Source organism: Lygodium microphyllum, chromosome 12, assembly GCF_053477565.2.
Source record: "Lygodium microphyllum isolate KBCC chromosome 12, Lygodium_microphyllum_v1.1.10, whole genome shotgun sequence".
Classification (NCBI taxonomy): domain Eukaryota; kingdom Viridiplantae; phylum Streptophyta; class Polypodiopsida; order Schizaeales; family Lygodiaceae; genus Lygodium; species Lygodium microphyllum.
In genome coordinates, this window is record NC_141146.1 from 79,038,481 (window position 1) to 79,110,569 (window position 72,089).

Consider the following 72,089-nt stretch of genomic DNA (forward strand, 5'->3'; position numbering starts at 1 on the left):
AAAGTGATGTTTGAGGTGGTGAAAGTAGTGATTCAGAAAATTGCGGCCTTGATGAGGAAGATAGAGAATGGGAAGCTAGCCTACTCTCTAGGGATGTTGACCTCTTTAGGTTGTCAATCTAGGGTTCAAAAAGAGAGGAAAAAGTTGTAAATATTGCTGCAAGAAGTACATACCTCATGTAGGAAACATGTGATCATCAACCTAAAATGAATGTTGGACTGTCTAAGATTATGAATATGCTGGGAAATGACTTGACTAATGATGAAAGAGACAAATATTCAACCATTTTTTAGAAATACCCAAAACTGTTTGCTACAGAATATCACCAACTGAGGGGTACTAACAGCATTGTGTACCATATCAAATTGAAAGAAGGGTATAAACTAGTGGCTCAAAAAATTAGGAGACTTGGTACAATTCAGTTTCAAAACACCCCTAGTCTTGGAGCCCCACTCCAAGCATGAGAGAGTTCTGCAATAGTGAAAATATTATTACTTTGGACCAATTGTGGGAGCTCACGCTCGACCGCCAAGACCCACAGACTGCTTATTGTTTCAAGCATTTCAAGCTAAGTGCAATAGCTACCTCAAACATAGTCATGTGCACTCTCCCACCTATAAGTGTAGTGAGCTTACCTTCATGCCCGATTGAGTTGCCTCCTCCCACAAGCTCTCCAATAACTCCACGATCCAAGGTGCAGGCTCAATCCTCAAGCTCCAAGCTCCAAGATCCATTACTACACGCGAGATGAGAGAAGAGAGGAGAAGAGAATAAGGAGAGAGGAGAAGATGGAGAGCTTTTCCACCACGGTCCCTAACCCTCACACACTCACTGGGCCTCACTCCCTCACTCCCTCACACTCCCTCTCTCAATCACAAGCACAAGAAAGAAGAAGAAGAAGAACAAGAAGAAGAGAGCTAGTTTTGGCCACACACAAGAATGAGCTTCTCCATTTACTTTTTGCCTTTTATACATGCCCTACCACCTCCTTGGGCGCCCATCCCTTTTTTACATGATCGGACATTTTAGCTTATATCCTCTTTTCCTATTCCCTTTCTATTTATATTGTTCCTTCACACATGCCCTCTACATTTATAAATTTCACAGGAGGGAGCCTAGCACTCTTTTACAAAAGTTTAGGGTATGATTTTATTTTTAAAATGTGCCTTTCTCTTTTTGCAATCACCTTGGACTTTTAGAGTTGCTCCTGCACTTTTGGCTTTTTCCTCCTATTTTTCTATTGGGTCACCTTTTTCACTTTCATTGTGTCTTTTGATTTTCTTTCACTTTCTTTTTTGCTTCCTTTACACCGGGGTTAATACTACACCCCTCCTAATTGAGTGCTAATTCCATGGCACTTGTAGATGAGGTTGAGTGGTTTGAAGGTTTTCCATGTGGGTCAATGATGGGGCTTTGGGGAGATTGACCATGGAGAAGAAGTATATCAAAATGAATATGAGGTTGTGGAGGTCGAGAAGAGATTGAGTGGGTGACAAGGGCCTCCGAGGTTGGTGGTTGGTTGTGGGTTATTGAATGTACTTGAAAAGGAAAAGGAAGTGCACTACTTGGGGGTGTGCCTACCTCATTGTGCAGTGCATGGTGTTGGTGCTAGTGGAACTTGGAATTGGGTCATACCCTAGGCTTGTGGTGTTGTTCCACACTTGAGGACCCAGATTGTGCAAGGGGAGGTGCTGTGGATGAGATCTAGGGAGATAAGAGGCAAGTGTAAACTCCTGAGGTGTATTCTGCCCTTGATGTGCCCTAAGTGTGAAGTGAGGGAGGGGGCTAGGGGTATAATTGTTCCTAGGTGCAGTGTCTGTGGCACTCTAATGGTACATGAGAACTCCATTCCTCCTCTTCTTGTGCCTCATTGTTGTCCTTTCTTTTCTTTCTATCTTTCTTCTTTTTTTCTTTTTTTAATATTTAATATATTAGGAGGGAGCATGCTAGACGTCACCTCGATGTTGTTCAGGAGCTACATTGTGAGGAGGCCTAAGAGACTTGGTAAGGAAAGGTCTATTATTTTTGTAAGTAGACTTTTATGTTGATACATATGTTTAGGGGTGTTTTTGACAAGGAGTGACTGCACTTGGTAAAGTGGCTATCGTTTATATCTTCAAGGAGGATTGCCATACAAAAGGAAGGCATGAGAGTGGCCCTCATCATGAGATAGGCCATCACGAAGCTATTGACTCCTGCATTGAGATTAAAAAAGAATGGTGGAAGCCAGGTGACTTTCACTATGGGCTTTTGCTTGAGCAAAACCTTGAGTACCCTAAGGTAATTATAGGTAGTGATAAATGTGGGGTCAGGGCAAGATGAAAACTTGTTGAGGAAGTGTGTGATGGATGGTGGGCGGATGTCCTACTTAGTGAAGATTAAGGACTCCTCTAGGCTCCCTGCATTCACATTATAGATTTTGGGAAAATCATACCTACCATGCACATCCGAGTTATAATCTACCCTTATTCTCCATGGATATGCCATCTAGATGGGATCATTGCACTCCTCTGGTATGATATTATGAAAGACCATCTAAGCATCAATGTGGAGTCCCAAACACGTTGTCGCCATTTTGGTTGGGCTTCGTATCTGCTGAAGGTCTTTGGGATCTCCCAAACCTTGTTTTGCTAGTAGTTAGCAGGCTCTCTCTGCCACCTTGTAGGGAATTTTGCTCTTTCATCTGTCCATCGATTATCTAGTCGTTGTGTAAGCATGATCACCTACACCACCACTCTTAGAGACATGACCTTGTCTGAGCAAGGATAGTGGAAGGAGAACTCAAAAGGTCGATAGTTTTTCTCCCACTTCTCCTAGACAACTGGTTCCTGGGCCCAATTCACAAGATAGAATTCTTATCTTTGCAGGATCTAGACTTCAGGAACTTGCTGCAGTTGGCCCTTAGCCTCCTCTATGCTTGCTCCACCATCTCTCTTCTCTTTCTTTTTGCTTCCACCACCCTTTTTGGAATGGTGTTTCCCTCGGGATCTTCAGCTGATATCTCCTACCATGGTGGGCTAGGTTCACGTGGTTGCTCTTCCTCATCTTGGCCTTGCTCAAACTTTGGCCCCTCTCCCTACACTGTCTTTCTTGGCTTTTTAGTGGGACACTGCATTTGTTATTCCTGCTCTCCAAACCCAACTCCTCCAACTCCTTTGTTGAGATCCCAGCCTGCCTTAAGTATTGTCATTGTTGTTCATGGTGCTTAGGCTAGTGCTGGCTGTGACGGTGCACTCCTGAAGACTGTAGCTTATGACTCTTCTTGTAATTTCCAACTTTCTTTTTAACCCTTCTATTGTGTCCTCACCTTCTCCTCCATCTTTTCTAAGCCATGAGTCTAGTATTGAGAGAGCATCGTTACCATATGTTCCTACTTCTTCCATATCTCGACCATTTTCTCCTTATTCTGTTTGTGGTGGTTCAGCTGCTCTTCCACTCATTCTTGCTCTAGGAGGGCCACATGGAGTCATTTTTTCATCTCTGCCAGCCTTTTAGATGACACCTTGTCTTTCTGTACCTTGGCATCGTTCAGTTCTTTAAGCAATCGTTCCTTTTCCTATTTCTCCTTACGGAACTTTGCATAGGCCTGAGTCTTCACTCTTTTTAGCTCCTCAGTGTGCTAATCTCTGATTTTCCTTAGTTACTTGAGGTGCTCCTCCATGTTCTTATTTTGTTATAAGAGGACTGAGAAATCCATCTCCAACCCTATCTCCTCCCCTACCTTCACATCATGTGGATCTCTTGCACTCTCTTCTTCCTTCTTCACTTTGAACTCCTTCAAGTCATTTATTTGTCTCTGTTGGGTGGCTATTTGCTTCATCTTTTCTAGTTGATAAGCTGAGAATGCCTCTCTTTCTACCTCTAGCTCTACCAACACTGCCTTCCTCTCGTCCTTTACCTTTTTCAATTTGACTAGCAGCTCTTTTATGTTGTTATGTGAGCAGTGATCGAGAGAAAACCTCACTCACAATCCAATAACAAGACATTGAGTGCCTATTGGGGGAATTGACTTTGTGGGATGCACAACACAACACAAAAAATTTAAATGTTTTGATAACCACCACACGAACCACACACAAAACCAAACAACACAATATGCCTCTTGTAGCTCAAACAACTAAAACCCAAATTTGGGTAAAGCATCACTCAAACACGCACCAAAAGTTCAAAAAACACCAACACTTTGCAAAAAGTTCAAAACAAACTTTGAAGACAAATCCAACATCATGGAAATTTCATACCTGGATAACCTTGGGCCGTCATTTGGCACTTTGACATCCAAATTCTCCAACTTCACAACTAGCACAACAAGAGTTCACACTCCCACATGTGACCCTCCTCTCACCTCTCTCACAAGATACAATTGAAATTGAGGGGGAAGGCCCTTAGCTCTTCTCTTCCTCATCCTATAGTTTTCACAAGTTCTCTCACATACATTAGGCTTTTTGCTTTCAGCTTTTGGCTTTCTAAAAAGGCTCACGGCTTTTTTACTACTTTTCACTATTTTCGTTTTTTCTTCTCTATGCCCATTTGCAACTTGTTTGGATCATAACTTTGTTATATGAACTCTAAATATAATCGTCCGGATACTCAAAACGATCGCAACACATTTGGTCGATAAGGTTGCACAAGAAAAATTGTGAAAATCTATTAAACATAGGAAAAATTATCTATTTTCGAAAATCACATCATTTTTCTCCATCTTTTATCTTGGACGACTTATTCCCTTCCTTGGCCTATTGTTCTTGTAGTTGCACACACTTTCAGCACACATGTCCTCTTTTTCTTCAAGAAATACTCGTTGACGATGTAAAACTTACGACATTTTCCTTTGATCCTTGATTCTTCAAAATAAACATTCTCTGGATATGAACCTACTTTTTATGCAGTGTGCCCTAGCAGGAATATGGTTTTTTGAAATGGACTCCGTACCCAATCATTCATGATTTGAAAAAATTGCAATGTTGGATCGTGGTATGCAACCAATCAACTGATGCTACACAAAAATAATGTATGCATTGAAGAAAAAGTGCCTAGCATATCTACATGTGATTGTGCATCATGCAAAATGCAAACAAAAGTTCCTTGATTATTTTAATCCTTAGCCTCACCTCTTAACTCTTAGCAAGAAAATATGTTATACTCCACTCCACCCATCCAAAATCTCACAATTGCTTTGGAAATGATAGTCCTCAAGATGTTGATAAGATAAGAACAACCCATCTTACAATTGGCGGTGTCCTTCATGACCCTCTGACTCACCCAACCACCTTATACACTCAACTAAAGGTTCCTAACTTTTTAATGAACATCCCAAATATCATGCATGCAAGAAATGTGTGTGCTCAATGAGAGGTGCTCTCTCAAGTTTGCATGCAACTAAGATTTATTGCATAGAGCTGCACCAGGCCTCATGCTGTGCAAGTGCTCAACGATGGTGTAAAATGTGAATAATCCCAACCCATGGCATGGAAGTATTTGAAAAATTCAGGAGACGACCCTTGAGTGCAGTGCATTAACAAGTGCAACGTGAAGTGCTCTAGAACCCATAATCCCTGTGATGTGCAAGAATCTTAATAAGAAATTAAACTTGTTCCACAATGTTCGACAGCTATTGACAAACTCTAGCTCCAACCTATCCAAAAAAATATCAAGCTCGACCAAGGCTATCAAGAGGTGGGAATCTAATGCCTATGAGTTGCCAAAATTGAAAGAAAACAATGGCCATGATATAGGGGCTAGTCAGGAAGATATGGAAGATGAAGAAGCGAAGGATATGGTTGTAAAGGATGAGGAGGACTCAGAATCTAGTGATAACTAGGTTTTTTGACACAAACCGAAGGATGTGCAGGTTTAGAGGGGGTGGATGTCGTGATGCTAGGCAGACACAATGTGAAAAAGCATGGAATCATCCGATTTTCTTATTGATCTAGAGAGTCAATGTGATCTGAGTCATTAGTACTAGTGTGAGTAGCATGAATGGTCCAAAAATACTAGATTTTTGGAAAATTTAGTCTATTTTTAATATTCTTTATTATAAAAATATGAAAAAGTTAGAAAAGATTCTAGATTAGGATGGCATGCAAAAAAGCAAGTTGCTTTTTCAATCAGTTATGGGATTTTTCATAAAAAAGAGAGATTGGCGAAATTGCGTGGCGATCACTGTTGACATGCTGAAAACTGCACTTGGAACTAGAAGAAGAAGAAGAAGGAGTGAGCTGGGAGATCCTAGACCAAGCATCCTGTGCAGGTATCCTGCGGTTTTACCCCCCTTTCGAAGCCAACGAAGCCATCAAATTTGGGTTCTGAGAAGTAGAGAAGGAGCTGTGATGCAACCAATTGTTAACTACTTTGGGTATGTATGGCTTGATTAGGTTCTTAGTATTGTAAGACAAGATTTTAAGCAAGTTGGCCATTATTTTTTCTTTGTTTTGAATTATTGTACTTGCCTTGTGACCTTTTTCCTCATCCCTAATGGGCTTTTCATATTGCCATTTACTTTAGACAATCTTTGGTATTCCCCCCTTGACATTCCTACTGTTTTGTTTTTTTTAGCGGGGGGTGGTTGGAGTAAGATAGTCTTACCCATTGTATCATGTGTTACCTGACCTCATTCTTGGCGACAAGAACTCCTCCTTTGCTTGGGATTTCTCAATATCCTCCACTAGTTTGGCACCATCCTCTAGTGATCATAGGCATTGGCCTCTTTCATATAGTGGTGTCATGAAAAAATTAAGCTGCATTAACAAACTCATCTTCTTCATAATATTTTGATTCATTGAGGTTACTTGTTTATTTAGCTTGGTATTTTCCTTAGACATATTTTCTTCGAAATTGATGCTCATAGTAGCATATTTCTTGTTACTTTTACCTTTGGGTAGTGCTCCTTTTTTATGTATTAGCTTTATTGGTTTTAACTTTTTGTTTTTTGATCCACACTTTTTGCAATCCTTGTGCATCAACTTCCAAGAGGCTTTTAGCTACATATGGTCCTCCTTTTTCTTAGTTATCTCCCGTTCAAGATAGCCATCAATATGCTTGAGGGAGAGAGAGACATAGAGAGAGTGTGTGTGTATGTGCACGCATACATGCACGTGTGCATGCATTAGTGTGTGTGCATGCCAAGTGAGCTTGCCACTTGCTTTCTTTAATATCACATTCCGTCCCGAACTAAAACTCACAAAAAGCAATCATAGCTAGTTTTGTGTGTTTCAAAATGCTTGCAAATATGCAATAATTACCAAACATCTCTTGTTCTTTTGAGATGTAGTGTTGTTTGACTGCGTGAGAAGGTGAAGCAAGTGTGTGCAAGTCAGCCCTCAAATTTGAAGGATACCATGTCTTTTCTTTTTGAAGGGCAAAAATGAGTTTTGCCCTTCAAAAATTATGGCTAAAGTTATTTCATAACCTTCATTAGATAATTACATTTTTCATGGGCATTTCTAAGTTGAAGGATGCTTTTTAAAAGTTTACTTCAACTATCATATATTGTAGTATGAGAGTAAAACAATTGAATCCACATATAACACAATTAAAGTTGGATTACATTATATATGCAAGTGAGGATTTACAAAACAAAACCAATTTTAAAAATTGTATTGAAGCTTAAACGATTTTAAATTGCTTAGATATCATGCAAATAAGCATCAATGCTTCTAAAAGTACTACATACCATGTATTTAAAAATTAAAGCATGTTGAAAACCACTACTTAGTAGCATTTTAATATGTAAGTAAAGTAGAATGTCATGTTTTTTACATGTCGACAACCACTACTTAGTAGAATTTTAATATGTAAGTAAAGTAGAATGTCATATTTTTTATATGCATTAAAAAAGTCAAAGAAAATAACCAATCTATGTATAAAGCAAACTATATTTAAATGCAAACTATGCATGCAATTAAACATGACAAATGCACTTAAAAATCTAAGATTATATTGAAGTTAAAATTATTTAAAACTATTGAAGTGTCATACAATTAAAAACTAATCTTATCGATATACATTATTAACTTAAAAGTTTAACTATGTATCAAAGAAAGCTAGGCATTACATATAATATATGGATGACAAAGCTAGATTAACTTACCAAAAAAACAGCTTCTATTTATATCCAAATCTCTTGGACAAAGCTATCTTAACTTACAAAAAAAACTTCTATTTATACCCAAATCTCTTGGACAAAGTTATCTTAACTTACAAAAAAATACCTATTATTTATATCAAAATCTTTTTAAAGCACTTACAAAGACTTAAATACCTAAAAAAGAGAGAGCATGTATATTTGCTATCATATAAATTTAGGTAAGCTGCCAAAAAACTGTTAAAGATCATTACAAAAAATCTCAGGGGGTTCATTATATATATATACTCTATATAACGTGCGTTCATGGCCTATTTATAAATATCCTAATCTGTGAATATTTCTTTAATAAAATCCAACCCTTTTCTATTCAATCTGTAAGTAACCCCCTTATATGACACCCTTCTGTATGTAAAAAATGGTGTTTTAAAAACCCCTTATTTTGAACTCACGTTATATATACATATATTCACGAGTGACCCCCTTGAGCAAAAAATTCATATTGTTGTAGTACTCATAAGAGGGCATGTACATTGCATATCATCAAATAAATTTAGGCAAGCTGCCAACAAAATGTTAAAGTTCGATTACAAAAATTTATTGTTGCTACAATACTCATGACATTGTATGATATCAAAAAGTCATTGTTGTCACTTCTTATGATGCCCCTAAAGCTTGAGTGCATCTCACCTTCATATTTTTCCACACCTCAAAAATCAAATTCCAATCTACTTCTTCCATGTTTTCTGGTGAAGAAAGAGACATGAACATGAGCATATCTAAAGTGGTGAGAGATAAACATGATCTCTCATCACTTTTAACACAACTCTATTTTGAAAACCCTCTTTTGCAATCAACTAAACTTCGAAGTACCACTACAATAATTTGCCATAACTTGTACAAAGTAGGAAATATCTGCAAATATAGGACAAATCTTTGCAACTCACCTTCACATTGCTTAGATTGAATCAAAGACCTCTCTCCTTTACCAAATTTCTCGTAAAGCTGAGAGAGATGTAATCGAACTAATTGGCCTCGAACTTGTGGATCCTTGGGATAGTTTTTAGGAGAAAATAACTTTGTCACATTAAACAAATGATGATCTTGAAACATTTCATCAAAGTTGATTATCAATCTCTAAATAAAAGCTTTTACTAACCATGTACATTAATCAAAATTCATCTCTTGTGCTTTACCCACTGAGCTAGTTAAATACTTGGATCCATTTGCAAATGTTTCAGTCAAATACCAATCCTTTAAGATATTGATAAGCACATCTATCTCTCTTCTAGTCATTGTAATATTGCAATCATTTTCCTAAATTTTTTGGCTTAATACATTAGTTTTTTAAAGTACATCAACTATGAAATGAATAATAAATAACAACTGAAAATTTGTCACTTTTTTATACATGGCTAGATACTTTGTCTTCCAACATTCCAATAATATAGACAACACTTTCACCAACTTGCAATAACAAAACAACCAAGTCAAAAAAAGAAACAAGAATAAAATTAGAATAAATCCATCTAAAGATAATTACTAAAGAAATATATACATTTTTATGACATTTTCACGTGACAACCATCTCACACTATGAATTCCCATTATCTCATACTTTATTGATAAAAAGACTTGCTCACTTCAACTCTTCTAAGAGACGAATTTCCTATCCATTCTCAAACTTTATTAGCAAAGCTATCCACATAGCTAATCTCTACACAGCTTTTCAATGTGCTTTTTAATATGCTTTACAATGTGCTTTTCAATATGCTTTACAATGTCCTTTATGTAAAACCCTATACATGATTTGTTCAACATGCTTTTCAATATGCTTTACACTTTCACCAGCCATAAAGCTTTTGTGCTGAACTGTTAACTTATGCGACTCAAAGGCATTATGGATAGCCAATGCTTGCTTTTTAATGGTAGTGCTACCTTTTCCTCCAAAAGGATTTGGCACATTCAATGAAGTGTAAATTGAGTACTTTACTCTCTTTTTTCCCTCCTCATCCAAGATTGAATACGACCAAGGATAGAGAAGCTTTGACGAGGATACATAGCTACGAACATATACTCTTTTTCCCATTGAGAATACCATCATCACTTTTATTCTCTATAGATTGTGCATTTGGAAAAGTAATCCCGATCTGCTCAAGCAATCTTTGACGTTTATCCTTTCTAGGCCTTCCCATCCTAAAATAACATATTAACAAGACTTTAAAACTAGCATACATACAATCAAAAAACATGTAAATAAATAACTAACATACATCATACTCAATTAATATCACATAAAATAGAGCAAGCTTACATATTTTCTTATGATGCCAAAAATTAGCACAAACACCCAATAATCACACCAAAAACCTAAAAAGTGACATAAAACTGTCTAATCTATGCATCTAAACACACCTGTGGGAGCTTTCACTCAACCGCCAAGACCCACGGACCGCTTATTGTTCAAGCGTTCCAAGCCGAGCACTAATGGCTACCTCTCACATAACCGATGCGCCATCCATATCTACGGGTGTAGTGAGCTTACCTCCGTGCCGTTCGAGTTGCCTCCTCTCCCGCGCACTCCGGTAGCTCCACGATCCAAGTGCAAGCTTCAAGCAAGCTCCATCCTCAAGCTCCACGCTCCAAGCTCCATTGCCGCAAGCAAGACAAGAGAAGAGAAGAGAAGAGAAGAAGAGAGGAGAAGATGGAAAGCTTCTCCTCCTCGGTCCCTCACCCTCATACACTCACTCCCTCACACTCTCACACTCCCTCTCTCAAGCACAAGCTCAAGCAAGCAAGAACATGAAGAAGAAGAAGAAGAAGAAGAAGAGAGCTACTTTTGGCCACACACAAGAATGAGCTTCTCATTCACTTTTCAACTTTATATACAAAACCCTATGTGGGAGCTTTCACTCAACCGCCAAGACCCACGGACCGCTTATTGTTTCAAGCGTTCCAAGCCGAGCACTAATGGCTACCTCTCACATAGCCGACGCGCCATCCATATCTAAGGGTGTAGTGAGCTTACCTTCGTGCCGTTCGAGTTACCTCCTCTCCCGCGCACTCCGGTAGCTCCACGATCCAAGTGCAAGCTTCAAGCAAGCTCCATCCTCAAGCTCCACGCTCTAAGCTCCATTGCCGCGAGCAAGAGAAGAGAAGAGAAGAGAAGAGAAGAAGAGAGGAGAAGATGGAGAGCTTCTCCTCCTCGGTCCCTCACCCTCACACACTCACTCCCTCACACTCTCACACTCCCTCTCTCAAGCACAAGCTCAAGCAAAGAAGAAGAAGAAGAAGAAGAAGAAGAAGAAGAGAGCTACTTTTGGCTACACACAAGAATGAGCTTCTCATTCACTTTTCAACTTTATATACAAAACCCTAAATCCCTTTTGGGCAGTCATCCCCTTTTCCCCTTTTTTACATGGCCGGTCGTAGCCTAGGCCCTTTTTCCCATTGTCCTTCTATCTTCCTAGCTTCCTTTCCACCGCCCGTCTACATTTACAAATTGCACGGGTGAGAGCCCGGCGCTCCTTGAATTAAACCATGATGCGCTTGCACTCTTTTACAAAAGTTTTGACTTGCGCTTTTCCTTGTGTGCCTTTCTCCCTTATTTAGGACTCTTCTCCTTGTGCGTCTTTGTCTTCCGTTTCTCTTTGCCTTGGCCTTTGTCTTTGTCTTCTGCTTTAGCTTTTCCGGATTTTCCACCTTCGTTCGTTTGAGGGTTAACATTACCCCCCTCCTAGACGAGTGCCAGTCCCATGGCACTCACCATCGTAGGTAGCAGGCTGTAGCATGCACCGAAGACGTGGGTGACAAGGACGCCTGTGGTTTCCGTGGAGGAGTGTTGGTGGTGGTGTGGCAGAAGGTCCTGGGGGCCTATTGGTGGCCAAGGTGGTTGGTGGAAGGTTGTTGGAGTTGGTAGTAGGGGTATTCTGTGTTGGGGATTGCATTGATGGCCAGCACAAGTGTTGGGTATTCTGGTGTACTTTTCCATTGTCTTTCATGCCTTGCTTACCACTGTTGATTGTAATGGCATTGAGATGGAGTGCAAAAGAAATGGCAAGTGGTTCAGGGTGACAGGTCTAACCATAAGCGAGGCGAGCTCCCTAGGTATGGCCTGCCCTTGGTGTGCCCTGAACAATTGTGGGGGATGTACAAAGGGCTAGGGAATTAGGGACAGAGCCAGCCGACGAAGGGCACTGGGCATACCTAATTTGAGGACCCCTAGGTGTGGTGCTGTGATCGTGTGCGTTTTTCTTTTTCTTTCTTTCTTTCTTTCTTTCTTTCTTTTTCTTTTTTTTTCTTTTCTTTTCTTTTCTCTTTTTTTTTGGTGGAAAAAGTGAATACAATCAATGCCATACATTGAGACTGTTAGCCTTTCATTTGGATTGAGAAATGTTGGGATTCAAAGGCTATGAAGAATTGATAGTACAGAGATGATTGTGTCACCAGCCTTGATGCTAGAGGAACTATTGTTGAGATGAAGAGAAACACTTGAGATTTTGCAAACCTCTTTGTAACATATGAGACATCGAACAATTGAGGTAGCACTTGGAGTGAGCTGTGCACGGACAAGGGCAGAGCATCTTGCGAATTGAATCCTGGATGATGAAGAGACGTTCGCCCTTGTTGAGAGCGTGGCTCCTGCCCGAACATAGAGTTTGGCAAAGAAGGAGGAGGTAATCGATGATTATGCTTAGGCCATGCTCAATTGCAATATGTGCTTTTTCTGCAGAGGTGTCCTTGGGTTCTCATCCAGTGGCGTTTTCGTCATGGCTTTTGTTTCTTAGTATTCCTGTCACTTCCTCCATAACGGTTCTTTGTGGGATTTGTGGTCTTGTGGTGACTTGGATATTAAATGCTTCTAGATATTGACATGTGTCATTCTGCATCAACTTGTCACTTCGTGAGAGTACATGCTCGCTTGCGTTAAGTACATCGGACCAATGCAATCATGTTAAGACATAATTTTTTAGAATGCTATGATGTCTATCCCATTACTTGTTAAGGTCGCATACATTAACGGTAGGTGAAGGAAGTGTGTACAAGTGGGGATCTTGCCCCTTTACTCATCAAAAACAAAAAGTTATGGCATGATGACTTGCCAAGCTACTTGTACAGCATAGGGGCTTAATCGATAGGTACTAGGTGGGGTGAGTCCGGTTGGCTAGGCGACCGGGCCGATGCTAGTGCGGGGCTCCCGTGAGGTTGGGCAGGAAACATGTCGGCCGGGACATGAATGGTGTAGTCCTGGGTCGCGACCATTTCCAAAATGTCTTTAAACAGTTCATTAAATTCTTCCCTGTCCCGGGCTGCCTTTTCTGCCCTTGAGCATCTGGTGCCTGAGCGTACGTTAGGGGTTTGTGCCACTGGTGTTGCCACATTGTGTGCGCCTCCTTGAGCGTCCGCTCCCCTGGCCCACGGATTCTTCGGCCTTTGTCCGAGGATGTGTCGCTTAGGGCCGCGTTTCTTGGCGTACCTTTTAAGAGTGGGCACATAGCGCACCGGCAGAGGGGCGTGTGCTACATGTTCCCGTTGGCTGTGGAGAGCGTCCTTGCAAGCTAGCTGTCCTTGGTTCTCTATGTTTTCCTCGCGGGGGGCCTGTAAGATGCGAATCAAGGATTAGGATTTGTCACATGATAAGACCATTCATATGTAAGGGATTATAGTGCAGGTTATCAAGCGCATAGGATGAGAAGGGGAGGGTGGGGCATGCAGTGCTTGTTGTAGAGGGATGGCCCCCGTGATGTATATTTAGCCTCCTGCCATTAATAGATCTTGGTTCACACCGAGTTACGTTGGCTGGCGGTCATGGATTTAGGCAGGGCTCCTCCTCGGAAGGATAGACCGGAAAGGGAAGAAGGTGTATAGAAAGGGACTACACCTTGTCTACACCATCAGAGTTGTTGGTCAAGGCTTCCTATGGCGGTAATGTGGGTTGCATGCCCTTCACTTGGAGGTGGGGATAGTCACACGGCTTTTAAATGCGTGATGAGAGGAGGACTTAATAAGCTTAGCGTGTCAGATCCAACTCTTCTCCCTGCGCTTGACTATCATTGCTTGTGTGTGTGCTGATATTGTTTATACACGGTGACACAAAAATCAGTGTTTATTTATATACATACTTATGAATCCATGTCACTTCACGAGGATAAAAACCAATTGTAGAACTCGGGGTTGTACTGGAGCGTGGCACACGCATCCAGCACTCGTGGCAGCTCACTTAGTACCGATAGATATTTTGCGACATCGAGCAGCATGGACCCTTGTCCGAGTCTACTGGCAACATGTAACTCCTCCTCAGTGAGAACCTTATCAAACAGAGAGTTTTCTTGGCTAGGTTCAGCCAAGTCCGTACCCCGAATGGCAGTCAGCACTCGAAGCGAAGTTAGTGCCACATAGGTTGGGTCCCTTTGGGATCGCCATTTGGCCAATCGCTCCTCAGAGGCTGTCATGATTTGAGCCCCTAGTTTGGCCATTACAACGCGGCATTCACACCAATGCTGCTCAAATTGACTGTGGCCTGCTGACAGTCGCTTTAGTTGCTCTATGTCTATGAGATTCGGTCGGCAGAGCACTTCATTGAACGTAATGGTTAAGCGCAGTTCGTCAGCCTCATCGTCAAAGATGAGTCGCATGCGTTCATGTAAGAGCTTATTATAGTGCTTGTCAAGATGTTCTTGCTCTTCCCAAGATAAGGGGAAGGGTAAGTATTCTTCGAGCTGTTCCTTAGGGAATGCGCCCATGTCCGCAAGGATGTAGACACGTGCGAACACTTTGAGCTTATCATCCAACTCAGTTAAGCATTCTGTGACACTTCTATGTTCAACGAAGGCTTGCTCAGTTGCCATCTCATGCAAGGTTCGAGGAGTTTGTCTAGGCTTTAGCATAGCTGGGGGTTCAGGCCTATATGAGCAAGATTGGTCAACGCTAGGATTGCTCATGCTCTTGGGGTTTCCATGTTTCTCTTGAGGCTTCGTTATTGTGTCATGGTTCTCCTTGGGTGTGACTGGTGTGAATTCGTCATCCCGTCGTGACAGTGTTATATCCACTCTTGATTGGTCGATGTGAGTTCTATTGTCGGTGGATTGAGTGTTGAAAGCAACTGTTGATGGCAACAGCTGCTTTGATTTTCCAGAGTACACGGATGTGTCCAAGGTTTCACCGCTATTAGGAGAGACATCAAAAGATTCACTGGTGGATGGACTTGATGCTTCATTCCCCAACTCTCCAGCTCTCTTGGTCTCAACGTTCTTGGGGTCCACAACCACCTGTAGCTGCTGTTGTTTTCGATGCTTTCTCCTCTTTTTCTTGGTCAATGAAGGTGCATCTCTCAACAACTTAGGACCTTGGACTAGGTCAACCGTTGATGTGCTTGGTTGGGCCTCAGCATTCTCTTTCTCTAGTGTGTCCTTACGGGACATGGCCGTGGCCTGCGGAATAGCCTTGCCAGGTTGTGAGGGTACAACTACCTCCCTTTTCGGAGAGTCTAGCTCCTCAGCCAACTCCCTTGTGTTTAACTCCTCCAACCTAGGCTCTAGGCACTTTGAAAGTGTCGGAGGTGTCGAGGAAGTTGGTTGCGACACCTCCTCCATAGGTAAACTATTAAGGACACGTTCCATAAGGGGCATTGTCACGGCCAAGGGCTGTGACTGCTATGATCCCTGATTGGAAGTAGTAGCAGCTAGTTTAGTGGACTGGCTACCCTTGGTGGATTGCGGTGTCAAGTCCCTAAGGCAATCAGAAGTAGTCGTGTCTTTCGTTTCCATTTGAACATTCACGTGTGTAGATCGAGCATGAGTTGATCTAGTCACCTTAGGTTGCATAGGCATATCCTTGGGCCGAGAGCTACAGATGGTGTCATGTCCCACCTCTTGGACATTTGGAAGCTTAGATGGAGATGGAGATTGGGATTGAGCAGCTGCCCTTGATGACTGTTGTTGTGCTTCCTGTGTCCGTTTGGAAAAACAGAATGTAGGAGATCTAGGACTCTTAGGTGGGTTTGGCACTGGCTGAATGATTTGATTGAGGCTATTAGACAATTGTGTCATTTGCTTTGTTGAGCGATCAGTCTTGCCTTGAGTAATGTTGTGTCTATGATGCTTGTTCTCCCTTGGGAAATCAAAGGCTCTTTGGGAACTAATGATTTTTGTGCATGCTCAATGGCTACATATGACATCTGTCTATTTAGCATGCTAGGCTGAGGCTCTTTCTTTCGAACAATCATGTCTGGTTTGTTGCCTCGAGACCTAGAGTTTCTCTTAGATTTTCTCCTGTGCTTCATTGCTTTTGATGCACTCTGGCCTTCAGCTGATGGAGGCGGTTTGGCAAGGGATTTTGGTACCCAAATCGATCGGTTACCTGCGTAGTACCCTTGAGCATGTAGCAACGCTTTGGATATCCATCGCGGCGTTGTGCTGACCCTCCATCGATGCCTGCGTCTATAAGGCTTGGGCTTCTTTTGGGGTCTTCTACGATATTTGTAAGTCCAAAGCCCGTCCTTGGCATTGTCTCTTGACCTTCTTGTTTTAGGCATGGCCTCACTCATCACTGGTTCTCGTTGTTCGACCTATGCTTGTATCAACTCTTCCCACAAGTCCTTGCCCTCGTTTGTAGGCTTGATTGTTATGTCATCACCTTCCTTGCCTTTCCCTCGAGGTTTGATGAGGTCACCCTTGCTAAAGGTGGTGACTATCCTCACACCCGATAGTGTCAAGTGTATCCTTTGTGCTACATAGTCAGCCTCACACTTGGTCGCCCTTTTGAAGGGTCTTCCTAGGAGGGTTTCTTTCCCGCAGCTAGTACTTTCTGGAGGAACATGAAATAGGATAGGCAAGCTTTCCGTTTCAATTGTCGCAAGGATTTTGCACTTCCCTATGAGTGCTTGTGGGTGTCCCCCATAAGGGCTAAGAGTTGCACTAGTCGATGTGAGCTCTGGTTGGCCTAGTAGGGTCCATGATTCATAGGTCAATATATTAAAATCTACTCCTTCATCAATTAGAGCATCGATAGTATGCTCTCTTTTCGCGGTGAGCTTGACCCTAAGATAAGCAGGTGGTACTATGTCTTCGTCTTCTGGGTCTTGGCTTGTAAATTTAAGCCTTCTGACAAATGCCCTTGAGTTCTCAACTGCACGACCAGATGCGGATTCTCCACTGATGTCTTGGATTGTCAGTGCAGTGCTATTTAGGATACATCTCTCGTCAAGAGTGTCATGTCTAGTCATCTTGGCATTTGTAGCTTGCTGATGTTGCATTTCGCTTTGACTAAACATGGTATGAACACAATGTCTTTGTGTTCTCGTGGTGTGGCCTTTTTGCCCTTGATGGCTAGATTGGCCCATTGACGTTCTAGGGTCTCTGTTTCTCTCTGTTCGAGTATGGGCTTTTGGTTGCTCTTTTGCAAGTGAGAATCCATGCTTGTGTAGAGCCATTACTACACTAGGGTTCAATTTGGAGGACCTGTCACAGTGCGCGTTTTCTCTCCAACCTACTTGGGGGGAGGTGCGGAGGGGGCAGAGCCCCCTCTACGCGGGTCCGGGGGGGGGGGGGGGCACTCCCCCCGGCCCGCAGGGCCGTTATGGTAAACACCATGCGCAATTTGGAGGACCGTTTATAGCCAAATTTTGAACTACTTGCTCTAAGTTTCAGCCCAGTGATCGATCTATGATATAGTTTCGGCTCTGTATGGTTTCTCGGTTAATTTCACTGTCTTCAGGTTAAAATTTGAGAAAATCTAAATTCGACCCAACAGGTCCGAATTACAGGGGCCGAATGTCCAATTCGGACCGTCCGAGGGCCGAGTAGGAAGGGTCGAACGTGACTGGTCCGAATGTCAAATTCGGCCAGTTCCAGTCTAGATGTCGGAGGGTCGAGTCGGCTGAGCCGAGTGGGTCGCTCGGACTGGCCGAATGAGTTTTTGGGCCGAGTTGGTCGGGCCGAGTGGGTCGCTCGGATGGGCCGAATGAGTTTTTGGGCCGAGTGCATCGCTCGAACGGGCCGAATGAGTTTTTGGGCCGAGTCGGTTGGGGTCGAGGGCCGAATCAGTTGGGCACGGCCCGTCACACACACCTCTAGATCAACGCTATGGATGGAGGGGAAGAGTTGTATATACCTGGAATAGCCAATAAACTCCAAAATGCAAATCGGCAAACGAATCAAACCCTCATGCCCTGTTATGACAGCAGAAACCCTGATGCTTGTTTTTCTTCTTTTTCTTTGTTTTTTCCTACCCTACTGCATCCAAATCACAAAGTAAATACCTACACTACTTCATTTCACAACATAAACCTCAAAAAGCAAAAAACCTACTTGCCAAGGAGATCGAATACCATCTTCAACCCCCTCACTTCCTACCTATCTCAAGCAACGGTTCACGAAAAACTCTACTTCAATGCTCGATTCAAAGCGCACAAGTGCTCAAGGCTCGAATCCGTTGGTCCCAGCAGAACCAAAATATGGGAGCTTTCACTCAACCGCCAAGACCCACGTACCGCTTATTGTTTCAAGCGTTCCAAGCCGAGCACTAATGGCTACCTCTCACATAACCAACGCGCCATCCATATCTAAGGGTGTAGTGAGCTTACCTCCGTGCCATTCGAGTTACCTCCTCTCCCGCGCACTCTAGTAGCTCCACGATCCAAGTGCAAGCTTCAAGCAAGCTCCATCCTCAAGCTCCACGCTCCAAGCTCCATTGCCGTGAGCAAGAGAAGAGAAGAGAAGAGAAGAGAAGAGAAGAGAAGAAGAGAGGAGAAGATGGAGAGCTTCTCCTCCTCGGTCCCTCACCCTCACACACTCACTCCCTCACACTCTCACAAGAGAGCTACTTTTGGCCACTCACAAGAATGAGCTTCTCATTCACTTTTCAACTTTATATACAAAACCCTAAATCCCTTTTGGGCAGTCATCTCCTTTTCCCCTTTTTTACATGGCCGGCCGTAGCCTAGGCCCTTTTTCCCATTGTCCTTCTATCTTCCTAGCTTCCTTTCCACGACCCGTCTACATTTACAAATTGCACGGGTGAGAGCCCGGTGCTCCTTGAATTAAACCATGATGCGCTTGCGCTCTTTTACAAAAGTTTTGACTTGCGCTTTTCCTTGTGTGCCTTTCTCCCTTATTTAGGACTCTTCTCCTTGTGCGTCTTTGTCTTCCGTTTCTCTTTGCCTTGGCCTTTGTCTTTGTCTTCTCCTTTAACTTTTTCGGATTTTCCACCTTCGTTCGTTTGAGGGTTAACACCCTAAATCCCTTTTGGGCAGTCATCCCCTTTTCCCCTTTATATGCCCGGCCGTAGCCTAGGCCCTTTTTCCCATTGTCCTTCTATCTTCCTAGCTTCCTTTCCACCGCCCGTCTACATTTACAAATTGCACGGGTGAGAGCCCGGCGCTCCTTGAATTAAACCATGATGCGCTTGCGCTCTTTTACAATAGTTTGACTTGCACTTTTCCTCGTGCGCCTTTGTCTTCCGTTTCTCTTTGCCTTGGCCTTTGTCTTTATCTTCTATTTTAGCTTTTCCGGATTTTCCACCTTCATTCGTTTGAGGGTTAACATTACCCCCCTCCTAGATGAGTGCCAGTCCCATAGCACTCACCGTCGTAGGTAGCAGGCTATAGCATGCACCGAAGACGTGGGTGGTTGTGTGGAAGAAGGTCCTGGGGGCCTGTTGGTGGCCAAGGTGGCTAGTGGAAGGTTTTTGGAGTTGGTGATAGGGCTATTCTGTGAGGGGATTGCATTGATGGCCAGCACAAGTGTTAGTTTGTTCGGGATTCTGCACATGACGAGTCTTTGCGGGCTTGTCGGATGGTAAGGGATAAGCATTCAGAGTTGGGTGTTGATGAAGAGCGAACGACACTTTCGTTGGAGTCTTCAACACCAGCAATTGAAAACCTCTCATGTGATCTCTTCCTAACGGTAGTGCTAGTCTTCTCTATTGTGCACAAGACATAGTGCAATTAGTTTGGGAGACAGGTCGAACTCTAAGCAAGCTGAGAGTATTGTCCTGCACTTGAGGACCCAAACTGTGTATATACTTTGGTGCAGGTATTATGTGAGTGCTTGTGTATACTTCGATATTACTTAGTTAGAAGACTGTCGGCCTGGTTCCTTGTATAGCAATGGGTCAGTGAAGCAAGGGGTTAAGTTGATGGAAAATTTTATCGATGAAAACAGGGAGTACATTTGAAGATTGCTTGAGACATCATTATGGTCTTGTCAAGGCCACGTAGCATAATTGAGCTCCTTGATGTCTAGCTCTTCGTAGCTAGTAACTACTTGTAGTGCTTGAAAAGTATGGTGTACTTTTCCATTGTCTTTCATGCCTTGCTTACCACTGTTGATTGTAATGGCATTGAGATGAGTGCAAAAGAATTGTGCAAGTGGTTCAGGGTGACAGGTCTAACCATAGGCAAGGCGAGCTCCCGAGGTATGTCCTGGCCTTGATGTGCCCTGAACAATTGTGGGGGATGTACAAAGGGTTAGGGGATTAGGGACGGAGCCAGCCGACCAAGGTCATTGGACGTACCTAATTTGAGGACCCCTAGGTGCGATGCTGTGATGGTGTGTGTGTTTGTTTTTTTTCTTTCTTTCTTTCTTTCTTTCTTTCTTTCTTTTTTCCTCTTTTTTTGTTTTTTTTTCTTTTTGTTTTGTTTTTTTTTTGTGGTAGAAAAAAAATGAATACAATCAATGCCATACTTTGAGGCTGTTAGCCTTTCATTTGGATTTGAGAAATGTTGGGATCCAAAGGCTATGAGGAATGGATATTACAGAGATGATTGTGTCACCAGCCTTGATGCTAGAGGAACTGTTGTTGAGATGAAGAGATACACTTGAGATTTTGCAAACCTCTTTGTAACATGTGAGACATCGAACAATTGAGGTAGCAGTTGGAGTGAGTTGTGCATGGACAAGGGTAGAACATCTTGCAAATTAAATCCTGGATAATGAAGAGACATTTGCCCTTGTTGAGAGCGTGGCTCCTGCCCAAACATAGAGTTTGACCAAGAAGGAGGGGGTAATCGACGATTATGCTTTGGCCATGCTCAGTTGCGATATGTACTTTTTCTGCAGAGGTGTCCTTGGGTTCTCATCCAGTGGCGTTTCCATCATGGCTTTGGTTTCTTGGTATGTTTTTCACTTCCTCCATAATGGTTCTTTGTGGGGTTGGTGGTCTTGTGGTGACTTGGATATTAAACGTTTCTAGACCTTGACCAGTGTCATTCTGCATCCACTTCTCACTTCGTGAGAGTATATGCTCGCTTGTGTTAAGTGCATCGAACCAATGTAATCATGATAAGACATAATTTTTTTAGAATTCTACGATGTTTATTGGGATGCCTATTTCCTTGCTTGTTAAGGTCGCATACATTAACAAGAAGTAACATGAATGTGTACAAGTGGGGATCTTGCCCCTTTACTCATCAAAAAACAAAATGTTCTGGCATGCTGACTTGTCGAGCTACTTGTACATCATAGGGATTTAGTCGATAGGTACGATGCGGGGTGAGTCCGGTTGGCTAGGCGACCGGGGCAGTGCTAGTGCGGGGCTCCTGTGAGGCTGGGCAGGGAACATGTCGGCTGGGACATGAATGGTGTAGTCTCGGGCCGCGACCATTTCCAAAATGTCCTTAAACAGTTCATTAAATTCTTCCCTGTCCCGGGCCGCCTTTTCTGCCCTTGAGCATCTGGTGCCCGAGCGTACGTTGGGGGTTTGTGCCACTGGCATTGCCACCTACTGCGCGTTTCTTTGAGTCTCGACTTTCTTGACTCGAGGATTCTTCGGCCTTCGTCCGGGATGGTGTCGCTTAGGACCTCGCTTCTTGGCATACCTCTTGAGGGTGGGCACATAGCGCTCCAGTGGAGGGATGTGTGCCACATGCTCCCGTCGTTTGTGAAGAGCGTCTTTGCATGCCAGTTGTCCATGGTTCTCCATGTGTTCCATCTGGAAGCCTGCAAGATGCAATCCAAGGGTTAGACCTTGATACAGGATACAACTGTTCGCATGGAAGGGATTTTAGTGTGGTTTATCAATTGCATATGACAAGAAGGGGAGGGGTGAGGCATGCAGTGTTTGTCGTAAAGGGATGGCCCCCATGATGATGTTTGTTTTGCCTCCAGCCATTAGCCGATATTGGCTTATGCTAAGTTGTGTGGACTGGTTGTCATGGAGTGGGATAGGGCACATCCTCGGAAGGATAGACCAAAAAGGGAAGAAGGTGTATAGAAAGGGGTTGCACCCTGTCTACACCATCAGTGTTATTGGTCAAGGCTTCCTATGGCGGTAATGTGGGTTGCATGCCCTTCACTTGAAGGTGGGGATGGTCACACGGCTTTTAAATGTGTGATGAGAGGAGGACTTGAGGAGCTTAGCTTGTCAGACCCAACTCTTCTCCCTGCGCTTGACTATCATTACTTGTGTGTGTTGATATTGTTTATACAAGGTGACACAAGAATCAGTGTTTATTTATATACATAATGTCACTTCATGAGGATAAGAACCAATTGTAGAACTCGGGGTTGTACTGGAGCGTGGCACACACATCTAGCACTCGTGGCAGCTTACTTAGTACCAATAGATATTTTGCCACATCGAGCAGCATGGAACCTTGTCCGAGTCTACTGGCAACGTGTAACTCCTCCTCAGTGAGAACCTTATTAATCAAAGGGCTCTCTAGGCTAGTTCCAGCTAAGTTCATATCCCGAATGGCAGTCAGCACTCGAAGGGAAGTTGGTGCCACATATGTTGGGTCCCTATGGGATCGCCATTTGGCCAATCGCTCCTCAGATATTGTCATGATCTGAGCCCCTAGTTCGGCCATTGCAACGCGGCGTTCACACCAACGCTGTTCGAATTGACTTCGGCCCTTTGTTAGTCGCTTTAGTTGCTCTATGTCTATGAGATTCGGTCGGCAAAGCACTTCATTGAACGTGACGGTTAAGCACAGTTTGTTAGCCTCCTCGTCAGAGATGAGTTGCATGCGTTCATGTAAGAGCTTGTTATAGTGCTCGTCAAGATGTTCTTGCTCTTCCCAAGATAAGGGGAATGGCAAGTATTCTTCAAGTTGCTCCTTAGGGCATGCGCCCATGTCTGCAAGGACGTAGATACGTGCGAACACTTTGAGCTTAGCATCCAACTCAGTCAAGCATTCTGCGACACTTCTATGTTCAGCGAGGGCTTGCTCAGTTGCCATCTCATGCAAGGTTCTAGGAGTTTGCCTGGGCTTTAGCATAGCTGAGGGATTAGGCATAGATGAGCAAGATTGGTCAACGTTGGGATTGCTCATGCCCTTGGGGTTTCCATGTTTCTCTAGAGGCAAGCTTACCTATTTTCCTACATACATACGTTGGGATTGCTCATGCCCTTGGGGTTTCCATGTTTCTCTAGTGACCATGTTGCATACATACAATCAAAAAAACATGTAAATAAATAACTAGCATACATCATACTCAATTAATATCACATAAAATAGAGCAAGCTTACCTATTTTCCTATGACACCAGAACTTAGCAAAAAACACCCAATAGTGACACCAAAAACCTAAAAAGTGACATGAAACTATTTAATCTACGCATCTAAACACACAAATGATGAAAAAAAAATACAACCATCCCACAATCACATCAAACACCTAAATTAGTGATAGGAAGCTGGTTAGTCCATGCATCTAAACACAACTCAAATGATCCAAGACTTAGTGAAACAAAACGTTTAATTGCAAAGCCAGACTATGAAACTTCTAATGAACATTGCTAGGAGCTCCTTAGAAGCAAAAAAGGAAAACCTTTAGAACAGTACCATACACATTCATGTCCACCTAAAATATATGCTACAAGAATTTTTTAGAAGTGATATGACTAGTCCCTCAAAATGCTGAAGGAGCAAGGAAAGGATATAAAGAAAATTCCAAAATATGTTTACATCCTTGAGTGATGAACTTGATTAAACTCTTCTTTTGTGGCTGACAGATGCCCATAATGGATGTTGTAGAAAATTGTGTCATTAAACCGGACCTACAAAACCTCAAAAGCTTCAAGTTGGAAAATAGTCTGGACCCAAAAGGAGAGAACAAAGAGATGATTATTTGGCATTGTGGATATGGGTCAGCAAATTTACAGTATCCTGGGGGACTAGTGCAAAATTTTCCCTCAAACTCTATGCAGTTACATTTTTTATATCTTGCAGCATGCCCATCTATGTATCATGCAAGATCAATAAACCCACTGTAAGATGCATAAAATGCTTATTGCTCCTTGGCAGTCATAAAACCAGTAGAAAAGCCTTAAAATGGTTGACTTACCTACAAAAATCCATTAATGACCACTTCATTAGAGAGACTATAATGTTGATTACTATGCATGTCTTTTTTTTATAATAGCAATGATCAAAACCATACAGAACACGAATCAATGTCAAATACATAAAGGGTGCTTGCCTAAGCATGATGCTGCTTGGCAGCTCTTTGCACTACAAAACCTAGATCTAAACTCACCCGAGGGATTCGAGGAGGGAGAGAGCCTAGAGGTGTTATACACACACAATCATGATTCATACAAGTCGTCAATGACTCATGAGTCCGTACATTTTGGGTTTTGTAAAGTCGAGGCGGGCGCAGTGCCTTTGTGACATCCACAAAATTCTTATCGTGAATCTTCATGATTTATGTATGGTTATGCTTCTCAAGGCAGATACTAGAGAACATCATGCACGGACACTTCATGCGATGTTCTCATCACTAAGGTCTTTTACTAAGGTAGTGGCTCAAAAGACTCGAGGTTTCAATCAACCAAGCTCTGTCTTCAGGCGGCGGACGAAGTTGGCCAAATTGGTGTGGGAGGATCCTCCGGGAGCGACCGCTCGACGGACCTGGGATTCGATCTCGCGAGCGCGCAGGCGGGCGGGGTGGTCCGCTGCCATGATTTGCTGGACGCACTCGCACACAGCCTCCTGGGTAAAGCTCCCGTCCTCCGGATTGCGCGGCAGCTCCACGGCCACGCGCCACGTGTCGACCAGGGACTTGGCGTTGGAGCGCTGCTCGGCCTCGCGCGGGCAGGCGACCATGGGCACCCCCGCCCACAGGCTCTCCAGGGTGGAGTTCCAGCCGCAGTGGGTCAGGAAGGAGCCCACGCTGGCGTGGTGCAGGACCGCCACCTGCGGGGCCCACGCCACGATGAGCCCCCGCTGGCCTTCCCCCACAAGTCTCGCGAAGCCCTCCGGCAGGGCGGCCTCCGCCGCTCCGCTGGCGTCCGCCCGGATGACCCACAGGAACGCCCGCCGGCTTGCCTCCAGTCCCAGCGCCATCGCGCGCGTCTCCTCCGCCGTCAACCTGGCGAAGGATCCGAGCGCCACGTAGACGACAGAGGTGGGGGCTTGCCTGTCCAGCCACACGAGGCAGGGGTCCTGGGCATCCATCGCGGGCTGCAGCTCCGGGATGGGGGGGAGGTCGAGCAGGGGGCCAACGGCGTGGGCGGGCAGGCCCTCGCGATGCTGCAGGGCCTTGAAGACGCTCGGTTCCAGCTCCTGGACGGAGTGGACGAGTATGTAGTCGGCCTCGCGGGCGCGAGAAAAGGCGGCCAGCATGAATTGGAAGTGAAGGCTGGACGTCTCGGCAAGGAACTCCTTGGGAAGGTCCGTGACTGGGAATGGCGGAATTCCGGGGATGAAGTCGACGATGGGGGGGGCCTCGGGGGCCCAGCGATGCCGCACAGCGTCTGCAGCACACATACAGCCATTTTCTCCTGTCAGTTTTAGCCATTTTCTCTCCTATTGCAGGAAACTGCTACAAGAGATGGCGATTCCAGCTATACATAATGAGAGTGTCGCACAGAATCGCTTACGTTCGACAGGAAGAACGCCCCGCTCCACCATTTCCCGCAGGTACAGCCCCATCGCATACACCGTCGCCGTAGACGTCCAGAACTCCACCCTCGGCAGCCCGAACCGGTTCGCCACGTCCTGCGTCCACGGCAGGAAGTTGTCCGACACTATGCATGACAGCGACGGGCCCGGCCCCGCCATCAATTTGTCCGTCAGTAGCCCGATGAGGCTCTCGCGTGTCACCTCGAGGGCTGCCGCCCCAATCTGCTCGTCCGTCGGCTGCTGATCTTCGGCCGTCGGCAGGCCATCGTCCAGGATCTCCACGCGCAGCGACGGGTGGAGGCGGTCTCGGTGGCGCTTGCCGGAGAGGGCGAGGGCGCGCGCGGGGTAGGCGAAGCTCACCAGCAAGCCGCCCTGGTGCTCATCCTCTTGCGCCGCCAGCTTCTGAGCGAACCGCAGGAGGCCGTTCACGTGTCCCTGCATCGGAAACGGCACCACGAGCACGTGCACCTTCTTATCACTCGCCATATCCGCTCCTTATCTATTGTCGAGGTCGGACAATCCTCTGTATTAAGATCACACACACACACACACACACTCTATCTCTCTCCCTCTCTAGACTCTCTCTCTCTCTCTGTATTAAGATCACACACACACACACTCTATCTCTCTCTCTCTCTAGACTCTCTCTCTCTCTCGGTGACTAGGTCGACACAGGTATATGATAAATTATAATATGACCCATTGAAAACGGAGGCTGCGGGTCAACTCCAACTTTTGACTACAGCCGTATCTGCAAAACATTTGTCGACACGTGCAGACATTGGACGACCTCTAGTAGATGTACCTAGTACCGCCTATTATCGGTGACCTCCAGCCTGATTTAAGCAAGGAGAGAGAGAGTGACCGAGAGCAGTGTTCATGAAAAACATTTTTTACAGCCAATACAAAAACCTTTGGGCTTTCCCATCCAAAGGTTTTTGTATTGGCTGTAAAAAATGTTTTTCATGAACACTTTCATCGATTCCAGAACCAAGATTTGGCACAACATCTCCCTTTCGGACTACAAACCAGTGCAACTCTCACTCTCTACGGCGAGCCATGCCGTCCGAGCGGGTTGGTTTCATGCGGACTAGTCCTTATTCCGGATGGAGTTCATCCATAAGACCTCGGAAACCATTTGGAATTCAAAGTTTTCTCCCACTAGCCCCGGCTAAGGCCTGGGAGTCAGCAATTAGAGACATGCAAAGATTCCTAAAGGAAGCCAAACTACAAGTTATCAATCTGAGGAGACAGAAAAGAAACCTGATTTACCAAGAAGTTATCATGCTAGAAAAGGTAGTGGATACAGGTCAGGCAGAAGCACAAGAGAACCTACTAGAAGCCAAAAGGCGTCTTAGGCAAGAGGAGCTCGCTGAAGCCGAGTCCCTCTAGGTATACTTTCGAGGTTGGTGGGTGGGTAAGGTAGATTGACCTACTAAAGAACAATTCAAATTACTCAAACTAAAGAAGGAGAGAGACACTATCCCTCTGCTCAAAAAGGAGGATGGGTCCATTTCTACCTCGCTAGAAGACAACCTCGTAACCGCCCTATCAAGAATTCAAGTGCTTCCTACTCTCCCCTCTCTTAAGGGTTTGGAAGGAGTCTATATCCAATGGTTCCCTCCCAAGTTGCATCAACGAAGGGATTGTCAGATTGATACACAAGGACTCCAAGGAGGACTTGGCTAACTGGAGACCTATAACATGCCTGTCCACAGTATACAAAATCTTCGCCAAAACACTGGCTCGTAGGCTGAGCTCCCACCTGAACCAATGGATTCGGAGGGAGCATAAAGGGTTTATCAAAGGGCGATATATTCTAGATGCAATAATTTGGTTGTGGGAGGGTATGGAGCATGCTCAAAGAACTAACCAAGACATTGTCTTCCTTAAGATAAACTTTAACAAAGCTTATGATAGGATTGAGTGGGAATTTATCCTCCAGTCCCTGCACGATATGGGACTAGGGAAGAGATTCATCATGTACGTTAGTGTTCTTTTTGGAAACACCTCGACAAGGATCTCCATCAATGGTACACTTACCAACCCCTACATCCTTAGAAGATCCATTAGACAGCGCTGTCCTCTGGCACCTCTACTCTTTGCAATAGCCACCAATGCTCTTGGCTAGTTGCTTGAAAACCAATACAACCTAGACAATCTTCAGGGTATACATCTTCCTAACTCAAACAGGCAGATGCTCCTCAACCTGTTTGTGCCGAAGACACCAATGCAACCATTAAGAATGATGAGTGCTCTATTGCAGCCTCTGGCAGTGGCTCAACAAATTCTTCCTAGCCTTAGGCTCCAAAAGTAATCATTCTTCCAAGATAGGCATTCGATCCATTCTTGCTCCCTCACCCCAGTGGCTGCTGGACAAAGGATGTCATGTCATCCAAGAAGGAAAAATAATTCGTCTCCTAGGGATCCCGATGGGGTTTGGGGTCACCCTAAAACAAAGATGGCAGTGGGTAATGGATAAATTTAGTGTCAAGCTAGATAGATGGAAGGGCTTTCAAAGTGGGTTGTCTGCGAGGAAGTTCATCCTTTAGCACTTTATCTACTCCACCTGTATCTACTTCTTGGCGTGTTGGAAACCAAGTAACTCAGGTCTTAAATAGGTAGATGCCCTTTGTAGGAACTTTTTATGGGGAGGGAATTTTTACAACTACAGGCTACCGAAAATAGCTTGGAAGGTCTGTACTCTGGAAAAAAAGAGGGGGGGTCTCGGGCTTCCTGACATAAACCTATTAGAATCTAAGCAGGCATCAAAATGGATAATCAAAAGCCAACTTTTGCTAGAAGAAGACTGGGCCATACATTTGATGCGCAACTTACAGAGGGGTTAGCTGCGAGGGGGCTACATTCCATAACCTTCCAATCTACAACATACTCTTTAGCTCAACATGCTTCCAAATCAAAAATCCCTCCTAACTCTTTCACTCCATGTGGGCTTCTTGGCTTCAGTACAAGATTGAGTTCTCCTTCGAACTTAAAAGGAAAAGAATCAATGCTTGGGCCCCTAAAGACTCAGTATGGTTTAGCCTAACAGTGACCCCAATCATGGAATTTTTAGTCAAAGCAGCTAGTAAGCTTCAAAAGAAAGGCATTTAGGTCTGGCACAACCTATGGGATGTCACAAATAAGACGTGGAAAACTGCACTTGACATAAAATTGGAATTTCGACTTAATAACCAAGATCTTGAAATAGTCATGAATAGAATTAATGTTTGGATAACTGCTAATGGTGGTTGGATTTTTAGTAACATGCAGGTTAAGGTGGAAGACATCCACCAGAAAGGAAGACTATGTTTGCTTCCCCTTCCACCCCTTCGACTTTTGGGCACCAGCCTAGTTGGTAAGCTCAACAAAAGAAGGAACATACATTGGTCAGAAACCCAATGGCATTACAGGTTTGAACAAGCATGCGCGGTCTCCATTTCCCCTAAACAATCAATTCTTCTATGGACTATTCTACACCATGTTGTGTGGACTAACAAAAAAGCAGCAAGGATAGGTAAAGGGAATGGACTCTGCCTCAGATGTGGTAACAAGATAGAGTCCATCCCACACCTTTTTATCTCATGTCCAACAAACCAAGAATGCTTGAAAGAGCTACACAAGTTACTCTTTCCCCTTCACTCTTCAGCGTTCTCATGGAAAGAAATTCTTCTGGACTGTAATAAGAGCGGCTTACTTATGGGCTATTTGGATCTCTAGGAATGATTGGGTGTTTAATAATAAGCACTCTAAACCAAAGCCCTTGTTCACCTCCTTGGTTTGTTGGCAGGTGGCCGACATGAAGATGGTCATCTGCAGGGACGAAGCAAAGCGAGCACTGCAAAGGAACAGTCCAATGGGGAAAAAGGAGAGGAAGGAGACATTGCCGGCCAAAGAACGAGAAGATGCGGAGATCCTCCTTTCTTTGAAAGAAGCCATCCTGGACACCCGCCCAGACTAAATCTCGGGCCCCTAGTTGCCCTTGACTCTCTCCAATGCTGACCTGTTATTTTTTGAGTTCATAAACAGGCACTTTACACCAACTTGCCAAGTCAATTGCCCTTCAGTTTCTACCTAACTAGTAATTGGTGTACTTCTGTAACCGTTTAAGCTCCTCCCTTTGGGATCATCCATCGACAATGGCTACATTACCTGTCTGTATAATACCCCCTTCATAATACAACTTACTGTCTTATTTAAAAAAAAAAACCTTTGGATGTGTGGACTTGTGATTTTTTTTCTATCATTTAAGTTCACAAATTTATTGACTAAAATTTCAAGGTATTTTATATTCAAGATTATAATTTAATTGTCAAAAACCTTGTATCAAATAATTCTACATTCTAAAAATTCCATTGGGGAATGAAGGGCAAATGATGGGAGTGAAAATATAATTTGTAAAACTGGTCATGACTCACAACTCGCTTTGGATGCTCCCCGCACTTCCCATTCTACTATCTAGAATCTACCCATGCCAAATTTCAATTTCCAAACTTCAATGCACTGCCCAACCACCCTAGACCATTAACACCTAATAAATGAAATTTTGTCACCAAATATTCTTCTCTTATATTTTTCATCATTAATAATTACACATGTCAAGTGTTAAGCCATGAGTTATGCCTCATAACTCATGACTCGTGAGTTTTTAATAATTTATATTTATATATTTAATATTTAATAATCAATTTATGATACATGCCATTTAAATATGTTTTATGAATATAATATCAATTCAAAAAATTCATGTCCAATCAATACTTGCATTTATTTACTAGTCTAGATATTATTTTACATGCAATTCATTTTTGTCTCCTTTTTTATGAAATTTGCTAAACCTTTTATCTGTATTTTTAAAGGTGATCTTTATAAAATTGCAATTCATTTTACAGTAAACCTCAGTTTTCGTGGGAACATTGACCCAAAGTGCATGTAAAGTGGGAGTAGGTGATTGCCACACAATCGGAGTACGTGATTGCCACACATGTGCTTGATAATAACGATCTATAAGGGATACACTACAACCAATTGCATCATTTCTTAGTACTAATTTATGAAATATGTACAAGATTGCATTGCATATAGCGAGCAATTTTCTCTTCTTATGGTGAGTACAACAACAATCTTGAAACATTGAGAAATTGTGGTAGTCAATTGAGTGTGAGCCTCATAGTCGATGGAGGAGAATTGAGCACATTGTTTTGTTTTGAACATTACTTGGGTGACACATACGGTTATGGGTAGATAGTAGGGAAAGGTAAAACACCTATCCCTCGCAATGCCTACATCATAGTTACCTACATTTTGAAACCCATCAACCATGCCAAGAAAGGGCATGTTGATTGATGGTGCCCTGCAAACTGATCCATTGTTTTCTCATGTGCAAGAAGCTCATTGTCTACACCCAAATCGATGGAGCCCTGTGAACTAGTCCATGGTTTTCTCATGTGCCATAAACACACTGTCTACTCCCATGTGTCCATTGTCTTGTTTACAATATAAAACATAAGTAACTTCTAGTCCAATTTCGTTGATATGCCTAACCTCCACTAATTTGTAAATATTTTTATTAGTTACATATACAATGTCTTGGATGCATCCACTAACTTATGAACTAGTCTCAAATATCTCACGCGTTGTCTTCTCAAAACCCTCTTCAAGGCCACTTTATGTGGACATCATTTGCATCATAAGCTTCTACAATCCCAAATTTGTACCACTATCTATATCTTTCATATCTCTTGCAATTGGGCATTCCATATTGCATGTTTCACTTGTCCGATCATAACATTGTCACCAATTCTAAGAGTCATTCATCTTTCCTCCCCCCTTCCCTTGCACGTTGTTCCAAAATTTCTCTAGCCATCCCCCCATCTTACACATGTCATTCCCCATGACACCTACTTCACATGGCCTCAAAAAATAAGTATCCTCATTTCCATCTACCTTGCAAGTTGACCATATTAGTGACACCCCTCCATACAACCTTCTCATTGTTTTTAAGGTACAAAATCCACTTTCCAATCTCTTCACATATAACACAACAAATGTAAAGTATTGGGTCACACAGATTAAAAAAGCTACCTTCTTATTAGCTCTCTAACACCACACATGTAAAGTATTGGTCACACATGTTAGTAAGACTACCTTCTCTAGTTTAGGGTCACACTAGCTCTCTGACACCCATGTGTGTGTGCCATTGCCCTAGTAGTTTGACACACAACTTTATAATCACACTCTACTTATTCTTTACTTTAGTTAGTAATACTTGGATAGTTAGACTAGGAACACACACACATGCAAAGATTTAGTAAATTTTCTTATCTCTCCATTGATACATAAATATCTTAAGAGTTATACAAAAAGAGCTCTTTTAACATTGCAAAATTTAGGCTAGAAAAGATCTATTGTAAAATGCTACAACTTGAGGTTGTGATAGGGTTTTTATATACCACATATACCCAAACCTTGGGGAGATCACTCATGAAAATGTGTGCATCACATGGGTTCAAAATAAGGTATTTTTATAATACTATTTTTATACATTTTTTATATACAGAAGGGTGTAATATAAAGGGGTTATTTACAGTTTGAATAGAAAAGGGTTGTGTTTTATTCAAGGAAATTCATAGATTAGGATATTTACAAATAGGCCTCGAATGCACATGATGTAGAGGATATACATATAGTGAACCCCCAGAGACCCAAACACACACTTAGTGACTCTCTCTCTCTCTCTCTCTCTCTCTCTCTCTCTCTCTCTCTCTCTCTCTCTCTCTCTCTCTCTCTCTCTCTCTCTCTCTCTCTCTCTCTCTCTCTCTCTCTCTCTCTCTCTCTCTCTCTCTCTGAATGTCACATAACTTGATTAATAGTGACTATACATTATATTCACCCATCAACTTTTGACATGTTATGCTTTTTCCCTCCTATTCGAACTAATATATTCTATTTAATTACAAATAACTTCTCCTAACCACTTCTATAATGGCTCACTTATGATGAAATTTTCCCCTAACTTGTTGAATTATTTAAGGGAAGGATATATTCTACTAGATGGCTTGGCCATGGGCTCGCTAATCATGATTCATGCGGTTGGGTTCATTGCAAAACTTGTGAGGCTATGTCTCACTCAATTGACACTTCTGTGAGAAAATAGAAGCAACTATGCCATTGTACAGTTGCTTCCCTTTGCTCACAGACAATAATACTGACAATGTGTGCATGAACAATAATTGACTATCTAATCAATCCACAATATTTAAGCAATTTCCTTGCAAAGTAAACTTGCTTCTCATTACAAAGCTCATGTAGTGCATATGATAGAATACTTTGCAAAAATTATCCTTCTCTTGAAAAAGTAAAGTGCTACATGCTATATAATATCCCTTGCAGCATAATCTAAACGTTGTTATGGTAGAATACACACAAGTCCTTTTTGAAGTCATCATACAAAGTTGGGTTCATAATAAAATTTTATGTGTACATTTCATGCAATCTATAGCCTATTCTCTAAACTTTGCAAAGTCATACAACCCAAGATAACCCAATGTCCATACTTTGAGACTTGTTAATATGGGGTTGAATAGCTTGGTGTTTCATGTAGCACCTTTCGTTTTATTAAGATTTGAACTCTTTGCATATAGAATCATTGTCTCACTAGTCATAGCTTGGTTAATAAAAGTAATCTTTTTCACATATATAGCTCTATACTATATACATCTTGGCAAAATATATGTCCTCTTGAGAGGAAACTTTAATGTACTAGAATATATTTTGTGTTTATGTGCTTTTAGGTGTCATTATAAATTTACCCAATGAATTGGTTTTCTCATTGCGAATGGCATATTGCCTAAGCTTCAAAAGCATTAAAACATTTTCTACACATGGGGAGAGAGAGAGAGAGAGAGAGAGAGAGAGAGAGAGAGAGAGAGAGAGAGAGAGAGAGAGAGAGAGAGAGAGAGAGGGGAGGAACTTAAACTCCAATAAGTCATGACTAAAACTATCATAGTCATGTAAAAAAGTTAAAAAATAGGGTATTAAGGTCTACATTTTGAAAATTGTAAAGAAAATTTTAAAGGAGTTAGCCAGGGAAAGAGCTATGTGTGAGTGAGTGATTATAATTTCTATATAAATGAATCTTCAAATCATTGAGTTTTGATCTTATCTTTTCTTTATGCCTCACATCTTTAAAAGAATTTGCAAAGGATAAAGAGATCTGTGACTTTGGTTTTGGAAGTGTGTGATTGGTAATTGATCTAGGCATATGTGCATAACATTGTCACACCCATATAATTATTCATTTTCTTTTGACAAGCTAGATGCTTCTAGCAATTCCCCTAAAGAGGTTTTGTAGTATTCACCAACTAAACTCATATTAATTGGCTAACTTGACTCTCCTATGATAGCCCTTGACTATAATATAAGGATTAGTTTATCAAGAGTGATTCATTCAGAATTTCATGCCAATTAGATTATCAAGCTTGTTGGCATAATGACAGCTACTACTCAAACCCACAAGGATTAAGTTATTAAGAAATGAAATCCCTAAATTGTAATAACAATAATAATAATTGTTACTAATTTTGTATAAATTGGAGAATCAAACTATCCATCATAGCCCCCAGTTATAATAATAATCAATTTATCGAGAGTAATTCATATGCATTACAAGAGTGGGATGCAATACTTATCACCCACCTTCAAATATCTAGCATTCATCATTAATCATTGCATCATAATAATTAGATGATCAAACTATCATATCATAGACAACCATAATAATTAGATTATCAAAGTATCATATCATAGACAACCATAATAGGCATAAGAATTAGTAAATCATACTCATCTTAAGAGGGGGTAAAGTATACCATTTGATTTCACACCAGCTAAATGATCATTCTTACTTATAGAATATCCATAAACTAAAATCTTAAGAATCAGACTATAATGAATAAGTTATAAAATATCATCCTAATACGTTAGACCAATCTATGCCTAGTGTAGACTTAGACTAGACTAGCACTAGGATGATGTAAACTTAAGTATAGGATATACTTATGATAGGTCTAATTGAAAGTTACACTTATTCCTAGAGTAGATGAAGGCCACATAAATGCAAAGGCTAGTCTAGGGTACACATACACATACAAAAGTCCTCTCCTTCAAACAAACTTAAAGGCATTAAATACCTAACCTAAGGCTATCCTCGCACACATGTATACATATGCAAATATAGTAGCCTTTTACTTCTTTCTTTCACATTTATAAAATCATAGGCTAGATTTTAGGCTTGGGCTAACATGCTTAGCTTAGATTAAGCATACTCTACATCTCTTAGTGTAAGACATCTATTAGAAAACAAAGCTAAAACATCTTTGAGCACATAGAAAATCATGGGAGGTTTGATCCCTCCGGTTTAGACCAATTCATACAACAATGCAACTCATTTGTAGTATGGTTGTAGACTCTATCTATTGCACTAGCCTTTTACTTAATCAATTATTATAAATGTGTGTGTGAGAGACATAGGATGAGGATCCTCACAAAGAACTAGAGCCTTTGGACCTATGAGATGTGTTAAAAGGTGATAGGTTGCAATAAGTGGAGGCATTGTGCCATTTGAAAATGCCTAAAATAGAGAACAACGATAGGAGGCAATGTCTAAGATATCATATTAATCCATATTAATTAGAAAATCTATATTACATTCATAAGACTCATACTATAATGGAAAATTTAAATGCATGATAAGATAGGGATGTAGTAATTTGCAACCATAAAAAATCTAGTGGTAATCAATGCATTTAAATCAGCAATAAAATAATTGTTTATATCAGTGTTTAAGTACATGTTTTATCCTATAAACCCTAAAACATAGATAAGAAATAAAGGGTTCTAATGCCTTTAACATAGGGTTCAATTAGATATCTATATTGGTGTTCAAATATACATTTCTTCTTGTAAACCTTGAAACATAGACAAGAACTAGAGAATGATTCTATTGTGTTGAAGAGACCATCTAATGTGCAAAATGGCATTTAATACAACATTACATATCACATTTTATTTGTGTATGAAAACACGTAAAATGTAGTAAACAAGAATGAAAAATTGAACCTTTAGAAAAAACCCAATACAAATGCATCAATAATTGATCAAAATAGTAAGAGATGCATAACTTGAATCCTTGATGAGAAGGCCGATATCAATGTTGTAAAGGCTCCTCCAACAAGCTTGTTTGCATGGGCATCTTGCTCTGTGTGTGTGTGTGTGCGCGCGCGCGCGTGCACGTGCGTGCGTATGCGTGCACAAGAAGTTTAGATGTTGAGATGCTTGCAACTTCATGTTTGGAAACTTTGGAAAAGAAAGCGAAAGTTTGCATGGTCGAAAATTCAAAATCTTAGTTGCATTTAAGGTGGTATTAAAAGGATTGTAAAATTGTGGATTCATTTTTGTGTGTACATTTGTGTTTATACAAATGTTTTTTTCCCCATAGCGTGGATTGGATTTACAAGATTTTATATGGGGATGTTAAATGTGACCATAAATTTGCATTTGGCCTCTCCATCTCTACTTCCATTTTGTTGTAATGTTTATTTCACATTTCTCTCCTCAAGTAGTGTTTGAGGGGTCCTTCCCTTCTTCTTTTTCTTTACTTACTTTCTCAACTCAAGTTCAAGGCTCGCACACTCAAGTGCACTTGACTGATAACCATAGGATGGTTATTCCAAAGCACATAATCTTTTTGTTCTATCCCATTGTGTTTCAACTCAACCTCCCTTGATTCGTGTCAAGGTTTAGTTTCAATCCTCACACAATGTGTTGATACTCAATGGATTAATAAAATTTCTTTCTTCACTCTATTCTTTAGTGAAATCAAATGCAAAAATTCAATATTTCAACCATTCTTTATTCATCACATAATAATTATCCAAAATTCACCTTCTTCCTATCCTAATCATACTTATTTTGGAGGCCAACCTTGCAAACTTCCTATTTCTAAGCACAATGGAAAAGAGAGTACCTCAATTGGTTGATTTCACTTGGTCCTAAAGCAATGGAACTAAAAATTTTGAGGCTTCTGGGCATTCAAAAGGGGGACATGATCATATTCCTTCAAGAATCCAACCTACTCTTGCAAACTAGCAATGATCTAGTCACTCTCTTCCTCTCTCTAGCCATTTAGTTCACTCCTTCAAGCAAGCAACAAAACCCAAGATTCTAAAAATTTAGTAGACACACCTCATACTCCCTATCATTATAATTGATATGGTGCTCAATCTATGCTTGCTGCCCACCCAAGCTCAAATCCCCATTTCAAGGCAAAGGAAGAGAAGAAGAAGGAGAAGAAAAAGAAAAATATGGATATGGAGATGGTGGAGTCAATGTGTGCTTCACCCTTGCCCCCCCCACACACACGCACGCACGCATGCACGCACGCACACACACACACGCACACGCACACTCTCTCTCAAGGAGTAAAGAAATGATGCAAATGTGAGAAAGAGAGTCCTTGGAGAGCAATTAGTACACATAAAATAATGATGTTCTATTACTTTTTCAAGCTTATACGCGTTGTCGTACTGCTGCGCATCCGAGGTGTGAAATCCACCCAAAAGTTGTGTGTGTGGGATTTGATACTTTGTACATACTTAGTCGTTATGTTTGCATCTTTATTCTGCGTGGTAATATAGTAAAGAGGGGCTAGAAAAGGATACTGTTGTTGGCAGTGCATTGGTTGGTATGTATGCCATGTGTGGTTTATTTGCGGAAGCATAGAAAGTGTTTGACAAGCATCGACTTTGTAGCGTAATCCCATGGAATGCTGCATTATCTTGGCTTGAAGGTGACAAGGGGTTTTGTTTGCTTGTATTGTGATGATCAAGGAAAAGAATTTCAAAGTTTGGAGGCAATTTGAAAGCATATGATATGAAAAAGCCATTGTAAGCTATGATATCAAGATGAGGGCTTGTATGCTTTTCTAAGGGCCGCTTTTCTAGAGCCAATGATGGGATGACTATTTTCAAATGGGCTTTTTGGGGGGAAGAGGCTTAATTGAGAAGAAGGGAGGGAGAAAGCTACGAATTTCAAGCAGAGAAGAAAAATAGAAAAAAAAAATTGTGGGAAAAAAGAGAAAAGTGTGGACGGAACAGGGGAGCTACAGGAGAAAAAGAGAGGAAATCAGTGAGCTCGACGTCAACTTCTGGTCCTGGGTATGCCATCGCTTGGTCTGCAAGTCACTTTCAGAATGCCTCTCTGAGCTTGTCGATGTCGTCGGCCTCTCGAAACCTTTCTGACATCACTCTCTATATAACTGATCATTATGTCGAAGATGGAGAGGTGGAGAGATAGAATGTCTAGTGTGAGATCGGGGGCTTCAAGGCTGACGACGCTGGAGACCTGAGCTGTGGACTAAAGATCGATTGACTGATCGATCGCATCATCCTTCGCAACGCCTTCACCTCGTGGTCGAAGCCATGCCGTTCTGACACCTTCTGGGAGCTGAAACCAGGACGAAAGCTGAAGAAGGAGGTCTAAGCTCCAAAAAGGCTACACAGGGTGTCGAGTCGAAGGGAAGCATAAGAAAAAGTTGATCATAAGGAAGACGATCAATCTCTGCAACTTCGAAGAGGAGCTGGACGGAAGGAAAACGGAGAGGATCGGAATCAAGAAGGATTTTGGGAATAAGAGAATGATATATATGGTATATATGAAGCGGAAGGAGACACAGGAGAGCTCAGAATGAAGAAGAAGACGAGCTCAGCTTGGGCACAATGATCAGGCTATTGAGCTATATCATCGGATGCAACAATCTTTTGTACAACCAGATGGGCATGTCTTTGTTGCCGTTCTCAAAGCTTGCACTAATTTAGCAAACGTTAAACAGGGACTACTGATACATTGGCACATGATAGAAAATGGTTTTGAGTCATCCACCATTGTTGTAGCCAATGCCTTGATTGATTTATACACAAAATGCGTAAGGATTCAAGATGCACAAAATGTGTTTGATAAATCAGTTAATCGGGATGTTGTGACTTGGAGTACACTCATTGCAGGCTATGCTCAGGATGGCCATGAAGGGTCACCTATTAAACTTTTCCATCAGATGCAGGACGAGGGCATAGAGCCAAACATTGTAACTTGGAATGCAGTACTTGGAGTTTATGCCCATCAAGAGCAGTTTCAGAAAACACTTCATTTTCTATGGCAAATGTGTCAAGACGGTACACAAAATGTGGAAGCCTGCTGGATGCTACAACAGTGTTTGACCTTCTTGAGGATCGCAATGGGATTATATGGAATTCAATCATCATAGGCTATGCTCAATGTGGTTGTATTCATGTAGCCATTCAGTTTTTTTTGAGTATATGCAACACGAAGTCACCAAACCAGATAATGTATCCTGGAATGCCTTGAATGCTGTATATGCATCAATTGGAGAAAGTAATAAGGCCTTTAAGTTGTATCAACAAATGGTTGACATAGGTGTGGACGCTGACAATGTCACCTTCGTCAACATCTTGAAAGCTTGTGTGGCAGCAGACATCATTAAGTTGATTCATGCTAAGGAACATGGAACACAATGATCGCAGGGTATGCTCAACATGGTATTGGTGACTGTGCCCTGGATCTCTTTGGGAAAAAGCAGTGGCAGCCCTTGCTGGAAATCTTATATGTATCTTATGGTGTTAGAGAGCTTGCTAGAGACAAACCTAGCCTTCTGCAGAGTCATAGATTCCAGCAGTAAAGCATTGCCATAGAGTATGTTAAACTCACGCAGGGTTTAATAATTTCTGATCAGAAACTGGCCTTTGATTACTGGAACTGGTGATGCTTGGATTCAATAGCTCTTTAGGTTGTGAACAGCAAGTTTATTGAACAGATGTATGTTAAAATAACAATCTTTGCATTCAATATGAAGAGTCTGGAGTTTACTATTGCATTGCCTGATCTCACTTGTTTAATCTTCTATCTTGGAATTTCTCAAGAACCTCTGTGGTTGCGACTTTACTTTCGAAAAACCCTTCGACAGCGTGGACTTATTTTTTGGGGTACCCTTCTCCATCGGGTGCCCACTCTTTAGTTAAGCTTTTAAGTTGGCCCTTTGCCTTAAAGCACGTGCCTTGATGGACTATTAATTGTCTTGTCTAAATTTCTAAATGAGTTTTTAAAAAAATTACACGTGAGTAAGCCTCGATCTCTCAAGATGACTTTTATGGTAGATTATATAGTGAAAAATTAATCACTAAGCATTGGAGTATGGTGGAATTCAATAAATTTATCCATTGAATCCAAGGTGTCATGCTTCCTATTCACTCTTCTTCCTCCATTGCTATCAAGGGTTAACAAGTATACACTAGCAATCACTACTAGTATGCATCACTAAGATATCCATGGTCATCACTAAGGTTGCACTATGTAACCTTTAATACTACTAAGACTACCCCAAAATGAACCTTGAGGATACTTGTGTGTATCCATTACCACTAAAACCCCCACTCTTGGGTAAGTTACTCATGAATATATGTGTGCATCACGTGGGTTCAAAACAAGTTTTTAAAAATATTAATTTTATACATTTTTTATATCCAAAAGGGTGTAATATAAAGGGATTATTTATAGATTGAATAGAAAAGGGTTATGTTTTATTCAAGAAAAATTCACAAATAAGGATATTTATAAATAGGCCTTGACGACACGTGATGTGGAGGATATACATATAGTAACTTCCTTGAGCCCCCATTGAGAGTGGATTTTAGAGCCATCTTTTGGAGCAAAAAAGAGCTCGGGAGGCCATAAAAGACCAAATTTTCATGTAGAATGAAATAGTTGTGGATCTATGAGTTGTAGTTTTCCTAGATGGAGTCGGATGCCAAGAACCCAATGCAAGTCTCAGTTTGTCGATCGGAGTCTGTTTGACCCCCCATTTAATCCCTGCAAGGTTTCACATTATGAAGTAGCTATATGATTCGAGAGTCGAAAAGTGTGTCATGGTGGCCAGATCTATAGATTTCAATGTAATGAAGCTAGCTGTCTGGATGGATCTCAATTCCGAGTGCTCAAAATAAAAAAATCCACTTGGCAGAAGTGCAAACTTAAAACTTTGAACCAATTTTTTTAAGATTGAACTTTAAGCCTTAGTTAGTGGCTTGAAAGCCCAAGAAGCATGAAAAAAAGTTTTGGGGGGGGGGGGGGGGGGGGGATCCATGATTTAAAAAATCAATTTTTGAGCCTGCAATGATCAAGTGAATCCTCTTGGCCCTAATCTCCACCATTTTTTTGCTCTTCATTGCCACAGAAATGACCGGATTTGATGCATTAAACAAAGAGATCTAATTTTAGTCTTTCTCTCTCTTCTCTCCTCTTGTGGACTGCTCTTATGGATCAATGTAAAAGATTGGGAGATGTGTTGAGATTGACGTTTTTGGTCAAAGGATGATGCAGGAGTGGAGAAATACGTGAATTGGAGATGGAAGGATCATTAGCATTCATGGAAGAGCGTCAACAGGCCTCCAACGTCGAAAAATGTGCATCATAATAATGAGTGATTTTACGAGAAAAATGTAGATTTCACAATTTTATGAAAATTTTTTGTTTGAAATTGTTAGTAATGCTTGGATTTGATTGGCAATTCTGTGTTTGATCAGTCATGTTGAAAGAATCATAAAAAACCAGTCGTATAATAATTGTATGCAAAACACACAAAATCCGAGATTAGGCAGTTTTAGAGAAAATATGTGGTTTTTGGATTTTTGGTGTGCATTTGCCCTTCCCATGGAATGAAATATGCTAAGAAAATCATTTTCAATAAGAGTAATCAGTCTACACTTGAAAATTAGTAATTATTAGTAAATTTTTATAAATAAATAGATAAAATTAAAGAAAAATAAAAAATTTAGATTTTTTGCATCATATACATAATTTAAAAAAAGATTAATGTGTATGATTGTATAATGGAGCTGAAGCATGAGGTTTAGACTTAGTTCAGTCCCATTTACTGCTTTCAATAAATAAAAATACATAAAAACCATGCCTACACCTATCAACGCATGCAAAATCTTAAACAATAGGGGGTAAAGGGGTTGTTGAGTGGTTGAAGTACATTAAATTACAATGATTGATGTTGTAGTTCATATAGAGTTTGTGGTTGTTTAAAATTTAAAGGGACTAGTAGCACGAGGAAACTGGGTGTGCTAACCCTAAACAACGAAACACTATTGTATAGAAAAGGAAATCATGAAAAGAATTGTCTTCGCACTTTCATGTTGTTGATTTTCAATGAAAAATTATTTAAGTAAGATTATAATATTCACCCTTACATTGATGCACCTCATGATATTGTATCCTGGATGCAGAGCACTTATTTGTATGAGTGATGACCCGACGCTAAGAGTGTGAGGTATCTCAAGCCATAGGGCTAGATATTTGGTTCCTTGGGGGTTATTTGGTGAGGTTTATCTAGCATCTCCTAGATTGTTTATCAAAAGAGTGAACTTTGTTTCGAAAGTGTTTTATGTTCACAATGCATCTTAGGGCCAATTCCTAGGGTATCAGAGAGCCATAGTGGAGTCATGGTTATCAATTGAGGGGTGCTCCCTGTGTGTGTGCTACATAGTGTACAACATCATCATGTTTAGGGACTGTCTTTGAGGAGTAGGGAAATAATTATTCATTGGACTATTAAAAAATGCTACAAATGCAAAGTCTTAGATGCTCTTGGCTGCAAGGCTGTGTGGGGTGGTTTCAGGTGAGTAATGAGGCTCGGCTAGTGCCTTAGAGCTAGTGTTGAGCCCGTTTTAGGTCCTGATAGGTGGTGCATTTTTCGGGAGTCACTAATAATAAGTGGGAGTTTCCAAATCTTGATCAATAGGAACTAGTTTATTAGTGTATGCCAAAAGGCAATGAGTTAGATTCAAGAGATCATCAAGCCGAGCTTCAAAAGCAAGAAAGAGCTGAAAGGGATAGACAACGAGCCGAAATAATTAGAAGATATTCTCCGCAAAGGAGTGGTCCAATATCCCTACAAGGACGGGATCTTAGCAACCATAATCTGATGTATAGTCCATTAGGAGGAGGAAGTTCTAGTACTTCCCCTCTTCTAATTAGTCCGTCCACTTTGAGTGGAATAATAGTTCTGATTATTCAAACTCCTTCAGTGAATCCGGTTGTTACCATGGCGCAACCCATTGCAATCCTAGTAGGAACATCAGACTTGCCAGCCTTAGGGTTTCATCCACCCATTTTTAATGGGTTAGCAGAGGAAGATGCGGAACTTCATATCAATGAATTCCAAAAGTTAATGTTTAACTATCGAATTCAAGATGAAGGACACTTGATGATGTTCTTCAATATGACTTTGAAAGGAGAGCTCCAGTATGGTATCACAGCCTAGAGGTTGGAACCATAACTCGGGTAAGTTACTCATGAATATATGTGTGCATCATGTGGGTTCAAAATAAGATAATTTTAAAATACTATTTTTATACATTTTTTTACATAGAGAAGGGTGTAATATAATGGGGTTATTTATAGATTGAATAGAAAAGGGTTATGTTTTATTTAGAAAACAGATAAGGATATTTATAAATAGGCCTTGAACGCACATGATGTAGAGAATATACATATAGTAACTTCCTTGAGAACCATAACTATGATTGACTTTCTATTTGCAGCCTTTTGAAGAGAGTTTGCCCCTGAAAGGGGAGGTCAGTATTGGCTAAGGGGAGGTCAATATTGGCTACGTGCCCTTAATGTAACACGTTAAGAACCTCACGAGAATATTCGTGGGTATGCTAAGAAATTGAAGGAATTATTTTGTAAGTTGCAAACCTATATTCCTATTCTAGCTATTACTCAGTTGTTGCAATACTTTTTGATTGGGTTAGATTTTAACATTCAAGTGCAATTGAGCAGTGTTGCTCTTGCTGACATTACTACGGCTATTATAAGAGTAGAGAACGTAGAATCATGATTGCAAGCAGCTTATACCTCTAGGGCAAACTAGAATCCAAGTCTAGGGTTTGGAAACATTTCAGTGTTGACAAATGGTGATCAAGGGATACCCATGATTCCTCCTAATGGGAGAGGAAGCATGATTCAAAATGTATCTATGTTGCTAGCTCCTCCCAGTGTGACCATGTCTATGGCTAGTTAGATGGCTTCACCAAATTTTGAAAGCCAAATGATAAATACTACCATTGTTCTAGGAATCAATAGTCGAGCCAAGTGGTTAGATCTCGGGGGGTTCACTATATATATATCCTCTATATAACGTGTGTTTATGGCCTATTTATAAATATCCTAATTTTATTCAATAAGACACAACCCTTTTCTATTCAATCTGTAAGTAACCCCTTTATATAACACCCTTCTCTATGTAAAAAATGTATAAAAATTGTGTTTTAAAAACCCCTTATTTTGAACTCACATTATATATACATATATTAATGAGTGACCCCCTCCCCCCCCCCCCCCCCCCCGGAGGGTTAGACCAATGGAACGATAGGTAGACGATTGTGGCTATGGGTCAAGTGCCTCGAATGTCCTTGGCGAGGTTAAAGATATGATGAAGCACTATACTGACATGATTCGTGAACAATATAGACAAATAGCCGTTGATGTCAATTTCCTTAAAAAGCAGTAGAATTTAATAGGGAGCCAATACCCTAAAGAGGGTGTCCCCTCAAGATTCAACTGTAAGTGGTGTGGAAGCCAACATTTTCCTAGGAATTGTCCAAATGTTAAATGTGACATATGTGGAAAGTGTGACAAATCAGAGTTGGAAGCCCAATAATGTACACAAGAGGGAGAGAGAGAGAGAGAGAGCTCAAGTACAGGAAGAAGATCTTGCTTAGTAAGTTGCTCAAAGGTACAACTAGTACACTCTCCTCAACTGTGAGTGTACTGTACTTTAGGCAATTTATATAGCCACTGGAGAAGTTGGGGTTAGGGTTTCTCCTTGCTCCTCTGTCCTCCAGTCCATTTACACCTAGCTACCCTTATCCTCTCCAGTATAAGGAGAGTTTCCATGCTTACTTCTCAACACCCCCCCTCAATGCTAGGTGGCATTAGATAAAGCATGATAGGATGCCCCCCCTTAATCCACAATGAGATGCCTTTATAAATTAGGCTACCAAAGAAGGTTATAGGTAGAGAGTGTTACAAGATTCAAAAGAGTCGATCATCTATGGATTGGGAGGCAAATTTGGCCTCCAATTCCTTAGGTACTTTGGGAACACTGGGACACTTACTGGTGATATGCCCAGTCTTTTTGCATTTATTACACTTCATTTTGTCAGGATATTTTTTCCAAAAATTGCTTACAATATACCCTTTTTAATGATAGAAGGAGCACCTTGTAGAAGCTGTATGGACTAACACTTGCTCATGGGAAGTAAATGCTAAATTGCCTTCATTATAGTTACTCTTCTCTTCATCCAAGCATGAATGGATGGTACTTGCCAAGGTCGGGTTCAGGATATTAGTTAGGGTAATCACAAGAGTTGGAAATACCTTCTTCACAGACTTCAAAAGGATGGAAATGGCATCTTCATCATGAATTGGTGCTTGAACAGAGGCCAGTTATGCCATAAACCCCTTCATATGTGAAATAAACTTGCTTAGATATTCTCCCTGTTGTTTATACTCCAAGCTAAAAAACTCATCTTGAAGTTCTTCCTTGTAGCGCCGTAGAGCCTTTCAAGCTCATCCCACTTCTCCTTTGGCAGTGGAGAGTTCTTCAATATGATGAATTAGAGATTCATCCAATTGAAGCATGATGATGGCTTGAGCTCTTTCATCATCTTCTACATCAAGGGGATTGGATGGGTCAATAACTTTGGTCCCTTTTATAAAGGGCCAATAGCCTCATTCTATCATTTTATATTTTACTAGGACTTGCCAGGGATGGAAATCTTTTCCATTGAACTTGTGAATTTGAGGCCTTATATCTGCATAGGCCATGGCCATTATCGGAAGGTCTTACCTATTGCCTTAAGCAATGGCAATGTCTAGTCCTTTACAGGTGGCCAAGTATGAACCAGATAGCAAAATTGATAACCAACTTTAAAATTGTAAAAATGAAAAAGGTTGGAAATCATACGTATGTAATATCTCAAGATATGATTTTGGTGGACCTATTCTTCAAACAACCCTTGATTTAAGTTTTATTTTTTTCCTAGGTTTCAATGAGGTGAACTTTGAGTGGACTTCTGGCTCTTCCCCTCCTTGCGGTTTAGTATACGAGCATTTTGTTGAGCAAGGTCGATTAATGATCTCAACACTTGATGAAGAGTCTGAGGAGATTTCAATCACATCAGTATTCATAGGGTAGTAGTACTGATGTCATTAAATGCCTTTTCAGTGCTTAAAAGCACTCATCTCAAGATTGAGATGTTTAGGTATTACATTGTCAAGCTTGGTGAGGCACTTGACTTATTACTGGTATTGAAGTCGCGCTTCTCAGTGAACTTATGATGTCCCCCGAGTGTTGGGGCTACTCATAGACCAAGAACACACTTCAGAGCATATGGTTCAGTGATTAGAATCACTGTTAATGATTACAGATTGAAAATTTTGAAAAATGGGAAAGCTTGAAGCTATCTGACTATGGCTGCTAGAAACCCATAGTTAAGGTTTCGCTCATAGCAACCAGTACAGAAGGAATTTCTCCAAACCCTCTTAGAGGGAGATGGCCCACTGGGGCGCTAACTAAGCCCCATGATAGCTACCTCAATCGTGTGCTCTACTGGTCGTGGTCCAGCTCGAATTAGGCCGCCTATAGATCTACAAAAATTTCTGTGTTTTCTTCAATGTGGCTCTCCACGACGCCCAATGTTAGCATTTTTTGTGCCATGATGTTGCGCCTTGTGCTGGGGAAGAAGTCTTCAGAAGAAGTCAGGAGGTGAAATGCTCTCCTTTGCTCTCCCCAAGTCCTCCAACAGAGGTGGGTCAAGCTGGCTATGGTGAAAATGAGAGTAAATGAGAAGACAAGATTTCTTCTTAAGCACTTAGGTGTGTAGAGAGGCTGAGGGAAGCTGAGAGATCAGAGATGGCTCTGATACCATGTGACAAATCAAAGTTAGAAGCCCAAGAGTGTGCACAAGAGGGAGAGAGAGAGCTCAAGTACAAGAAGAAGATCTTGCTTAGTAAGTTGCTCAAAGGTACAACCAGTACACTCTCCTCAACTATGAGTGTATACTTTAGGCAGTTTATATAGCCACTGGAGAAGTTGGGGTTAGGGTTTCCCCTTGCTCCCCTGTCCTCCAGTCCATTTACACCTAGCTACCCTTATCCTCTCCAATATAATGAGAGTTCCCATGCTTACTTCTCAACAAAAAGTCCCGCCACTTAGCTAGTGGAGAAAGATTAGCTCTATCTAACAAGGAAGTAAACAACCAAGTCCGATTAATCATCGAGCACAAGGAAACAATCTTTAGCAAGATGAACGACCGAAAAAAAATACTACAGAGAGGAAAAGCTATGGTCGAGGAGCTGCCTTATGGTAGTGGATTTAGTCTTATAAAAGTAGTTTGTGTCAGTGGCATGAAGCTTTTAACCTATGAGTCATTATTACAAGAGGGCAAAAGGATAGAGAACCTAATAAAGATAAGGTAAAACCTATCGAGGGAAACCCTAATAAGCAAGATGATAAGGGGACTCAAGTCTTGAATCTTGATATGGAAGGCCGACCTCTAGAAGTCGTGGATGGTAAAGTCGACCCTAAGAAAGACAAGGAGTTACCAAAGAAGAAGGAAAAGCCCAAGAAAGAGGCACCAAAGCTGGTTCAAAGACCAAGAAGAGAATGGTTTGGCGAGAAAAGTGAGCTCTTGCTAGCTATCATGATTTTGATTTAGCAAGTTCTCTTTGCGAAGTTAAGCTGGATGTAAACCTCTTGCAGTTGATAAGTTGTCTCTAGGAGTGCATAAAGAATTTAAGAAGATTCTTCGCACAGGGTATATCATTGAGCCCTTGGGAATAGCGTGAGTAGGAGATGATTGGTTTAAACATGCTAAAAAGCATTGCCCAAGGATAGCAGCATATGTTGATGGAACACTAGTGAATCATGCTATTGTGGACACAGGATCCTTTGTCAACATTATGAGTTCAGAATTGATGAAGAGGTTGGGTTTAGAAATAAAAAAAGATACCTCCATGATTCTCCAAATGGTGGATGACCATTTAAGACAACCTGAGGGTTGCATTACTAAAGCCCATGTGACCATTGCCAATGTGGAATGCATTCTAGACTTTAGGGTCATTAGGTTTGTAGGGTGACCTAGCTATCAAGTATTGCTAAGTAGGCCATGTATTTTACAAGCAGACTATCAGGTTGATATACTTGCTAGTTGGCAGTTGATCTTTGGTAGAGGTTCCAGACATGTGGTAGTAGATGCCTATCTTGAATTGCCTCAAAGTGAGAGAGTTCCTTTATCTTCGTCAAATTTAGACACGTTAGATGCTCCATTTGCTAGTGAGACGTCATCTAGTAATGAATCCAATGAGGGGTCCACTACAGAGGATATATATCAAGTGACTTTGAATGAGCCACATTAGATGCTCCATTTGCTAGTGAGACGTCATCTAGTAACGAATCCAACGAGGGGTCCACTACAGAGGTTATCTATCAAGTGACTTTGAATGAGCTAATAGAAGCTCAGGAGAGGATAAGGGATGCACATGTAATTGCTGAGTTAGAAATTAGCTAATGAATGATTTACGGCCAATCAAATTAGGGTCCATGCTTAGTTCGGAAGAAAGAGAGGACTATGTGTCCTTGATTTAGGAATTCTGTGACATCTTTGCTTGGAGTTATGATGAGTTGAGAGGCATTCCTCCTAGCCTGGTTGTTCATATACTATCCCCTTAAAGGAAGGTAGTTGCCTATGCGATAAAAAGTAAGGCATATGCCTTTCAAATTAAGGGATGAGCTATTCAAAGAATTGACCAAGTTGTGGAAAGCTAGCCTAATATTTTCGGTTCAACACACATAATGGTGTTCACCAATTGTTATGAGGAAAAAGAAGAAAAATTAGATTTGTCTTTGCATAGATTTCAGAGAGCTTAATAAGCAAACTGTTAAGGATTACTATTTGTTACCATTTATTAATCAAATTTTGGATCAATTAGTGGATAACCATGTGATGGCCTTTGGTCTATCCAATGCACCTGGTTCTTAGCAACGAACAATTGATAAGACTTTTGGTGATATCTCCCCAAAGGAGTTAAAATTCTTTATTGATGATCTGGGGGTAGCCACCACAAGGGAAAGGCAATTGATTATTTTAAGGAAATATTTTGAGCATTGTAGACAATTCTACATTGCTCTTAATCCATGGAAGTGAGTCTTTAGGGTGCCCTATGGGTTGTTATTGGGCCATGTGTGTTGAGAAATAGACAAATGATGTATGCTCCAAGAAGAGATGTCCTGAATCCCATATGCATAGTGAGAAGAGTGGAACAAGCTAGAAAGCTATATAAGGTTGTACTTGACTCTTATTTCAATGTCATGCTATTGTCCTTTCAATCAAGTGTCAGTGTCATTGTCCATACACACAAAGAATGTGTTTATGAGTCCAAGTCTCAATCTTGGAACCTAATTCATTTGTGTGATAATTGGTCTTGTTTGAGTCTATGTCCTCATGAGTCTTGTCTACATTTTCCATCCTCCATAGCTCATGCCATGCTCTAGATCCACGTCTTCTAACATGGTATTAGAGCTCAACTGAGCATGGTCTAGCTCAATCTAGCTCTCCTCTTTGCTCTCGCAAGCTTTCTTAACTTCAATCCAGCTCAATGCTAGCTTATAACTTCATTTTCATCTCTATCCTCATTCCAACTTTCATGGCTGCCATAGCCAGAGATTGCATCCACCTTTGTTTGAGCACTTGAATCTCTTCATCCGGGAAAAATCTTGGCAAGATTCCTTCTAGATATCTCTCCCCCTATTCATCACACTCCTTCCTGGCACATAACAGTAGAAAATTAGCCACTCTATTCACCATCACTTTGAATATTACAGCTCGCTGTTGAAATCTGAGCCACCTGTCCCTATCGTACATTCGGATCTCCATGCACTGGCCACGATATGTTCTGCAGCTATAGCATAATGAAAGCCCACTAGAAGAGCTTCTCCGTCACCAAGCATATCTGTCATGGCTGCCCGAACACGCTGCACTAAATAAAAAACCAGTGGTCTCTGTCAAAACCCTAATTAATCCACCATAGCCATTATAACTCAAGTCCTTTTTCACTTCATTCCAACACACTTAAGCCTCAAACACTCAGGTCTAATCAATTTTCAGCAAGAGAAATTCTCAAGAAGAAGATTTGGAACATCAAGTATCAACTATCGAGCTCAACATCGAGTCTTCAAGGCATAGTCAAGGCATAGTATCTCTTGATACTCCATTAGTGCTTCTTAGCACTTGGATCATTAGCTCACTCAAGAACAAATCATTTTTTTATCCCATCTCAGCTGCTTATGTAATAGCCTAATTGATCAAATCTCTTGTAAGTCTTAACCCCTTTGTAAAAGGATAGACACTATCCGAGTACGCTCATGGCAAGTCCTCCTTTAAAATGAGTGAACTTGAGCAAATAGCTAAATTCAAAGGTGAAGGCTTTCATGCTTGGAAGGAAAAGATCATGTACCACCTCATGAGGAAAGACCTCTAGGATCTCTTTGAAGATGATGAAGCCTGTGATGCAGATGATGGGAAAGAAGATTCAAAAAGTAGGATCCTTGTAGTAGCTCCACCAAAAACTAAAGAATGGAAGAAGATGAATAATAAGGCACTAGGCATCATTGCATGGGGACTAAGTGATGATGTGCTACATCATATCTCTGGGATCAAAGATGCTAGAACTACTTGGGAGGAACTTGATAGGATATTTCGTACTACCCAAGCAAAGAATTCAAAGGTAAAATTGCTCATGCATTTTTATAAACTGGATATAAAAGATAGTGCTTCCATGACCATACACATTAACAAGTTCAAGAGCCTAAAAACCCAGCTTGCAACTCTTAAGAAGAATATTGATGAAGATGAAGCAATAGTCGTACTGCTTGCAAGTGTAAATAAGGATCCATATGAGAATCTTGTGTCCACCCTAAGTAATTTTCCAAGTCTCTCACTTAAAGATATTGAGAACTCACTACTTGATGGAGAAAGCAAAGTTAGAAGCAGGGATGCAAAGGAACAAACCACCAAAGAAAGTCTTTTGTACACCAAGGGCACTTATGGAGCAAAAGGCCATGGTCAAGGACTCAACATCAACAACAACAAGTATCAGATTATATGTCATTACTATGGCAAGACCTGGCCATACAACTAGTGAATGTTTTCACAAGAAAAGAGCACATTAGATGTAGAATGATCACCACCGAAACCAGTTCATGAATGAAGAAGATGCTTCCACTACTATCAACAACTTTGATAGATTGTTCTAAAGAATTTTCATTGTATCCTTCATATATTTTTTCCATAGTGGATCTCTAGTTTTCCCTTAGTGGATTTACTTTGTAAAACAAAACCCTTGCCAAAGATGTAAAGTTTCAAGCTTTAACTCGACTAGGCTACCTATGAGTTAGTCTCCTAGGCCATGTCATCATGTAGGGGGGGAAAAGCTAGTGTAGGAACTCATCATTTGAGGGGGTTGTTGAGAAATAGACAAATGATGCATGCTCTAGGAAGAGATCTCCTGAATCCCATATGCATAGTGAGGAGAGTGGAACAAGCTGGAAATCTATATAAGGTTGTACTTGACTCTTATTTCAATGTAATGCTATTGTCCTTTCAATCAAGTGTTAGTGTCATTGTCCATACACACAAGAATGTGTTTATGAGTCCAAGTCTCAATCTTGGAACCTAATTCACTTGTGTGATAGTTGGTCTTGTCTGAGTCTATGTCCTCATGAGTCTTGTCTACATTTTCCATCCTCCATAGCTCATGCCATGCTCTAGATCCATGTCTTCTGACAATTTGTTAGTTTGGCTAGATTTGCGATAGACCCTAAAAAGATAAAGTTTATAGTTGCTATGAGCTCGCCGCCTACTCCAAAAGAGGTACATGAATTTCTGTCATCAGTGGGATATTATTGAAGATTTATCAATGCATTGGTAGAAAGAGTGTTTCCATTGATGAACCTCTTATCTCTTAGCTATCTATTTGAGTGGAATGAAGCTTGTCAAGTATCCTTCAAGGATGTGAAGCACGAACTAGCAAAATAGCCAATTCTAAAAGCACCCAGAAGAGGTGAAGTTTTCTATATATTTTTAGCATCCACAATGCATAGTATCAGTTGTTGTTGTTTAGCCCAAATTTGGGAAGAGAAATGGTATCATCCAATTGCCTTTGCTAGCAGGAAGTTGGGGATATCTGAAGTCAACTATATGTACATGGAGATATTGTGCCTTGGAATGGTCTTTGCGACAAAGAAATTCAGGCATTATATTCTCTATGAGAAGGTAGTATTTTTCTTGAAGGTGAAAGGACTTAGACTGTTGCTAAACAAGTTGTAGCCGTTTGATTGTTTAGTAAAGTGGTTAATCACTTTGCAAGAGTTCGATTATGAGATTAGGGGTAAGCCACCAAAGCTGCAGGGTATTGTGGAATGTATTATGGATTTCAGGGAGCCAAAGGAAATTATGGCTGAAGGAAGTGACATTGAAGGTTTATTCAAGTTTGATATAGCTTCCATCCCTTCCTGGTATCCAGTTATAACACACTATTTATTCAAGATTGATACAACTTTCATCCCTTCCTAGTATGCAACTATAACACACTATTTATCTACAGGGGGATTTGGGGCTACTCTATCAAAGTCAAAAAAGAGGAAGATCAAGCAACAAGCATTATACTTTTTGATTATAGCAGGTGTTTTGTATTGGAGAGGGGTAGATAAAATTTATCAGTATTGTGTAGTACCTAATGAGGTACCATTTATTCTTGAGAAGTGCCATGATTTAGCATGTGGGAAACATTTTGTTGGACGGTTTACCTCCCAAAAAGCTCTCAGTGCTGGATATTGGTGACCATCAATTTTCCAAGATGTTTTCAGTTATGTTAAGTGTGGTGATGTTTCTCAAAGACACGATGCGAGGGAGAGTCGTAAGAAACCTTTAAACCCCATTTTGGTTACGTTACCCTTTGAAAATTGGGGTATTGATTTTGTGGGACCAATATACCCTTCATCAACTTCACATAAGCGGTACATTATTGTATTAACAAACTACTTCACAAAGTGGTATGAAGCTCAAGCCATGGTGAAGGAAAATGCTAAGGAGACAACCAGTTTCATTATGGAGCAAATTGTTTTTCATTTTTGGTGCATCGAAGAAGATTATGTCTAATCAAGGGACACACTTCTTGAATAAAGTTAGCATAGCCCTAATTAAAGCTTTAAAGATTAAGCACAACAAGACTACCCCATATAATCGTGAAGTGAATGGTCAGGTTGAGAGTACAAATAAACAATTGGTTGGAATCTTATCCAAGATCATGTCGGAAAGTAAGCATGATTGGGATAAGAAATTATATGTGGTTGTGTGGTCTTACAACACAACATTCAAGAGAGCTACAGACCACACCCCATTTAAGTTAGTGTATGGGGAATAATGTGTTTTGCCATTGGAAATAGAGCTTCCCACTGTGCGTTTTGCTCTTAATCATTCGTTGGGAGAGGTGGAATCATTACAAGAATGATATATTTCTCTTGCACATCTTGATGAGATTTGATTGTAGGCTTTACTACATCAAGAAGTTGAGAAGTGAAGAATGAAATCCCTTCATGACCTTCAGGCTAAGAAGTACAAAATTTATGAAAGGTCAGTTGGTGCTATATTATGATGCTCCTCATGAGCTATTCCCAAGAAAATTAGAACCCAAGTGGGATGGACCATACAAGATTGTACGTTCAGGGAAGAATGGCTCTACAGCCCTTCTAGCAAATTTTTAGGGGTTAGAGTTTAAGAATAAAGTTAAGTTTAATAAGTTGAAGCCTTACTATGTGTAAGGCCTAACGTGGGGCTTGGTGCCTATGTACCAACATGAGCAAATGGGACGTTCCTATCTGGAGCATCCGTATCTAGAGCAACACTACCACCAAGGTTGAGTGATCTGATGGAGTAAAGGGTATCAGTTGTTGTGAGTGGCAAGACGGATCTTTTACATGGGAGATTAAGGTCTACTCTCACCTTTGTCAATTAATTCTGACCAGCATTCCTATTGAGTTTAGCGAGGAAGTAAGAATTATACATGTTATACATCCTCTCTCTCGGGTTGATTTTGATTATCGTAAGTAGGAATGAGCTAATTACTATGTCATGGCCTATCATTGAAGACTGGGTCTATACCTTGTATTTTGATATAGCTTCTAGATGGCCCACTAAACATGCGAGCATTGGTGTGGTAATAAAAGACCCCTGACATAAGGTTGTCATGAAAATGGGAGTCTATTTCGGACCTTCTTTTACTAATAATATGGCAGAATACAAGGCCTTGATCATGGGGCTGAATGTAACCTGATGTGGTTGTATCCACCGATTATTGGTTAAAGGTGACTCGCAGTTAGTAATCAATTAGTTGAATGGGACCTATAGTGCACGGGATCCCATCCTATGGATGTACCACCATGTATCCTTGGATATATTGCACATCTTTGAGACGGTGACTTGTCAGTTAGTTCCTTGATAGTGGAATCGTTTTGCAGATTCCCTGGCTAATTATGCTTTCATTGATGTTTTTTTCAATTGTGGCCTAGGAGAGCTTTCACAATTATCTCTTAACATTAGCCCTAGACTAAGTTGGGATCTTCTTTGCTAACACGTCACATTTCGGCCACCGATGGTTAGTTTGGGTTATGAGTCAAGTAGCCAGTGAGCACCTTCCTACTCTCTCATGGACGCATAGGATTGTGTATTTTCATATTTGTCAGACAACTCTTGCAATCTATGAAGGGGGTTAGCTAATAACCTCATGCATTTAGTATAGGGCATGAGGAGCCCTTATCCTTGGTCGATTTTGTGCTTTAGTAGACTTATGTGAGGATCAAGGGTTTGTTTCAGTAGTACACTGTTGAGTGGTAGTGAAATGTATTATTTCATTAGGTCAAGAGGGCCATTTCAGTCAGGTTCTAGTGTTTTATCTCTTAAGGCCAAGAGGGCCAGTTTGTTGGTTGAGAATTGCTATATTTCTTTAGGCCAAGAGGGCTAGTTTGTTGGTCGAGAACTGTTATATTTCTTTAGGCCAAGAGGGACCTATGTCTATTTGGTGCGGGTGCATTAAATGGTTTTTTGTTTTAGTGATTGCATTATGCATGTGCCTGAGGGATCCTTTGATGTGCGAGAGCTTTTGTGGCCATTACACATGTGCCTTAAATGGTTTTTTGTTTTAGTGATTGCATTACACATGTGCTTGGAGGGAGCCTTTGTTGTGCAAGAGCTTTTGGGGGTGCATTAAATGTTTTTTTTGTTTTAGTGATTGCATTACACATGTGCCGCCTGGAGGGAAACTTTGCTGTGCGAGAGCTTTTGTGGCCATTCCAGGTGGTGTTATTGCCTTTCCGAGTTTTTCCCTTAAGCTGAAAATCTTATATATGTATGTGGGGGTTATTTTCTTTTCATTTGCGGGGACCGGCAATCAAGGCATGACATTCTAGGGTTTGGTTAGGTATATCTAGAGGATATTCGAGTAGTTGTTTATCTCCTGTCAGAAGACATTGTCAGGCATTAAAGACCTATAGAAGGCAGTCCTAGTGACGTTGTCCTTCCTAGCGTGCTAGGTAGCTGTTCTAGGAGTCCTTGCTAGGGTGAGGCAGTTAGAGAAGCCTGCCAAAATAGAAAATAAGAGCAAGTTCTGAATATACTAGAAATATAAAAAATATAGAGGTGTGTAAAAAGGGATTCTAACCCTCAGTGAGAAAAGAAAAGGAAGAAAAAAAAAACTAAAAGTAGTTTATTATCGCCTTGCAGAGGCCTGGTAGGTTCCTGGGGACGTGCTAGTCTCGAGGCTGATGCCTTGTCTTTCTAGGGGTAACAACTAGCCAAAATAAAGAATAAGGAAGGTTGGAGCAAAAATAAAAGTGAGTGAAACAAAAAAAGGATTAAGTTCTGCCTCGCAAGCACTTGGTAGGTTCTTGGGTGTCGAGTTAGGACCTGAGACCGATGACCTGTTCTCCTTGGGTCACTCTACACTCAGCTCCCTCCTCTTTACATGCCCAAGTATGGAATTCTTGAAAGACCAGTGTGTTAAAAGAAAATATCTGATGACTAGGCTATAGGAGTCCCCGCCTATAGCTAGTAGGAGTTCCTGGTCCAGTTTGTCCTAAGTTAGGTAGGTAGTTCAGACCATAACCAGGATGACATCTTTGATGGTCCTTTTAGCCACTCTGTGTTGGAGCAGTTGGTTAGCAACTCGCTCTATATTTCTATCAAATTATATTGAGCCTATCCCTTGAGGATCTTTATATCTTGGTCTTGTTAGAGGGTAGGGTGAAAGCTGTTATTATGCTTTGTTGAGTATATTTTTTGTGGCAACTTGATGCTTTCTCTGGTTGTTGTTTGTGCAAATCAGTTCGTGGGATTCGACAGACTGAGTCACCCTTTCATGTGGTTGCCAATGAGAGCGGATTTTAGAGCCATCTTTTGAAGTGGAAAAGAGCTTGGGAGCCCGTAAAAGACCAAAATTTCATGCAAAATGAAATAGTTGCGAATCGATGAGCTAGAGTTGCCCTAGATGGAGTTCAATTCCAGAAACCCAATGCAAGTCAAGGTTTATTGATCAGAGACCATTTGACTCCCCATTTAATCCCCACAAGGTTTTGCCTTATGAAGCATCTATATGATCTCGGAGCCGAAAAGTACATCATGGTGGCCGGGTATGTAGATTTCGATGTCATGAAGCCACCCGTCCAGACGGATCTCAATTTCGAGTGCATTTGCCCCTCAAAATAAAAAAATCCACTTGGCGAGAAGTGTGAACTCAAAACTTTAAACCAATTTTTTTAAAAATGAACTATAAGCTTTAGTTAGTGGCTTGAGAGCCCCAGAGGCATGAAAAAAAAAATGTGGGGGGGGGGGAGAGAGAGAGGGCATCGTTTTTTCAGTGCCCCTTCCATGACTAAAAAAATCAATTTCTGAGCTTGCAATGATCAAGTGAATCCTCTTGGTTGTGATCTCCACCATTTTTTCACTCTTCATCACCACAGAAATGACCGCATTTGATGCATTAAACAAAGAGATATGATTTCAATATTTCTCTCTCCTCTCTCCTCTCTCCTCTCTCCTCTTGTGGATTGTTTTTATGGATCAATGTAAAGAGAGGGAGATGGACTGAGATGGAAATTTTTGGTTAAATGATGATGCAAGAGTACAGAGACACGTGAATCGGAGTTGGATCAATGGTCAATGATTGTGGAGGAGCATTAGTGGGCCTCCAATGTAAAAAGAAAACGCATCATAATGAGCAGTTTTATGAGAAAAAATGTAGATTTTATGGTTTTATGCTTGGGGAAGTTAACTATATGTATATCATCTACATCATGTGCGTTCAATGCCTATTTATAAATATCCTTATCTGTGAATTTTTCTTGAATAAAACATAACCCTTTTCTATTCAATCTATAAATAAACCCTTTATATTACACCCTTCTGTATGTAAAAAATGTATAAAAATGGTATTTTAAAAATACCTTATTTTGAACCCATGTGATGCACACATATATTCATGAGTAACTTACTTGAGGTTTTATGATGAATTCTTGTTTAAAATGGCTAGTAATGCTTGGATTTGATTAGCAATTCTCTATTTGATGAGTCACATTGAAAGAATCATAAAAGTTTAGTTGTATAATAATTGTATGCAAAACACGCAAAACCTGAGACTAGACGGTTTTAGGAAAAAAGACACGGTTTTGGGGTTTTTGGTGTGCATTTGCTGTTCCCATGGAATGAAATATGCTCAGAAAATCATTTTCTATAAGGATAATTAGTCCACACCTGAAAATTGGTAATTTTATTCAATCTTCTATAAATAAATAGAGAAAATTAAGGAAAAATAAGAAAATTTAGGTTTTTCGCATCATAAAGATGTTAACAAATAAGGTTAATGTGTGTGATCGTATAGTGGTGCTAAAGCATAATGTTTAGCCTAAGTTCATCAGCCCCATTTACCACTTTCAATAAAGAAAAATACTTAAAAACCATGCCTAAACTTATCAATGCATGCAAAATCTGAAATGGTAGGGGGTTCTTGAGTGGTTGCAGTTCACACTTTCACATTGTTGATTTTCAATGAATATTTATTTGAGCATAATGGTAATATTCACCCTTGCATTGATGCACCTCATGGTATCATATCCTGGATTCAGAGCACCTTTTTGTATGAGTGATGACCCAACGCTAAGAGTGTGATGTATCTCAAGCCGTAGGGCTAGATATTCGGCTCCTTGGGGGTTATTTGGTGAGGTTTATCTATCATCTCCTAGATTGTTTATCAAAAGAGTGGACTTTGTTTCGAAAGTGTTTTATGTTCACGGCACATCTTGGAGCCAATCCCCAAGGTGTAGGAGAGCCGTGGTGATCAAGCAAGGGGTGCTGCATATGTGTGTGCTATGTGGTATAAAACACCAACATGTTTAGGGACTCCCTTTGAGGAGTATCATTGGAATATGAAAAAATGCTACAAATGTAAATTCTTAGATGCTCCTAGCTAGGAGGCTGTGTGGGGTGGTTTCAGGTGAGTAACGAGGCTCGACTAGTGTCTTAGAGCCAGTGTCAGGTCCATTTTAGGTCCCAACACCCACTAAGAGTTCAAATACCTCTACCACTACTTGGCTTCAATATCACAACCACATCCCAATTCAACACTACTATAGGACCCATCATGACCACACCTACTAGTCTTGACCACCAATGTCGTGATCATGTTGGCCTTGATTACTTCACCTAATCTCACTACAAGTGATAACCTATATTGTAGTTAATTTTAGCCTAGGATATGAGAAGCTAGGGTTTTTCTTATAAATAAGGCTAATTATCTAGCATCTTATCATTTTGTCATTCTTGGAATAACACTTCCCAAGGACCTTCATGGTTCTTTCCACCTAGACATGGGTGCATATATGTCCCCCATGGCATATAGGTGAGTTTCTTGCTCCTTAGCATAAGGTAAGCTCCATGTTGTAGCTCATCATTGATTCTTAGCAAGGCTATGGCTTTTCTGTTCATTATTCAAGATTTCCATAGCATTTCATGAGGAGTATTTTATGTTTGTGAGATGCTTTCTTTCTTACACTAGTATCAAATCTAGTCTTTGATCCCAACCAAGATGTCATTATCGAGCTTTTGTGTTGTTCTCTACATGAAAGATTGGTTACAGTGGTTAAGGATCTTATCTTTGCCTAGCTATTCCTTATAACCATGACTGGGCAAGTTCTACTACAACAAACGATGATCAATTTGGAGGTTATTGACAAGATCATGAAGGAAATTTGGTTTTCCTACCATTCTAGTATGTTGTGACATTTTTGGAGACCAATTTTGGAGGTACCTAGACAAAATGAGGCTAATAGAGGTTAGTAGAGACTAAAAATCCATCTAGTTTTTGGGGATAGGGTTTCATCATCTTCTTCCTCATCTTTCCAAGCCTACCTTCAAGCTTCCATGGGAGACTTTCACTCTTATCTCTTAACAATGGCTTCCATTGCTTCAAATGTCTCTCTATCTTGACTAATTGCAACCCATCGAGGTCATCAACAACCAATAAGCCTGGTAAAAAAGCATCCACATGGAATGTGGACTATTCTACTTAGTAATACAAGTTACAAATGATTTTGAGTTCCCATGGCCATTTGATCATGACTTGTGAAACCGGTATGATTGAGGCTGATTAGGGATTTCAAGCTTCACAAATAGCCATGGGAAGTCTACTCCTTAGGCACTTCTCCATAGGCTCCATGTGTTTTTTGAACAGTGGATGAAAGAGTCCTCTTGGCCCTCTTGCATGTCATTTTGGGCCTTATCAAAACATGGGCATTGCCAATGATCTCCTTCTTGTATTTTCTCTTGAGGTCCCATACAAAATGGCTCACCATGCGGTTGCCAAAATCGTCACCGATGTTCCAATGGAAGCTAAACTTTGACAGCTTGTAAAATTGATATAAAACAACAAGCAAGTATTCTATAACCTTTCACAATAAGTGCACAACAACCTACCAAGCAACCTTTTTCACTAATTGCACAATAGTATATGCAATCTGCAACCTATTCACAAATACAAGTTGTGTTTTCTTTTTGGAAAATATCTCAAACCTTTTAGATTTAAAATTTGTAATCCATGTACCCACTTTTAGTCTACACAATCAAAATCTTAGTATACCCTGAAAGTGTTGTCTGCAATCTTGCCGATTATGGCTACCCTTCCATTTGAGGAGTGGGGCATTGATTTTGTGGGACCTATTACCCCGTCATCTACTACTTAGAAATAGGGTTTAAAATGGCCTTAGATGGCCAAGAAAGAAGTGGACAAGCCTTAAAGGTCTTATTTATAGAATATGCAGTGCTATGCTCGTACACCAAATCTCACTGCAATCTGAGATTTTTGCTCTACCTTGCTTTCGATGCCTCCACAAGCACTATCCAAGAGAAAGTGTGGAAGAATGGAATAGCTTCTTACACATTTCTTGCTTACTCAAATCCTTGCTTCTTCTCCTTCACTTCAACCTTCAAAATTGGCCTCTACCAATGGTGCAGCTCTGATACCATGTTACGTGGTAGGGGGACGTGCACCAAACACACATTATACACACAAGAACACAAGAATAGAGATGGAGACCAAAATGTGTTCTTGCTGGTTTCCTTTTCTTCTTTCATACACTTTTCAATGTACACAAAGTATAGATGAGGCAGAACATAAAGGAAAATGTCCTACTAAGTCAAATAGTGCATAATTGACTATACTAATTGATTGGCACTATAACTATGCTAGTTGTTGATAGTATAACAAACCAAATATTATAAGTGATAAGCTAGTGGCCATATAAGAGTCATAATGAACATGTTAAGCATAGATGTGCAGACCCATCTAACTAGATGGTCCATCATCAATGTCAGCATGTGTTGAGCTTGTTGTCTCAATAGATGATATGTGTGACGATGATACTATGCTTCTCTCTAATCAAGGGGATTTTGAAAATGCTATGAGGATGATGCATTATATCCATTTGATCTAGGTGGCTTGGTACTTTTGCTTCATGATAGCTTTCTTATCCTTGATGGCTATCATGTTGGTATTCCATTCGATCTGAGTGGCTTTATTCTAGGGAAATTTGCTTGCCACAAGTCCTTCCATTCTCAATAATTGGTGCTACTTGGTCCTTATTACTTCTTCATGATTCTTCATGGAAGAATATTAGAAAAAGATAAATTTCTTGCATAATATAGCTTGCTATATTACAATTACTATCATTAAATAAAATGGCTTATCATCATCAAATTTAGGGTTTTTTGCTTGGAGATGATGGTATTTAGTGTCTATAGTGATGTGACATCTTGTTTTCCCAATTCGGAGATGTCTACTACGAGTTATGTTTTTCTTTTTCCCATAAATATCCTATTATGACAGTATGCAAGAAATTCACAATAGTGCTCTCACTTGAGCTTCATTGGATAATGAAATCTGCTTCAACACATGGGTCTCTGATTTCCAACTTCAATCCCTTGTATTTTCTAGTATTCCTAGGTTTGAGAACAAAGCTTTTTCAAGAGGGGATGGCTTGTAATGTTGTTAATTTTAGTCTATTTTAGCCTAGGATATGAGAGCTAGGGTTTGCCTATAAATATGGCTAATTATCCAAAGTAGGAAGCATCTTATCATTTTTTCATTCTTGGAATAACACTTTCCTAAGGACATTCATGGTCCTTTTCACCTAGACATGGGTGTGTACAAGTACCAACATGGCATAGAGGTGAGTTTCTTGCCCCATCTTAGCATGAGGTGAGTCTCATGCTGTAGCTCATCATTCATTCTCAGCAAGGCTATGGATTTATTTTCATGTATTTCATGAGTATTTTACGTTTATGAGATGTTGTCTTTCTTACATAATCAACTCCAAGTATTTCTTACATCTATTATGTAATGTCCCCATTACTTAGTTTATTTCAATAAACAACGTGCATATCATTACAAGGGGGGGTTAGCGACATTGATGATGTCACAAGGGATTCGACGGGGGTTCATCACGTCGTTGACTACAGGGATGTTTTGAGATGGGAGAATGAAATGAAATAAAACTTATTCAGAAGAATTTTTGAATGAGAAAAACAAATTCTTGATTTAAAAAAATATAGGCAAAATATAGGCTCATAGATTTTGAACTGAGAGAGAAGAGAAGGTGGGATGTCAATTTTTTTAGAAGAATTTTGAGGAGCACGAAGCTCGATTCAGAAGCCTGATGATGCACAAAAGTTGTTGACGATCTTTAAAAAAAAAAAGGGGAGAGGCTTTAAGCTCAACTCAAGCCAATCTTCATAGCGACTTGCGACGATGGTATCTTTGATGCAGGTGAGGGGCTTAAAGCTCGTCCTCAAGCCTTCTCTCCAAAATTCGATGATGGTCTTCAAAGAAGGCAAGGGATTCAAGCTCAAACTCTAGCCTTACACACTTGATTTTGATGGCCTAAAGCTTTCATAATGTCTTCATTATATAGGTTTTTTTCTTCCCTCTTCACACATTGTCCTTTTCTTTAGGCTCTCAAAACAAACAGCTTTCTTATAAAGCATTTTCACCATCTTGCGTTCGTCATCTCTTTCGTCATAATGCCACCATTTTTATAAATCTTCATTCACACAGCTCATTCGATGAGTCCCTCATCATTACTCACATGACCAAGCAACCTCAGACGATTTGCATCCTCATTAATTTGGGTAATTAGTCGTTTTCTGGATTTAGATTTTGGTGTACTATCTTCACCGGACTCTGCACCTGAGAATGCATCTCCTCATTCCCAATTATCTTGTCCTTCCGCAGATGTTTGCTTATCGTATCGGGCACCATGATCAGAAGATGGCTCTCCTCCTTCATCGTAATCCATAGCCATAAGAACTAAGAAGTGTGAAAATTTATCAAAAATGGGAAGAGCAAAATTGTTGGGATATCATAGAGAACCATATATGTGAAAACTGGAGCCCTGTCCTCATGACAAAGGTTGGCAGGTAAGCTCGAACTCTCTGTGAGGACAGAGAAGAAATCTTGACAATGGCATTGCAAAGATCATGTGTATGGTCTTCAAGAAGTTCTCCCAACTCATCCTGAAGTGCAGGATCAGCCACCTACAAGAATAACTCCACTTTCTCTGAGTTCAGAGCTCTTTGCTCTAGTGCATCCAATTGGTTGTATCGTTCTTCAAACTCCCACAATAACTTAGAAGCAACAAGTCCTTTGTTGGGCTGATAAATTCACTCTCTAAATGTCTTCCGTATAGCAATACCACAATCCTCTAGAAAATATTCATCTTTGAGTACTTTCTTGAAAACATTCATGTTAGACTCTTGCACAAACAAATTTTTCACTCTAACCCGCAAAGAAGGTGTGACAAGTCGTAAGAAATAATTGCTCCAATTGGACGGAACTCCGAAGAAGTGCATTTGGCTTTCAAAGGCTTTAAGGTGGTAGGCTAAAACATTCCGGCCATTAAATAATTTGCGCTCACTAACTACAGTCTCGATCGCCTTGGTCGCTCCATGTGTATGCTCTTATTCTTCATACAACATTCATTGTTGATCCAATTGTTGCTAATGCAACTACTGCTGCCTGTTGCTGCATAGATAACTACATCAGCTGATTTTGCATCATAATAACTGAAGAAAGAGTTTGCAATAAAGTCTTCATTATCATCGGTCGAAAAAGAAGAAGCTGTTGATGAAGAAAGTGGATCTCTTATCTCGATGATCAGAAGCGACACTTTCACGTTGGGTTCACCAGATGTTGCACGGGGATTCACGCGAGGGTTTGTGAAGTTGCTTTCCACATGGATGCTTTGAGTTGGGAGAACGCAACAAAATAAAACTTATTTAGAAGAATTTTTTAATGAGGAAAACAAATTCTTGATTTTAAAAAATATAGGCAAAATACACATTCATAGATTTTGAACTAAGAGAGAAGAGAAGAAGGTGGGATGTCGATTTTCATGGAAGAATTTTGAGAAGCACGAAGCTTGACTAAGAAGCTTGATGACACATAGAAGTTGTTAACGATCTTTTTTTTTAAAAAGGCGAGAAGCTTTAAGCTCAACTCAAGCCAATCGTCATAGTGACTCGCGATGATGGTATTTTCGATGTAGGCAAGGGGCTTAAAGCTCGTCCTCAAGCCTTCTCTCAGAAATTCGATGATAGCTTTTGAAGAAGGCGAGGGAGTCAAGCTCAACCTCTAGCCTTACACACTTGATTTTGATGGCCTAAATCTTTCATAATGTCTTCATTATATAGGTTTTCTTCTTCCCAGTTCACACAAAGTGCTTTTCTTAAGGCTTTGAAAAAAAACTAAGCGTTTAGCTTTAAACATTAAATAGCCATTTTCTGAATTTAGATTTTGGTGTATTATCATGACTGGACTCTGCACCTGAGAACACATCAGCTCCTTGTTCCCAATTATCTTGTCCTTCCGCAGATGTTTGCTTATCGAATCGGGCACTAGGATCAGAAGACGGCTCTCCTTCTTCATCGTAATCCATAGCCGTAAGAACTAAGAACTGTGAAAATTTATCAAAAATGGGAAGGGCAAAATCGTTGGGGTATCATAGAGAACCATATATGTGAAAACCGGAGCCCTGTCCTCATGACAAAGGTCGGCGGGTAAGCTCGAACTCTTTGCGAGGACAGGGAAGAAATCTTGACAATGCCATTGCAAAGATCATGCCTTCGATATATGAAGAATGACTGCAGACGGCCTTAAATAGTAGGATGGAGGGGCTGTAGCCTGAAAGGAGCAATGCCTGTGTCTCATGGTCAACATCTTTGTGTCAAAAAAATTGATTGACTGCGTTAGACCCAAGATTCTTGCATTATCTCTTCTTTTAGCCAACACACATGCAAGCGCATAAGACACAAATCTTATTGAAGAGTAGCTCGGCTACATGGGAGCCATAGTTGGTATTTATGAGCTTAGCTACCGTATTTGCAAGAGGGTAGTTTCGGACAACAATAGTACGTTGGCAATATTTGCTTTAGACTTACTTCTAAAATGTTGCAAATCTTGTATGTTCATGGGTTGTATTGAAGGTTGGTTGGTTCCATGTGCTGAGTACAAAGGGGTTGGAGCCACAACGAGACAAGAGCCCTCTGTCAACTCACTTTCAAGTGGATATGTATGTATGTATGTATGTATGTATGTATGTATGTATGTATGTATGTATGTATGTATGTATGTATGTATGTATGTATGTATGTATGTATGTATGTATGTATGTATGTATGTATGTATTGATTCACATATACTCTCTCTCTCTCTCTCTCTCTCTCTCTCTCTCTCTCTCTCTCTCTCTCTCTCTCTCTCTCTCTCTCTCTCTCTCTCTCTCTCTCTCTCTCTCTCTCTCTCTCTCTCTCTCTCTCTCTCTCTCAAGTCCATCCTCCAAGAGATGACAGTCTGGGCTGACAGTAGGGATGGCAATCTAGCATGAATGCTAAGGTGAAGGAGCTGCTCTGAAGGGTCACCTTTCTGCATAGGGGGCAGCCACTGTTCTGTAAGGTCAGGTCCCTACACAAGGAGACAGATGCTGTCATAGAAGCTACAGATGTATTGCAATTGTTTAGGGGTCTCTACAAGGTCAACGTGGGGCTGTGTAAGGTACAAATGCAAGCACACTGAGAGTGGATACCTTGGACTACGAGATGGCAAAGACTATTGATAAAGAAACCAGTGGACATGAGATTGAACTTGACACACAATCAATTGGGCTAACCAGAGGAGGCATTGCATGAGAAGGGAAGTACAAGACACCCACTAAGGATGAAAAGTTCTACTACAAAACAAAACAGAAGGAGAGCCTGTGAAAATGCCACTCCCACAAGCACCAAGATATGGACAAAGATGCAAAGGCTGATTGCAACAAATGGTTTGGATGACATGAAAGCCCTCATAAGAGCTAAGGTTGCAGCAATATGCATGCCAATGATTGACAAGGTACCAAGTGACATGAATGCAATGCATGAAACATGGGGAAAGGAATTGAATGCTAAAATGGATGCAAACCTAAAAGCGTGTATGAGGGTGTGTCTCAACATGCAACAAAAGGTCATGAATGACATGGATACAAAGCAAAAGTATATGTATGAAAAATTGCAGGAGACATTTAGGAAAGAACTAAGTGCTGCTGTAGAAACAAATGGGAAATCATGCTCTAATAGTTGGGATGATGCAAAATATAAAGAAATCAAGGCTCACTTGCAAATGGATATGATAGATAACTTGAACATGACAAATGACGGTTGGAAAGTAGATATGGATGCATTGAAAGATAACACAAATGCACGCATAACAACCAAGGACATGGATATTGCTAAACTCAAAAGGCAGTTAGAGTCATGCAAGAATGAATTAGGGACATACAAGTCAATGATGGATGCACAAACAACAATGCTAGACGCACCAAAATTAAAGAGGTGGAAAGTTTACAAAAATACATGTACACATGGGTGAATGTGGTAGAGGGAGCTCAAAAGAAAGTAGAAAATGTTTAGCAAACAGTGAATGAAAATGCACAATGGATTGACGTAGTCAAAAGAAACAAAGGGATGGCTCAGAACAAAGTAGAAATGATGAACACAACACTAGAGGAGGAAGCAAAGAGGAAACTTTTTGCATTGCATGTACGTGTGGTGGGATGGGCTAAAAAAGGAAACCCCCAAGAGGATACAAAAACACTTTGTGCTAAGATGGGTGCAGATGAGACATACATTATGGATGCTTGGAGGATAGGTGATCCAAATGACAAAAGAAGTCAGATCCTCATGCTGAAATTTGAGGACATGGATAGCAAAAGGGCCTTCTTATCAAAGAGAAAGGCTTTGAAGGAAAAGATTTATCCCGATGAGGATCTCACACCTACACAATTGGAGCACATGAGGGCTAGCATGCCAAAAGTGTTGGAGGCACGTAAAGAAGGCAAGTATGTTGTGCATAGAGATGGAAAAGTTATCATAGCAGAACAAAGGTCACAATGACAGTACAAGGCCTATGAGATGCTAAAGATGTCCCTTTGGAATTGTAATGGTTCAATGAGACTTGATGCAATTTATTTTGAGGATAATTTTCATGGGATAGACATGGCTATGTATATAGAGACACATCAATGTATACATTCTAGATTACCGGATGTTGTGGGATACAAATGGGAGAGCATCTATAGAACTCAATCCTGTAGACCAAGAGGAACCAGAGGGTCAGGTGGGGTGGCTATTCTTTATCGTGAGAGCCTCCAAGACATGATTCACATGGTGTCACGAGATGTGCATGCTAGATATATGTGGGTAAGGCTGAGGATAGGGCACCCGAGGGATCTATATATTGCAGTATGTTACTTCCCACCTGCCTCTTCAACATTTTTTCTTAGGGAGGGATCACCGTTTGAAGTATTACATGAGGATATTATGAGATATGCAAGCAGTGGGGACATACTACTAGTGGGAGACTTTAATGCTTGAATAGGAAGTGAGCAGTCCGCCTTCTATGATACTGAGCATGAAATGTTTAAGGAATTGGCATTGGATGAACTAGGACTTGTCAAGACATCTCAAGATAAGGATGTGACAGCATATGGATCCCATCTTCTAGCTTTAGGAAGTGCTCACAAATTGGCTATATTCAATGGCCTATTAAGATGGCCGAGGGTGGATGCTTTCACTTGTTGGAACAAAAAAAGAGGGGCCAGCATTGTGGCTGAGTGTTGTGGACTATGTATTGGGCTCACCAGTGTTAATCCCAAAAATTAAGCACTTTGAGATATTTGATAAGCTGATTGGTATAGTAGCCAACCATGCGATCCCAAAATGTACTCTAACATGCGGTTAGAGATAAGAAACATGCACACAATTACACACATTCCCACATTATGAATTTCTAGAGAAAATGTCGCATATCTATAGTGATGCAGTATGAGATGGCTTAAGCTAGCTAGACCAACATGAACCACTAGAAGATGTCACTAGATCTCTAGCAAAGGTTTTACATGCTGTAGCTTTAGAGGCATTCCCATGTAAGATGGGCTCTACAGCAATACAAAGATGCTAAAGGCTTCAAGACTAAGGACACTGAATAATCAAAGCCTGAATTGGAAGCATGAGCTTTGTAAGAATCCTCGGCCCAATCTAGATTTCAAAATATTGTTTGTTGACCATAACTGTGGACCACCTAATGGAACTCGTGCGCCACCCCCTGCCAATCAACTTGTTGGTGCTTTGTCCAAAGGTGGTGGATTCCCTCAACTGGCACATGGGCCGTTTCTCCCTCTCCCTCTCCAGACTACTCCGTTTCTCTTTTCCTATCTCCACCGCCATACTCGTTCTTCCCCCCATCCCTCTCTCTCGGGTGAAGATAGATATCAGTATGGCTCCCGCTTTTACGGGGACGTGTCGGTAACTCCTGATTGGTTGCCGGTTACGCAACCTTTTTGTTTTTTTAAAATCTAATTAAATTGAGATAGCTTATTTTCATCAAGGTTATTCGTGGGTGTGTGGTTTAGAGTAGCTCCGTGTGGAATCGGGAGTACAGGGTTCAATCCCAGGGGTTGATCCTCTTGGCTTGACCAATGCCCCTTTTAGGGGTCTTTTAATTTGTGGGCCCCACGGTCACCAAATCACCAGGTAAACCCGTCAAAACCATGGGGCCCTTGCTGATATATATCCACAGCCCTCTCTCTCTACTTACTTTCCTCCCGAGTCCTCTCCTCGTCTTCTTCCACTCCCAACTCCAAAAACACCTTCCTTCACACGCTCCTAGGGTTTCCACGCAGATCTCTGTGCTGATCGTTGTGGCATCACCGATCCACCTTCCTTGAGACACAGGCATTGCTCCTTTCAGGCTGCAGCCCCTCCATTAGGGGTCTTTTAATTTGTGGGCCCCACGGTCACCCAATCACCAGGTAAACCCGTCAAAACCGTGGGGCCCTTGCTGATATATATCCACAGCCCTCTCTCTCTACTTACCTTCCTCCCCAGTCCTCTCCTCGTCTTCTTCCACTCCCAACTCCAAAAACACCTTCCTCCACACGCTCCTAGGGTTTCCACGCAGAGCTCTGTGTTGGTCACCGTGGCATCACCGATGCACCTTCCTTGCGACACAGGCATTGCTCCTTTCAGGCTGCAGCCCCTCCATTACGGGTCTTTTAATTTGTGGGCCCCATGGTCACCCAATCACCAGGTAAACCCCTCAAAACTGTGGGGCCCTTGTTGATATATATCCACAGCCCTCTCTCTACTTACCTTCCTCCCGAGTCCTCTCGCCGTCTTCTTCCACTCCCAACTCCAAAAACACCTTCCTCCACACGCTCCTAGGGTTTCCACGCAGAGCTCTATGCTGGTCGCCGTGGCATCACCGATCCACCTTCCTTGAGACACAGGCATTGCTCCTTTCAGGCTGCAGCCCCTCCATTAGGGATCTTTTAATTTGTGGGCCCCACGGTCACCCAATCACCAGGTAAACCTGTCAAAACCGTGGGGCCCTTGTTGATATATATCCACAGCCCTCTCTCTCTACTTACCTTCCTCCCGAGTCCTCTCCTCGTCTTCTTCCACTCCCAACTCCAAAAGCATCTTCCTCCACATGCTCCTAGGGTTTCCACGCAGGGCTCTGTGCTGGTCGCCGTGGCATCACTGATCCACCTTCCTTGAGACACAGGCATTGCTCCTTTCAGGCTGCAACCCCTCCATCCTACTATTTAAGGCTGTCTGCAGTCATTCTTCGTATCAAAGGCATGATCTTTGCAATGGCATTGTCAAGATTTCTTCTCTGTCCTCGCAGAGAGTTCGAGCTTACCCGCCGACCTTTGTCATGAGGACAGGGCTCCAGTTTTCACATATATGGTTCTCTATGATACCCCAACGATTTTGCCCTTCCCATTTTTGATAAATTTTCATAGTTCTTAGTTCTTACGGCTATGGATTACGATGAAGAAGGAGAGCCGTCTTCTAATCCTGGTGCCCGATTCGATAAGCAAACATTTGCGGAAGGAGAAGATAATTGGGAACGAGGAGCTGATGTGTTCTCAGGTGCAGAATCCGGTCACGATAGTACACCAAAATCTAAATTCAGAATATGGCTATTTAATGTTTAAAGCTAAACGCTTAGTTTTTTTTCAAAGCCTTAAGAAAAGCACTATGTGTGAATAGGGAAGAAGAAAACCTATATAATGAAGACATTATGAAAGCTTTAGGCCATCAAAATCAAGTGTGTAAGGCTAGAGGTTGAGTTTGACTCCCTCGCCTTCTTCGAAAGCTGTCATCGAATTTCTGAGAGAAGGCTTGAGGACGAGCTTTAAGCCCCTTGCCTACATCGAAAATACCATCATCGCGAGTCACTATGACGATTGGCTTGAGTTGGGCTTAAAGCTTCTCACCTTTTTTTATAAAAAGATCGTCAACAACTTCTATGTGTCATCAAGCTTCTTAGTCGAGCTTTGTGCTTCTCAAAATTCTTCCATAAAAATCGACATCCCACCTTCTTCTCTTCTCTCTTAGTTCAAAATCTATGAATGTGTATTTTGCCTATATTTTTTTAAATCAAGAATTTGTTTTCCTCATTAAAAAATTATTCTAAATAAGTTTTATTTTGTTGCGTTCTCCCATCTCAAAGCATCCATGTGGCAAGCAACTTCACAAACCCTCGCGTGAATCCCCGTGCAACATCTGGTGAACCCAATGTGAAAGTGTCGCTTTTGATCATCGAGATAAGAGATCCACTTTCTTCATCGACTGCTTCTTCTTTTTCAACCGACGACAATGAAGACTTTATTGCAAACTCTTTCTTTAGTTATTATGATGCAAAATCAGCTGATGTAGTTATCTATGCAGCAACATGTAGCAGTAGTTGCATTAGCAACAATTGGATCAACAACGAATGTTGTATGAAGAATAAGAGCATACACATGGAGCGACCAAGGCGATCGAGACTGTAGTTCGTGAGCGCAAATTATTTAATGGCCGGAATGTTTCAGCCTACCACCTTAAAGCCTTTGAAAGCCAAATGCACTTCTTCGGAGTTCCGTCCAATTGGAGCAATTATTTCTTACGACTTGTCACATCTTGTTTGCGGGTTAGAGTGAAAAATTTGTTTGTGCAAGAGTCTAACATGAATGTTTTCAAGAAAGTACTCAAAGATGAATATTTTCTAGAGGATTGTGGTATTGCTATACGGAAGACATTTAGAGAGTGAATTTATCAGCCCAACAAAGGACTTATTGCTTCTAAGTTATTGTGGGAGTTTGAAGAGCGATACAACCAATTGGATGCACTAGAGAAAAGAGCTCTGAACTCAGAGAAAGTGGAGTTATTCTTGTAGGCAGCTGATCCTGCACTTCAGGATGAGTTGGGAGAACTTCTTGAAGACCATACACATGATCTTTGCAATGGCATTGTCAAGATTTCTTCTCCATCCTCACAGAGAGTTCGAGCTTACCTGCCAACCTTTGTCATGAGGACAGGGCTCCAGTTTTCATGTATATGGTTCTCTACGATATCCCAACAATTTTTCTCTTCCCATTTTTGATAAATTTTCACACTTCTTAGTTCTTATGGCTATGGATTACGATGAAGGAGGAGAGCCATCTTCTGATCATGGTGCCCGATACGATAAGCAAACAAGGACAAGATAATTGGGAATGAGGAGATGCATTCTCAGGTGTAGAGTCCGGTGAAGATAGTACACCAAAATCTAAATCCAAAAAATGGCTAATTACCCAAATTAATGAGGATGCAAATCGTCTGAGGTTGCTTGGCCATGTGAATAATGATGAGGGACTCATCGAATGAGCTGTGTGAATGAAGATTAATAAAAATGGTGGCATTATGACGAAAGAGATGACAAACGCAAGATGGTGAAAATGCTTTATAAGAAAGCTTTAAACCAACAAAAAAAAACAACGCGGTAGTTCAGCAAAGCATAAGCTTTA

At 41.1% G+C, this 72,089-nt stretch overlaps 1 protein-coding gene across 1 annotated transcript; it reads right to left on the minus strand.

The window, feature by feature from the left end:
• Positions 1-24,386: 24,386 nt before the first annotated feature.
• On the minus strand, positions 24,387-26,586 carry LOC148027960 (linamarin synthase 2-like). The gene is made up of 2 exons (XM_087689654.1): positions 25,906-26,586; positions 24,387-25,779 (listed from the first exon to the last, which is right to left on the minus strand). The coding sequence occupies exons 1-2, from the start codon at positions 26,411-26,413 to the stop codon at positions 24,851-24,853; spliced, it is 1,437 nt and encodes a 478-aa protein (XP_087545780.1). The 5' UTR covers positions 26,414-26,586; the 3' UTR covers positions 24,387-24,850.
• Between the last annotated feature and the right edge of the window lie 45,503 nt (positions 26,587-72,089).

Excerpts from the sequence above, each read along its gene's own strand:
- LOC148027960 (XM_087689654.1), bottom strand. The coding sequence starts at position 26,413 with ATGGCGAGTGATAAGAAGGTGCACGTGCTCGTGGTGCCGTTTCCGATG. Across the intron at positions 25,780-25,905 it reads GGGCGTTCTTCCTGTCGAAC|ACGCTGTGCGGCATCGCTGG; the intron begins GTAAGCGATTCT and ends TGTGTGCTGCAG.